Here is a 68,359-nt window from a genome sequence, read left to right on the forward strand (position 1 = left end):
CCTCCTTCTCCTCCTCCTACTCGCCTTCTTGCTTCCTTCCTCCCTCCCCCCTTCCTCCCTCCCCCCTTCCTCCCTCCCCCCTTCCTTCCTCCCCCCTTCCTCCCTCCCCCCCTCCCTTCCTTGCCGGTACATGTCTTCCACCCTTTTTTACCTCAGACTGCTTTCCTCTGCTGTGTTACATCCTGCACCCGACTCAGTATAAACTCTTATAACACAAAGTAGACCAAGGTCTGGATATTGTGCCTCATGAATAATCTGAGGCAGGGAAGGCAGATATTTAATTTAATTTCATCACCAGTAAGTGGTACTTCAAAATTTGTTTTTTAAATCTTCAGCATGGAAGCTGTTTTAATGTGAAATCTATTTGTTTTATACTGAGAGACCATTTAATTTTGGTCCATTTATTGATGAAAGTTAAATATTTTAAATATCTCTGATAGTGTTTTTAGTCACATATAATGTCATATTTTCCACATGCTACACTCTCTCATTCCATCTAAGATAGGTTGAAACTTTCCATATAAAATGTCACGTGTGAACTTTATGAATAGAGTGTCTGAATATCATCATCTAGAAGGTATGGACTGGGCAGTGAGGGTAAGGACTGGGCCTTAAGGTCATGGTCATAAAAGTGTACACATTCAAACTCATTTTTTAAGGAAAGCACTTTGCATGGCCCGTCAGAGTAGTAATAAACCGCAGTGCGGGCGCACACTCACGCTGACTTCCCTGCTCCACAGGGGCACTGGCGAAGTCAGCACAGGAGACGCACACACTCAGGTGCCTGTGACATCCAGACAGGTAACCCAACTAGATGACATGCTGACCGGCTGCCGTGGAGCTGCAGAGGGCACACTTGTCGCTTTCCTCCCGCAGCAGGAAGAGGCGTCCGCATGTGCAGGATGGGGACGTGCCCATGTCTGAAATGGAATGGGGGAGTCAGGGAGTACATGGGAGGGAATCACGACAAGTGTAAGGGATTTTAAAGACAAATGCTGTCCCTATTACGCAAAACCAGAAGACCATTTTCAGAGGCGCCTGGCCGCCCCAGCGCTCTCGTGGCTCATCACCTGGTCAGCAGTGCGAGCGGGTGAATGATGAACTGTGTCTGCATTGAGTTCTCAGCTGGCAGGTAAGCCCGGGGATGCTGGTTTTCTACAGCGACTCTGCAGGGGCCTGAGCTCTGACCTAAGGTCACGTCTTCTCCCATCCTGTCCCACTCCCCCAGCCACTGTGGGTCCTCTCTCCCACAGCACACGTTAGCATGTACACTACCTGTCATTCCGGCTTCTGTTTAACTTATTTCCAGAAAAGTCCAGGCAATGGTTTTATCTGCAAAAGAGGGAGAAGGGGAGAGAGCACCGTGTGTCTTTCAGTGTTCACAGAAACTGGGCAGGTTGTGTTTCAGGCCATAGTCCCCTTGAGAACGCAAAGAGAACTTTGACCACCTCTTTGGTCTGGTTTGTGAAGAGAGAGACTCTTGTGCCTACTTTGAAGGCGTTTTTAACATCAGGCGTGTTGAACTTGACACTTTGTTCCAGAGAAAAACTCATTTGGGGAGGCAAAATAATTTCCTTCATTTGGAGTATCCAGTAAGACCTCCCTGGCTCGAGCCTCGGTGCAGCCACTGACTGCGCCGATCACCGGGCTCGCCACTCTCGCAGAGCCTCAGGCCCTTTGCTTGGAAAGCAAGCGTCTCAACATCCCTTTTCGGTTTCCTTAGCCTCGCCTCCGCTTCCACGTGGAGTCCTTTCATTAATGTGCCGATTTTCTTTTCTTTAGTAAAAATTCAGTTTGTTCATCTGTTTACGACACAGTACGCTAGAGGCAAAGTGTTTCACATCACAGATTTCACTCCCAGCTCCTTGGAATGCTCATTTCTTTGGCCGGAAGGAGAGACTGCACGGGAAAGCCCGGCGATGCCGAGGCACCTGAAGTAAGGATGGGGCAGGAGCAGCGCTAATGCCATTCACAGGACTGGCCCAAGGCGGCTGTCAGCTGCAAACTGCGTTTCCAGGATTGTTAGCTGGAAGTGGAGCACCGCCACTCCCGGGCGCTGGAGCCGTCACGGCTCTGTCACCCCCCCCCCCCCCCCGGAACAGCAGCGCTTCCTGGGGCCCCCTGAGTGTCTTTCTGGAGGTAGCAGTACAGGGACTTGCCGTGCTTTCTCTTCAATTCACACCCAGCTTTCAACACGTCTGCTTCACTGCCGGGGACCATGATCCTGACCCGGTCCTTATCGGGAGTCCCCTGCCCTCCGTGAGTACGGTTGGTCCGCAGAGTACACCCCCAGTACATCCCTGACTGGATACACTGGGGCAGGTTCAGGAGAGCATTTTCCAGGGCTCCAGGGACCTCGTCCTCGATGCTCTTCAACATGTCAGAGGGGCTATACCTCTTGTACCTGTCAAATGCTTTCTGGAGGTGACGCAAGCTCTGCTCGGTCATGATGCTGAGCCACTTGGGAATGCCAGTCCCTTTCCCCTTCACTCCAGCATCACAGATACTGGGGGCATCTTGGTGAGTCGGGTCATGAGCCATGACAGAGCCATCTCTGCTCTTCTGCCTTTTGCGAGGGCAACCAGCTTGCGGAAGTCACAGGGGGCACTGGAAATCATGTCTCCTACATTTCCCTGTAGACTGTCAGTTTCCTGCAGCTCCTGTTGGTCCTTGAGCGAGGATCTCAATGGGAGAGCCCTCGTCCGTCCCCAGCTCTTTCATGGAGGCCTTCGGCTTGGAACATCATACTGAGCGGGTGTTTCAACAGGCCCCCAGGCCCCATCTCCAGGTGGCCAGACGAGGCTGACGTCAGTGCTGAAGCAAGTTCCTTTTCGGTCCTTCTCTGGAAGGAGAAGGCAATATCTTGCCTCTGCTTGTTGCTGTGGTTGGTCAAAATGTTGAGGATGGTGGCCTCATCCACACTGTTGGTTAATGGCGGTTTCACTGCTCAGAGCATCCTGGTGGGCATCAAGGTTGGTGTGGGCTTTGACTGACCCATATGCATTTGGCGGTGTAGAGTGATCCCCTTCCAAGCTGAGCTTGTGCAGATCAAGTCTCGTGGTCACTGGTGTCTGTGGAGCAGGACGTGCGATGCACTACAGTGGAGAAACCATTCAGAGGCAAAGCCCTACCAGGCCGGGGTGTATCTGGGCTTTCACACGGATCACAGGCATCCAGTCAAATGCCCTGCTGGAAACGTTCCCCTGAATTTAGTTTTTGGAGGCCCCAGAAAAACTAATTCTTGCAGGTTTGAACTTGGACTGTGTAAACGGAAGAAACATTCAAACCTGTGAAGAAGTTTTGTGAGTTTTTGAGCCAAACTCTCGACACATGCGGGGAAGCAGAATCTCAATGATTTGAGTTAATGCTCCTGAGAGTGGCAGTTTTGCGCCTTGTTTTATGCATTACGGTCAAAAGAGGAGACCCAAGTGGGCTACATGAAATCCATTGGTGACAGATTAGGGAGGCGGGAGAAAGCAGAGCGGGGAAACCTCAGGAATTGGATAAAAACTAAAATGATGGACACACACTTCTTTTACTTAGGTGGGTGCAGGATAGTTAACAGTTAACAACTCATTAACGATGAGGGGACTTGCGGTCTCTGCAGAGCAGTGCCTGTGTTTTGAGGGGTCCGGAAAAAGGGAAATTACTTTGACATTCCAAGGATATGGTAGATGCCAAAAGACAATAGACAGGCTCGGTTAAGGGGAAGATTGACATTTGTCAGGGAAGATCCAGCCTAAGACATGGCTACCCACCATGAACTGCTCTTAGTTTAAAAAGGTTTCATTTCAGACCATCCTTTGTGGTTACTTAAGGCCTCTGGGTTTGGAAGTGCGCTACGCAGGCCTCCCCTCGGCGTGTCAGGTTAGCATGTGGCCCCTTTTCATGGACAACTGCATAAAAATAGGTAAGATAATTTGGGGGAGGCAGTCTCATGAAAGTCTCTCCAGACATTATTTTCCTCAATGCAAACAATGGTGAGGGCATGGATGCTTTGGAAGCTTCCGTCCAATTCCAGTGATATCAATCTTTGATACTTAGCTATAGCAGGAAAACATAATTTAAAATATTTTGGTAGATCAGTCTTGGACTTAGAATTCTCACTCAGGACTGAGATTTTAAATTTCCCACCTTACCCCTTAAAGGCAGGGCCACAGCTTGTTCTGTGAGCGCTGAGAGAGCAGGGGCCTGGGGCTGCTTGGGCCATGCACCCAGCACAGCTGTCCCATCTGCACGGTGGGGAAAGCAGCCGCAGAGCCCGCCGTCCTCGAGGAGGGAGCGCGAGCGCAGCGTTCGTTGGTCAGCGGGAAATGGACGGGTCGGCAATTGCCCTTAACCAGGGAGACAGACCCCACGCCTCCTCAGGAGCTGTGGGCTGACAGGAAGGTCAGCTCAGGCCCTTCCTTGAGATCCAAAGGAATGTAAATTTATCAGTTGTGCTTTGTTATAATATCTCAGGAAGGTGGTGCCTTAGAAAACAGGTTTTGAATCTGTGTGGGTTTTGAATCTGTGTGGGTTTTGAATCTGTGTGGGTTTTGAATCTGTGTGGGTTTTGAATCTGTGTGGGTTTTGAATGTGTGTGGGTTTTGAATCTGTGGTTGCGTGGGTCAGGGTGAAATGAGCTCCTCCCGCACCTGACGGTCCCTGAGCAGGAGTCCCGGTGGTGCAGATGCAGCAGGCAATAGCTCACCCCTCCCACACTGCCTTTGGCTTTGACCTTGTGCTTTTAGCTTGGAAGTCTCCCTCTGAGGAGAGCAGCACCGCATCAACTTTCTTTTTAAATGTCATATTGGTGTATAAATGCACTCAGTGAACAAGCATTTATTGAGCATCTACTAGGGGCCACACATTGTTCATAGTGTTGTAGATGCAAAGTTCCTCCCTTGTAGCACTTTTTAGTGAAAGAGACTAAAAACAACAGACAGGAAGTCAGGTAGGGTGAGACGATGAACAGAAATACAGCACAGACAAATGACAAATAGTTCCAATGGAGTGACCAGGGCTGCCTCTCAGTGGTGGTGGTTCTGGGCAGAGAACGAAGTAAGGGGAGGGAGGGCTCCATGTGACTAACTTGGCATCACTGCTCAACAGAACACAAGCCTTATCTGTAATTTTATATTTTCTGGTCACCACATTATGAAACAAAAAAGAAAGAGATGGACTTTGTTTTAATACTATATTTCATTTAACCCAGTATATTAGAAATATGATTATTTTGACATGTAATTGACATAGTGAATTTCAATGAGACTTTTTTTTCATAAGAAGCCTTCTAACTCTGATGTGTATTTTAAATTTACACACATCTCAAAAGCAGCCAGACAGAGTGCAAGGTATTGGTAGCCACATGTGGCCAGTAGCTGCCAGATGTGGATGCCACCTCCAGGTTGGGCGTTGGCCATGGACAGTCCCACACCAGGCCAGGTACGCTGCTGTCCAACAGGAAGTTTAAACAGTGGCTTCTGATGGGCCCTGGAGTCCTCGTGTGTGTGACTTTGTTGTGGAAGCTGTTATAAAAGTGTGAACATTGTGTACGGTCTGAGTGACATGGAATATAGAAGGGAACCCACAGTCTCATCACCCAGAAACAAGACTGTTGAAATCTTCTCTCCTTCCTCTTGAGCCATGAGGGCAGGCTTCTGGGCAGGAGGACCATTATCCCGAGGATGGAGGAATTTGTCTGGAGAGGATCCTGTCAACACAGGCTCTACACCCTCCACAACACCCACAGATCTTTGGACAAGCCCACCCCTGTGGCCTGTTTGAGTTTTGTATAAAAGCAGATTTTTTTCTGAATGTTTGTGCAACTGAGAAAGGGAGAAAGCAACTCAAACTCTATGGGTCCTGGTTTTGTCGGCCACCACTGTGGTCTCAGACAGGCTGCTTCTCTTACCCAGGCTCGGGTGTGAAAACCTGAGGTGGGTGGAATGGGTGATGTCTCCCTTACAGGCTACATGATTAAAATTGACCACAACCCCTGGTTGGTTTGGCTCAGTGCAGAGAGTATCAGCCCACAGACTGAAGGGTCCTGGGTTCTATTTCAGCCAAGGGCATGTACCTCAGTTGCAGGCTTGATCCTGGCCCTGGTCGGGGTGTGTGTGGGAGTCAATCATTCAATGTCTCTTTCTCTCATCCATGTTTCTCTCTCTCTCTCCTCTCTCTCTCTCTCTCCCACTCTCTCTGAAAAGCAATGGAAAAAATATCCTCAGTAAGGGTTAAAAAACACACAACTGACCGTGAGTATCATTAATCTAGGTGAAACAGGTTCTATTGGTGCTTTTGGCCAGTTAAGATTTCAAGAAACTTTCTTTTTTTAAAATTTTTATTAAATTTATTGAGGTGACATTGGTTAATATGATCTTTTGAGAATTCATTCCTAAGGTAGAGGATTCCTGAATAGAATACTTAGAAATATCTCACACAAATTACTTTAGAAATGCTTTTTTAAATAACCTGCAATTTCACCCAGCAGGCGTGGCTCAGCACTTGAGCATTGACCTGTGATCCAGGAGCTTGAGGTTCGATTACGGGTCAGGGCACATGCCCAAGTTGACGGCTAGATCCCCAGCAAGGGGCGTGCATGAGGCAGCCAGTCAATAACTGTCTCTCATCATTGATGTTTCTCTCTCTCCCTCCCTCTGCCTTCCTCTCTGAAATCAATAAAAATATATTTTTTAAAAATTAAATAACTTGCAGTTTCTACTATTAACAAAGCTGGTTATATCCCTCCCTACAAGGATGTGTATTTATGAAGTGTGTGTCAGCTGGTAAGGAAGTAAGGTGCAGAAAGTTAGACACTCTGGGACAAACAGGACATGTGCATGTCAGGAACACACACATGTGAATGCTTATGAACACCTTTAATGGGGACATGTGGGTAGCCACCATTAGCCTCAGCCACACAAAGCCACAGCATGTGCACTCAGTGGCACTAAGCAACACTTTTGGGGCCTAATAGCCCAGCTCCCTAAGAACCTCCCTCATCATGGAGGAGTGATGGATATTCAGGAAAACAGAAGGTGCTGTTTGGCAAACTTAAAACAGGCTATAAGTGATCTGGATACTTGCTTAAAATACAGATTTGGGCCCCAACCAGGGAAATCTCGCTTGAGCAGCCACTCTAGGTTGAAGTGAAACCTCCAGGACCAAGGAGGAGAAGGAATTTGGGGTTCTTTGTGTCCCCTGCCTCTCCCAGCTTCCAGCTCTCTCCTTGCCCTTGACAGCAAGGAGGACACGGGGGAATCTGGAGAAGGGCAGGTGTGTTTTCTGTGTGTTGGCTGGGAGTTTTCTTGACCCTATATTTCAGAGGCACCCTGCTGACAGCAAATAAGGATGGCTTTCTCCCTGGGTGCCTGTCCGTGGTTATTTAATTGAGCGCTTTGGGAATTCATTAGTACATTGTGAAATTCCTGAAAAGGCAAATCTCCAGTGGATTTTAGTCTCTGGAATGGTTTTCCGTGTAGCAAGCTCTCTATGAATGAGGATGTGCTGCGTGCCTCCATCCTGTGTGTAAAATACTGTATAATTAGAACATGGGCAAAGATATTGATACACGTTCACTGTGGATGCTAGACAGATGGCAAATGAATGCATGAAAAGATGTCCATTAGCCATGAAGGAAATTCAAATTAAAACCATGGTTGAGCTTGGCTGGCATGGCTCAGCTGTTGAGCATTGGCCTATGAACCAGGAGGTCACTGTTCGATTCCCAGTCAGGGCACGTGCCCGGGTTTCCGGCTCGGTCTCCAGTAGGTTGCATGCAGGAGGCAACTGATCCATGACTCTCTCATCATTGATGTTTCTCTCTCCTTCCCCCTCTCTTCCTCTCTCTGAAATCGATAAAAATTGAATATTGCTACAGACCAATAGAGTAACTAAAATAAGAAATAGGGACACCACCAAATGCTGGTGAAGATGCAGGGAAACTGAATCACTCCTGCTTGTTGGTAGGGGTGTAAATTGGTGTAGTTACTCTGGAAAACAATTTGGCAGTTTTTACAAAACTAAACTAAACATGCAATTACCATAAGACCAAGCAAGCAAACTCTTGAATATTTATCCCAGAAAAGTGGAGACTGATGTTCACACAAAACTTGTATTTAAATCTTCAGAGCAGTTTATTTATAGCAGCCAAAAACTAGAAACAACCCAGATGTTCTTTGGAGGGTGAATGGTTACACAAAACCTGGTAACCTCTATACCATGAAATACTATTGAGCAACCAAAAGAACTATTGATTTATGCAACAAATTACAAGGGAGTTCTGAGTGAAAAAAATTCAGTCCCAAAAGGTTACATACCATATGCTTCCATTTGTATATCATTCTTGAAATAACAAAATTATAGAGAGGAGAACAGACTAGTGAAGATGAGTGAGTTCCGAGGGTTAAGGATCAGGTAGGAAGAGAGGGGTGGATCTAGGTCATCTCAAGGGGCTGGACAGTGATAGAAACGTTCTGTGTCTGTCTCTTTTGGTGTTCATGTCCTGGCTGTGATGTCATCCTGGTTTTGTAAGATGTCACCCTCGGCAAAAACTGGGTGAAGCATACTCAGGATCTCACTGTATTAATTCTTACAACTGCATTGTAAATGCACGATTTTCTCCAAATAAAGGTTAATTTAATATAATGGGGTGTGACTATAGATGTGTTGTACCTCATTCCTATTGTTACACACCCCAACCCCACATTTATACTATTTGCATACCTGTGTAGGTATTTGAATTTCTGAACTCTTCTAAATGACAACTAAATGACCAAATAATTAATCATTAAAAGATGTTATTGCTTGTTGTATGTCAAGAGTTTGTTGTTTTTCTCCAATTTACCTCACTGATTTATTTCCCCTTATACATATCACCAAGGACATAGAGTTGGAAGTACTGTATAACTTTTTTAAAAAGATATATGTATATCTTCAACCTTAATAACTAGACATTGAAATTCTGCAGTGGTTTCACTGAACTGTTTATCACAGAATGGCTAAGCAGAGAAGTAAATGGGTGCCATGAGCAATGAGACCTAGAAAGTTGGAAAGAGACTGTCATCTAAATGAAGCAGTGACAATAAATGAAGTGTTTCAAGTAGGCAAAATTGCGTTTAATAATGGTGCCTGAAATATGTAAGCAAGTGGTACTAGGGAAGTGAGGATTGCATTGTCCGTAGGCTCACACAAATAGAGGACAAAGAGTAGGAGCTAGGTCTGCAAGTGAGGAGAATCACAACATAAAATGCTGTCTTCCCTGCCATCTTTCCTAAGGAGCATGAAAGACTCAATCAAAAATGAACCTACAGGCAGTGCATTGAGCAGACATCTCTGAAGCTGAATGAGCCTTAGGTGCTCCAGGGAGGAACAAATGAATAATGAAATGCTTGAAAGGCTAAAACACTGTATAATTACGGAACCTGCTGAGGAAGGAACAGCTGTAAGGAAAGCCACAGGGAAAATGTAAAACAGAGCATTCTGGGTAGTCCTCTAATCACACTTTTTAGCAAGAGAAAAGCCATTTCAGGCATGTCCTTTTATTCCCCATAAACTCCAGCCTGAATTATTAAAACCAATAAAATTCTTTAGAATTTGTCTCTACTCATTCAGAAGAACAAATGAAGGATAAATGTTCCAGAAAGATAATCGAGTTCTATAGTTCTCTGTAAGGGATGTTTTTTTCTGTCCTGAGCTCAGAGCTCTTTCTGGCTAGAACCCAATATTATTACACTCTCCAAGGCAGACTTGACTTCCACCCCAGTATTCTGTGGACAGCTGTCAGTGGCCTTCGATTGTTGGGGGCAGAAATATTAATCATGCTCTGTTAGCTATGATTAATGATTGTTAGCTATAGTTATAAGAAATATTGATCATGTTCTGTTAACTGTGATCATTCTATTCTAATTAGAAAAAGCACTTTCTAATCTGGCTGGGAGTTGTACGCCCCCGGGATATTTGGAATGTGAGCCATTCTCCTTAAGTGCCTAGCATCATGAAAAGATTAACAACCTTGTTCTTGAAACAGAGGAGTCCCAGAGGCATCCCACCCTTTTGCAACCCTCAGTCTACATTTCCTGTAACCTGTAAACCATTACACCCATTCTTATTCCTTTTGCCCACTTTCCCATGTAATCTTTGACCTTCTACCCAATATAAGGAGCTGGCTTATGGGGGGGAGGGGATGTAGAGCAGATTTTATGTAGACAAATCCCTCTGCTCTCCCATTTTTCTGGCAATATTGGAATAAACGCCATGTATGACTCAACCTTGTCTTTGCTTAAATGGCTGAAGTAGTGACAGGCAGCCCGGGACACATTGTGTCCAGTTTCAAGACCTCTCTCTGTTCCTCTGGGATGGTCCTACCTACATCTGTTCATGGCCATCATTCCCATTATCCCCAGCTCAACCAAGTTACTCCATTCATAGCTTTAGTTAATGCTTAAATTGTCTGCCACCTAATGTATTATAGAGGAATGAGCTCCTAGTTCCTCATGTTCATTGTTGACATCCCTCCATGAAATTAATTTTAACTCACAAGAAACATGATAGCAAGTGTGCACCCTCTTCTTTCTCTATGAGTCACCTCAACAAGTCCTTTATCTTTCTCCTTTTCCCAGTTATCTATAGATTGCTGCAGAACAAACCCCCAAATCAGTGTCATAAACATTATCCACTTTATTATGCTCTTTGAATTCTGCAGGCAGGAATGTAATCAGGGTCTTGAGAGGATGGCTTCTCTGCTCCTTGGGACCCCAGCTGGGGGGACTCAAATGCAGGGTGGTATCATCAGGAGGCTTATTTACTCACTCATTCCATGCCTGTACTGGGTGACTCGAAAGCTGGGCTCAGCCAGGCTTGGAGCTCCTGCATGTGGCTTCTCCATGGAGAATGGGCTTCCTCCTAGCATGACCACCTCAGGTGGGGTGGAATTCTTACCTGAGGGCCCAAGGACCTTCCAGTATCTAGTAAAGGAGGCAGAAGCTGCATGGCCTTCTATGGCCCAGTATCAGAAATCTCACAGGGTCCCCTCCACGTTTTATTGGTCAAAGCAGCCACAAGTTTGTTGGATGCAAAGAGAGTGACATGGACTTCTGGATGGGAATGATACCTGTTAACATAAGAAACATTCAAACCTTTGAAGAATTTTTGTGAATTTATTTAAGCCAAACTATCAACATGTTCTGGGAAGCAGAATCTCAATGATTTGAGATAATGTTAGGGAGAATGGCGGTTTTGCGCCTTGTTTTATGCATTACAGTCAAGAGAGGAGACACAAGTGGGCTACATGAAAGTCATTGGTGATAGATTAGGGAGGCGGGAGAAAGCAGAGCGGGGAAACCTCAGGAATTGGATAAAAACTAAAATGATGGACACACACTTCTTTTACTTAGGTGGGTGCAGGATAGTTAACAGTCAACAATTAACTCAGTAACAATGAGAGGATTTGTGGTCTCCACAGAGCGGTGCCTGTGCTTTGAGGGGTCTGGAAAAAGGGAAATTACTTTGACATTCCAACAATATATTATGGTAGATGCAAAAAGACAGTAGACAGGCTCAGTTAAGGTAAAGATTAAACTTTGTCAGAGAAGATCCAGCCTAGGACATGGCTATCCACCATAAACTGTTTTTAGTTTTAAAAAGTTTTCATTTCAGACCATCCTTTGTGGTTACTCTGGGTCTCTGAGCATGTGGCCCCTTTTCATCCACACAGGAAAAATTTCACGGCACGAGTCCAGGTGATTTTTAGAGGATGCTTACTAAAGCTGGGGACAGTGAAACAAGGAAGGGCCAAGGATAGAAGAAGAAACAGGAGACAGATGAGGCAGGGAAATGAACCTAGCCTGGCTCACTAAGAAGTCAGAGAAAAGGGGGCCTTGGAGACAGGTTCAGGGGGGTTGCCTGGGATGAACTGCTACTGCCCTTTGCTGCCCTGGTTGCATGTCTCTCAGGGCCCCTTAACATTTATGAGATGTGTGCCTATGGGGGAAGAAGATGGGAAAGGCACAGGCGTGCTCCAAGTATGACCCACCCTGTAAAGCTTGGACTTGACAGACCCTACAATCATGTGATTAATTCCTCAAAATCACCATATCTCTCTCTGTGTGTCTCTCTTGATCTGTTTCTCTGAAGAACCTTGACTAATGCAGTCAGACAGCTTTCCTTAAGCACCTCTTCTAAAGATTGATGCCAAGTCAAGGAGTAACATCAGTGCTATTTCTTGATGTCCTTTGGGCATTTCCACAGCCTGGGTCATTGTGTGCACTTGCTCCTCCGCTAGTCCAAGGCCTGTGCTCTGAGCAGCAACTCTGTTTATCTACTTAACTGCACAGCTTCTTTGAAGTAACTGCAGGATTTGACCAATATGATTTAAAATATAGGAGTATTTGGAAGTGAATCCCCACTTTATTATGTTTAGAAACTTGAACAGACTACAGGAACTAGAATTAAAGAGTGATTCCTTGATAAGGCAAAATTCCTCTAATAATTCATTAATTCATTAATAATTACAATAAATAATTATAAATAACTGCAATTACTCATTGGTAACAAGCCTTATCAGAACCTTCCCATTAAAACCCAAACCTCCCTTTTATTATGCCAATATGTAGCCCTTACCCCTAGTTTTTCACAGAGCACTCCCTTTTGCGTGTTCCCACACACATGAGAAATGAGTTTCGCTCCTGTTAAGCAGGCTCCGGACCACTCAGACCTAAGTTGGTAGAGTCAGTTTTCCTCCCACACCAGGAACTCCTATATTAATGCTTTGCTGGTGGTTAACTCTGTTACTGTTCTTTAAAATCTACCTCATGAGTTTCTATTTATTACTATGCTATAAGTTCTCAGTTTATTTTGATTCTCTTATTGTTTATCTTAATACATTTAGACAACATCTTTCAGCTTCTGTCCCTGTTTTGTCAACTTACCTTGCCTCTATTTGAGACTAAGCACCCACTCTGCTTGGCCTCCAGCACAGCCCCTCTTGGCTTTGGCTAGCGGCACCTGGGCCTTGTCATTGCTGAGGCTAGCCCACTGGCATTCTATTCCGTAGCCACATTGAAGTCATCTATGGTTGTGCCTAAGTGCCGGTTCCACAAGATGAAAATCAGCACGCAGCAATTGCATTATATTAGCTATATAAAAGTGGCCTTTATAAACCCAAGTGAAGTAATTTCCCAGGGCCAACATTTTTGAGTGTGCATTTCTGACAGTGAGCTAGTTTCCCCTATTTTGCAACAGTGCTGAGATCTTGGTTGTCCAATGGAATTACCTTTCATGTGGATAACCCTGATCATTGTCAAGGCCACACAGACAATCACCAACCTGAGGTTGTCCAGACCAAGCATCATTGTCTTGATTCAAACCTGCCCAATGTACATAAGTTTAGAACCCGTATCTTGATTGTTGCACTCTCTTCTTTAAGCATACATACAATGCACTGTTTTCTTGCTATACTGAATTTCATGGGATTCTGCCCATGAAAAAAAGAAACTACAGTATTAAAAAGCTTCCATCAACATTGGGGGTTTTGTAATCAGAGGTGCCACCACCAAGGGCAGACCATAGTCTCCCCTTATTTCTCTGTATAACGCATTCCCCAAATATGGTACAGCCCTTGGCCAATGAACACCCTGAGTCAATAATTCAACCAAAAGGACACTCTGTTCCCTAAATGGCATTGGAAAACTGGCAGCCACATGCAAAAGAATGAAACTGGACCACTATCATACGCCATACACAAAAATTAACTCAGAATGGATCAAAGAGTTGAATGTAAGACCTGAAATCATAAAACTGCTAGAAGAAAACATATGTCACAAGCTCCTTGACATCAGTTTTAGAGAAGATTTTTTGGATTTGACACCAAGGACGCAAGGACAGTGAAAGCAAAACTCAGCAAGTGGGACTGCGTTACACTGAAAGGCTTCTGACGCCCAACAAAACCAAAAGGCAGCCTACAGAATGGGAGGAAAGTTCTGCAAATCATATATCCGCTAAGGGGCTAATATTCAAAATGCATACAGAACTCATAGCTCAGTAACTCAATAGCAATATAGCTCAATAGCAAAAATAAATAATCTGATTTAAAAAATGGGCAAAAGATCTGAACAGACATTTTTCCAAAGACATGCAGATGGCCAACAGGTGCATGAAAGGTGCTCAACATCATTAATCATCAAGGAAATGTACTGAAAACCACAGTGAGCTACCACCTCACACTGTTAGAATGCCTGTCACAAAACAAACATCAAGAGACAAGTGTTGCCAAGGACACAGGGAAAAGGGAACCCTTGTGCACTGTTGGTGGGGCGTAGAACGGTGCAGTCACAATGCAAAACAGTGCAAGGTTTCCTCAAAAAAGTAATAATAGAACTATATGACCCAGCAATTTCACTTCTGGGCATTTACCTGAAGAAAACAAAAACACTAACCTCAAAAGATATTTGCACCCCACAATCACTGTAGCATTACTCACTATAGCCAGGACAGGGATGTGGCATACAATGGAGTAGGATTCAGCCCTGAGACAGAAGGAAATCCTGCCATTTGTGACAACATGGATGTCCCTTGAGGGTATTATCCTAAGAAATAAGCCAGACAGAGAAAGACAGATACCATATGATTTCACTTATATGTGGAATCCAAAAAATAAGAACTCAGGAATAGAGAGAACAGATTGGTGGTTGCCAGAGGTAGTGGGTTGGGAGTGGGTTTAAAGGGTAGAGAGGGTCAAAAGGTAGAAATTTCTAGTTATCACAAAATGTTATGGGGATGCGGTGTACAGCTTGGTGACTGTAGTTAATAATACTGTGCTGTCTATTTGAAAATTCCCCAGAGGGTAGATCTTTAAAGTTCTCATTGTGGCGATAGATGATAACTTGGCTCATTCTGCAATGTGTACATGTATTAAATCACTATGTTGTGCACCTAAAACTAATATAATGTTCTATGTCAATTATATCTCAATTTAAAAAAGAATAATTCAACCAGCTTTGGTTGTTTGTTTAGTTACTGCCTGTCATAAACAACACGACACACCATTTCTGTGCCCTTTGTATTTAAGGTTTTTTCTTTTAACAGTCAGTTGCTCCATAGGACTCAGAGTCCAGGCCAGAATCAACGCAGAGCACATTCATCAACATTTTTCAGCTTGGAGCTCTCCTTTCCTTTGAATCGAAAGGCTCTTGGTGACTAGACCTGTTTGCTATGTACGTGTGGAGGGCATGGAGCCAGATGCAAAACAAGGAGCCAGCCTTTTTAAAATTTAATCCTCACTTGAGGATGTGTTTATTGGCTTTATAGGGAATAAAGGAGAGCGAGGGAGAGAAACTTCAATCGGTTGCCTCTTGTATGCCACACAGGCCAACCGGGGACCAAAGTCACAGCCTAGGTATGTGCCCTTGCCAGGAATCAAACCCAAGACCCTTGGGATGACACTCCAACAAATGGAGCCACCCCAGCCAGGGCAGATGGAGCCTCTGAGGGTCTATGAATGCATTTGTGAGCAAGCTGCTGCGCAGGTCAGAGTGCACATCATCGAACCCCTTTCTGAGTTAGCCGCGAGCAATAAACGGGTACCTAATAGATCCATGCAATTTTTATTTCAAGGACATCTTTAAATCCCTGACGGGACTAAGAAGCCACTCATGTGACAAAGCAGAGGAAATGGGAATGGGAGTGGACAAAGAATCACACAAGAAAGAAGTTGCGAGAACAAGGTACACAGGGAGATGAATGTGAGGATCACGGACACATCCTTCAGCTGCCCAGTTCGCCTCCTGACCTTGCAAACAAAGCTTTATGGTCAGTAACTGTCTCTGCCTTTTGCAATTGCACACGAGCTTGTGACCCCCTTCCAGGCCCCAAGCGCTCCTGGAGGGGCCGGGACAGCTGATGAGCGCAGCCCCTGTGTCTGTCTGCTGTTCGAGGTTCACACCAGCATGTCTGAGACCTTCGTCCTCTCATAATGATTTGGAACTTTGATAGTAAAAGAAATGACAGATAGTATAATACTTGGCTGCGATTTCCGTATTCCAGAAATGTACTGTTTCATGGTGCATTTTAATAACAAGAGTGATCTGGGGGATGATTATGCGCCCCCATTCCTGCTTCTTTGGGAGAACCCTTGCTGGGGCGGGGGGAGGCCACAGTCATGCTTCCAAGTCCACCTCAGTGGGAACAAAAAGTAATACTTGTGCTCTATCGGAACAAATCTTAACCCGACGTGCCGTGAGATGCATAGCACGGAGATGGGGAGGCAATGAGAGCAGTGTAGCTGGCAAATGCTACTGGGGCCATCGTCCGCTCCCCAGTGACGTCTGTATTTCAAATCCCTTTTGATAGATACAAGATGAAAATACAACCATGTTCTGTCTGTTAGCTTTGGCCACGCTGGCACTCAGATTCAGGGGGAAAAGTCTGCAGAACATGGGGCCACTAATTATAAAAAGGACCGAGAGAGAAAATTGAGGCAGAATCTAAAGAAAGAAGACTTTTGGAGTTCATCGTGGAAGCTGCTGGAACAGGGTTTGCCTTTGACAGTGTCTCCGTGCCAGTGGTTCTCAAACCTTGGCATACTCAGAATTCTCGGAAGCAGAGCAGCCAGATCAATGCAGAGCCCCAGTTAAATGTGACTTTCAGATCAACAATAAATCATTGCTTTGGTATAAGTATGCTCCATGCAATATTTGGGGTATACTTATACTAAAAATGATTCACTGCAGATCTAAAATTCAAACTTAACTGTGTCCTGTCTTTTTATTTGTTATATCTGGCAACCCTACCTATCTCTAGGGCCAGTTTAAACACTGAGTTCCAAGCCCCACAATCAGGTTCCCGATTCAGTAGATCTGGGGTGGGGCTCAGGAATCTGCATTCCCAGCTGCTGCTGGTCCAGGGATGCACTTTAAGAATAGCTGCCACCCGGTGGTGGTGGTGTTTCTGCATCTTTGGCCGCCCTACACCAGACCACTCACAGGAGGGATGCTCCATGACCCAGCTGTGCACCCTCTGCCATGTCATCTCCCTGCCTTCCTGGGAAGCATGCTTCCCTTCATTTTCAGGCTGAAGCACTGTGGGCTCCTGTGAATTAAGATGCGAAGGGCTCCTTATCCCATGAGGGGCCACAGTCCCAAAAATGCCTGCTCTCGCTCAAGTGCTCAGTCCAGAAACACAAGCGAGTGAGGGGGTTTGACAGTTTGCAGGCAGTTCGAAAACAGTTCTGCCCTAGGTGCAGGCACACAAGAATCCTCTCTCTCCCCCCACACTCCACAGGGTTTGCTACCTCTGAGCTTTTCTCCTACTGCAGGAAACACTGCTTTTTAACCAGAGGCATTAGTGCCTCATCAGTATTTGTGATTTAGCTGTTGCTAAACATTTTTATTTTTTATTTTTTAAATATGTTTTTATTGATTTCAAAGGGAGGAAGGGAGAGGGAGAGAGATAGAAACATCAATGATGAGAGAGAATCATCGATTGGCTGCCTCCTGTGTGCCCTCCTCTGGGAATCAAGCCTGCAAACCGGGTCTGTGCCCTGACTGGGAATCGAACGGTGACCGCCTGGTCCATAGGTCAACTCTCAACCACTGAGCCAACATGAGCTGGGCTGTTGCTAAACATTTTTAAATTAATAAGTTTGTTCATTGGAAACAGAACACCTACAAAGAACTCTCATTCCCTAATTAGCCAAAAGCACTCCCCATGAGTGGAAATTGTCCCCTTTGTGGGGGTGGGGGCACTTGGTATGCTTGCTGGCAGAGGCTTCTTTCTTCAGGTCACTCCTGTCTAGAAGCCATGTATACTAGTTTGCTCAGGCTGTCTTAAAACTCTGCCCTCTGCCCCTCCCCCCAACTCATATATTGGAGTCCTAACCCCCAGGACCCCAGAACACTACTGTATTTGGAGACAGGTTTTTACAGAGGTAATTAATGTAAAATGAGATTGGTGGGGTGGGCCCTACTCCAATCTGACTGGTGTCCTTATGAGAGTGAAGATTAGGACACAGACAGGCACAGATGGACGACCTTGTGAGGACACAAGGAGAAGACGGCTTCTACACACCGAGGAGAGAGGCCTCAGGAGAAACCAGCCTTGCAGACACCCTAATCTCAGACTCTCAGCATCCTGGACTGCGAGACCATAAATTTCTATTGTTTGAAGTACCCAGTCCGTGGTATTTGTTACGCAGCATGAGCTGACTAACACTGTGGGAAAGCAGGTTTCCCCTTACAAGGAAGAAGACTGAATAATACCTACAACCCAGGTGTGATGATTAAAATGTAGAATTCCATTTGAAATTCACCTTGAATTTACCTGTGACTGTGAATTTAAGTTTGCCCCCTGAACACATTTTACTGTCTGATCCTTTGATTCCTCTCTCCCTCCAACCAGAGACCACAGGCAAGCTCACATCTGAGGGGTGGACCTGGGGGTGCTTAGTGAGCAAGGACTGTCCAGGTCACCCCTGTTTCTGCAGGCTCTGAATGTGCCAAGAATCATCCTTAAAGACGATCTGCTTTCTTACTTACTATTTTTCTGCCTCCTAGCAACATGCAAAATTTATTTCTCCTCATCTTGGCATTGACAAAAGGCAACATTCTTTGCTAATTTGGGGTGTGATAAAGCATGCAGAAAAAGATTTCTGATACACTCTGCTAATCAAATGTTTAGAAATCTGCTTGTATCAAAATAACGTGACATTTCTTCCCATGCCTTTTATTTCCTCTAGTAGAGTTTTTTCTCAACAAAGTTTCATTCTTGATAATTGCTTTCTCCACATCACTTGCAAAACTGTTAGAAATCACTGATCTAAGTTATAATGTGATTATATAGCTTTCACTGAACATTTAAGATTTTTGGATAGAAATTCACAGGGTATACAAATAACCAGGCCCATCACAAACTTTTTGAAAACTTCGACCATGCAATCTTCTATACAGTTAACAAATATTTTATTTATTCATGACTCCCACTTTTAGCCATCACATTGACTGGTACCACTCAAAATTATAATTTAATTATATTAACTTTCTATAATCTATAATCTATATTTAATTAGCTTTCCTCCTCCCCAAATAGTAAACATTTTCTTTGATTAACCTAGCTGAGTCATGTACACCCTTACGCTTATCTTGCTGTCAGTTGCAAGTATAGTTTAAACAAAATAGCTCACCTTGCACTGTGCAAAAAATGAGTTAGGAAGAAGGATGACAGATGTTTGGGAAATTAATTTCACAGGTAAATGCACCCACTATTGGCTCTGACAAACTGGAAGAACCAGAAAGCAAGAGTATGACCCTTTTCTATCCTCAGCTCTATTTTGCATATGCCAATCAAGTGGTCTCGTATTAAATAGTTATAGTTCATTACTGCTTTATTCATTACCACTTTGTTTCATGTCAGCTGGGCCATGACAATTTAAGGAAAAAGTCCTACTACAAGGGTGAGGATATCAATGGGTGGTGGGGAGAGTCCCTGGTGCCCAGGTGCCCACTGCCCCGCAGAGGAAGAGCTGGACCTGACAGCCTGGGGGGGCTCCCACTGTGCCACCAGGCCAAGAGACTCTGGAATAGACAGATGAGAGGCCCCGGGACCTTACTGGAAGGGCCATCACCAGTAGCATCATCACCACCTGTGAGCTTGTCTGAAATGGGAATTCTCAGGTGCCACCCAGACCTGCTGATCAGAAACTATGGTAATGTTCTGTCATATGGCTTTTGGCTTCATTTTCTCTTGTGCAGATTGAGACCAGAACCACAATTCTGGTTGTCACAGGATCACAGGACATGTAGCACATGCATGAGGGAGAACCCCTAGCCCTGCCAGAGGATGGGAGAAGCCAGATCCAGCCGTTTCCTTCCACACTGGATATCAATTAATGGGCTGTGGTTGTCTTCACCTTCTGATTCTAAGTAGGAGTCTCATGGCTTCAAGGTGCCTCTGGAGAAATAGCTTCCCCTCCTTTTTAGTGAATTTATTGGGGTGACATTGGTTATCAAAATTACAAAATTATACAGGTTTCAGGTGCACAATTCCACAATACATCTATACACTGTACTGTGTGTTCACCATCTCAAGTCAGGTCTCCGTCCATCAGCATTTCGGAACAATAGTTTTTAAATGTGTTGCCACTAGATCTCTCAATTAGGGAATCTGTAAGTTCATCCCTCTTCTTTGGGTTTTGTTTTTTGGGTGTGTTTTTTTGGGTCACTATTTCCATCAATTGTAGTTTCAAAATGGCATTAACAAATAACAAGTTGTATTTTTTTAAAAACATTATTTGGGGCTCCTGGCCAGGCATCTCAGTTGGTTACAGCATCAGGAGGTTGCCAACTGGATTCCTGGTCAAGGGCACATGCCTGAGTTTCGGGCTCCATCCCTGATAGGGGCATGCAGGAGACAGCCGATGGATATTTCTCTCTCCCTCCCTGTCTCTCTAAAAATCAATGAACTATTAAAAAAGAAGAAAGAAAGAAACGAGGCTTTATTTTAGTCAGGTCTGAGAGAGAAATGGAGAAAACGATTGGCCAGCTCCCAACGGTCCAAATCGGATACTCTCTTCTCATACCCATCTTATAATCACGGTTGTGCGAGGTAAATTCAGAAACGTCGATGCGAGAGGCAGGATTGATGATTAAGTGGCAATATGAAGGAAGGCAAACAACTGATTTTTTTCCTCTAAAATAAAACTTTTAAAAAATGGAAACTCATTTCTGCCTTGAAGGGTTGTTTTCCTGCGCAAGCTCCATCAGGAGTCTCTCTGGAGAGCAGGGCACTTCCACTTAGGAGCAGGCGTGTCCCCCTTGTAGGAAACTGGATCCTGGCAGTCACCAGGCTGCAGGTGGGGAGGCACCAGGAGTGCGGGCGGAGGAAGCGCTCCATGCTTCTTCCAGGTGGCCCACTGACTGAAGGGAAGTGAGCGGGATTCAGGCGTCCCGCTGGAGAACAGGAGGGTACGCCAGTCCCTAACCGGACAGGCAAGGGACTCCCTGTGAGGGCTACGGGACCGAGGCAGCGGGGCAGTGCCCTGAGCGCTCGGAACCCGATGGGGGAGCGTCCTTCCAGGACAGGGCCCCACACTGAGGGAAATGTGGTTCATAGGTCAGTGCTCAACCACTGAGCCATGCCAGCCGGGCAAATACTTTTTTTAAAAAAACTTTTAAAAAGTTTTTTAAACGTTTTCTTTCATGTTAGAACCATCCTTTAGCTTCTTAATGATCCTCCAATATTCAAGTTTAAGAGTAAGGCGCTGAAAAATATGAGCGGAAGCTTGATAGGGAGTTGTTGTGTACGTGCTTCTCCAGTTCCAGCGCAGAGGAACCATTTCAATGGAGGAAGCCCCTACCCCCAGCATCTATAATTTTTTTCTCTTCTGTTGGTCACTTTTCTAGAGAGAATCCTTATGTCTTCTCTTTGCACCTGGCAGGCAGCCTCGCTGCTGGTTCTCTCAGGGCTGAGCGGGGATAGATGGCTGGGATGGGTTATCTCAGCCATTTACTGTATAGATTTACATCTCAACTTCCTTTTCCTGTGTCATCTCCATCCTCAACTTTACCTCACATCCATGGAACCAGAGCCTTCTGATCACATTTTGGCCTTTTGCTGTGAAGGGGGGGCAGTGTTGCTGTACTTTGAGGATGCAAACGAGAGCTGCTCCATTTGATAGCTACATGCAGGATGCTTGAGAGCAGGGTGCTAGGCAGGAGGGTGGGAGAGTATATTCATTTGCTTTAGTAAGGAAATGGCTAAATTTGGAATTATCACATGGTTTAGTTTACAGTAAAAACATTATAATTTTGCAAAATTCTCAGTCTTGGTGTTGTTTTTTTTTTCAATTGAGCAAACCATGGCAATGGTAGGAATGTCATCTAGACATGTTTTAAGACCTTGTTGGTGACATTGGTGTCTATGTATCTTCCAGGGACACAGTATTACTCCTGATACACTATCAAAAAGACTTCTGCTAGACCCTCCTGAGCTAGTGTAAGGAGCTGCCATTGGGGTTTGCAATTGCTGAGGGCAGCCATTCCGATGCTAAACTCAGTAACCAGGAATTGCTAATAGCATGTGCCTGGGGTCCCAGTGGATCATGAGCAAGTGAAGTTTATTTTCAAGACTCCCTTGACAACTGGAACCATTAGCTCCCATCTGACCAGTGGAGTAAAGAATTGATCCCAGGACTCTCTGGGTTACCTAAGTTTGCACACTTCCATTGTGAAGTTTAGTAGACACACTGCCAACACCTGCGTAAGGTTTAAAGCAGAGTCTTTATCAAGACTCTCCTGCTCCCCTTCTTCCTGGCAAACTCTGCTCTGCATGTCAAGTAGATCCCAATAAGCAACTGTGTGATGTGTGGTGCCTCTCTTACATGGTGACTAAAGTCCATCCTTTGTTAACCAGATCTGGTTTTTGCTGGTTTAAGGAAATTGTCTGCCAAACTCAACACATGTGTTTATATTTCATGTTCTTCAATAAAATATTTACTTAATCCAGACAGTGTTGCTCAGTGGTTGAGCCAGGACCCACCAACCAGGAGGTCATGGTTTGATTCCCAGTTAGGGTACATGCCACCTTTGGGGTTTGATCCCCAGTAGGGGGAGTGCAGGAGGCAACTGATCCATAATTCTCTCCTCATTGATGTTTCTCTCCCTCCCTCCTTCTCCCTTCCCCTTTCTGAAATCAATAAAAATATATTTTTTAAAAAATAATAAAATAAAATATTTACTTAATGACATCAGATATTGATAAGTGTCCAAAGAATTAAAATAATGTGATACTATAAAGGCTAAGTATTTAGGCTGGGGTTATGGGCAGGGCTTTTGATGAGTTCATATATATATGTGTGTATATATGTGTATACTTATTTATTTTTATTTACAGTTGTGTTTTTATTACCTCCCCCTGTTTCAAAGCAGTTCATGAACGGCAGAGTGCTTTGAGGACTTTTTTTATTATTATTACAATAAATGGGAGTATTCCTTCAAGAAGAAAGGCCCTCTTCCTTCACACAGGTGAAGTCTGCTCCTCCCTTCCCTCTCCCCTAGACACACTCAGCACAGCGAGCCCTGGGCGGGGCCAACCTCCCCTTACACCTGAGTATTGGGGGAGTTGAGGGAAGGTTCTAACATGAAGGAGACCAACACAAATATATATTTTTAAGTTATTTAAAAAAATATCTGTCTTGCCTGGCGGCGTGGCTCAGAGATCCAGGCTGGATTCCCAGGGGGGACACAGGCCAGGGCTGCGGATGGGTCCCCTGTGGAGAGCGCGCAGGGGGCCTGTGGTCCATGACTCTCATCACTGATGTTTCTCTCTCCCTCTCCCTTCCTTTCTCTCTAAAAATCAATAAAACATAGTTTTAAAAAGCCACTGAATGCACAGCAAGATAGGAGTAATCTGATGTGCATACACAAAGCAACACAAAGGAGGGAAGAACACTCAAAAGACTGGTTTTCTTAGAAAGACATAACCAGGCTATATACAGTGGTGTGGATCAGGGTGGCACTGAATTCTAATTAGCAAACTACGAGTTAAACAGTCATGAAGGAGTATGACTTCCAGGCATGCAGTCTTGAAAAATTAACTCTCATGCAGCCATCCCCGGAAAGCTACTTGAGGGCATGCTCCACAAAATGATAGAAGGAAGACGAAAACAAACAAGAAAAAAAATAATACAAGTTCTGGAAAATGTAAGCTATGGGATAGAAAAGAGGCAGAAGAAAGTCCCAAAAGGATAAAGAAGGAAAATTCCAGAAAAAACAGCGGGAAGTCAAGCCTAGAGAGCAAGTAATAAAGATTGGAGTAGGGGGCTGAAGCCTCCAGAAGGAACATCTCAGAATAAAAGAGAAGTGCCCAGCCAGCCTGGCTCAGCGGTTGAGCATGACCCAGGATCCAGGAGATACTGAGGTTCAATTCCCAGTCAGGGCACAGGCCTGGGTTGCGGGCTCGATCCCCAGCAGGGGGCGTGCAGGAGGCAGCCGATCGATGACTCTCATCACTGACATTTCTATCTCTCCCTTCCTCTCTCAGAAATTAATAAAGATATTTTTTTTAAAAAAAGAATAAAAGAGAAGGAAGAAGAGAGAGGAAACAGAGAATATCTAATGTGGTTGGTGGGCATGCCCATTAGAGGCGTGGGGAATTAATGAGTGATTTATGCTTGGAAAAATTGAGCCTAGAGAAAGGAAAGTTGTACCACCACAAAGAGAACACATTCAATATACACTATAAATATGACTAATATACTAGCATATAATTTCCTAAATGATAACTGATTATGGTAATGCAAACACTGTAATTTACCCAGAAATTATGATAGTTTATGATGAGAAAATGGAAAAAAATAAATATTGAGGAAGTGCCAAAAAATTACATTCTCATTGGCCATAGTAAGAAGTTAACAGTTAACTAGATATCAAGAAATAGCATTATAAGCTTATTGTGTATAAATATAGACATAAAGCCATAATGAACCCTTAAGTTTTAAATCATGCTTCTAAGGAACAGGAGTTAGTAGTGTGGAGGGTCGGAGCAGGACACTGCTGTTTCTCTTTATAAGTATTGAAAAAACAAGGGGGGCTGGGAGAGCTGGAGGAGGGTATAGGGGGATAAATTGGGATGGAAGGAGATCTTACTTGGGGTGGTGAACACACAATACAGTGTACAGATGATGTCTTGTGGAATTGTGCACCTGAAGCCTGTATAATCTTGTTAACCAGTGTCACCCCAATAAATTCAATAAAAAGGGGGGGAAAATCAACACTCTTTGGAGCCCTCTTCTCTTATATTAAGTTCTCCTGTTGGGAAAGCTGTTATTTGTTCTGTCTAATAAGTCTTGCTCAAGGCAAACCTTGTTCCTTTGTGTCCTGATGTTAGGGACAGGGGCCAGCCCAGAGCAGGTCTGCCTCAGGCCAGCCTGTGCTGTGTGGGTCCTTGAGTTCCTGTAGGAAAGATTTCAGAGCACGAGTCCAGAAGGCTTTGAGAGCATGTTTATTAACCCTGGGGACAGTGAAACAAAGGAAGGAATTGGGCAGAGGAAACAACGGGAGAGCCTAGGCAGTGCTCTGCTTTGGCTCCCTAGAAATGTTACAGGAAAGAAGTGAGCCAGGCGGGGCTGCTTTAGCTCCCTGGGAAGTCAGGGGAAAAGGGGCCTTGGAGACAGGATCAGGGGCTGAGCTTGGGTCGAGCTGCCGCTGCCCACTGCTCCCCTGGCTGCAAGTCCCGTGGGCACCCTTAGAAATTAGGAAGAAATAAACATTTCATGCCCAGGAAGGGGCATGGGCTTGCTCTATAGTGAGCCCTCACTGAGTCTTTGTCCTGAGGGCTTTTTATCCATTTTTTTCTCTGTAGGCGAGAATCTTAGGGGAGGGTTTCAGCAGAATATTCATCAGCTTTCCAGGTGCATTTTTAATATGTTGATGCATCAGAATGAGTGTATGGGGGAGTATGAGACTGTTCTTTGGTCTGTTTTACTGTTTCACTTTGGTCTGTCTGGCTTTAATGGGGTTTTTGCTATTTGTTCCCCAACTTCATCTGTCCTTGGGTTTAATGGCATGAATGGCATTAATTGGGTATCTGTTCTCTATTTCCCAGGTCAGGGTGATTTGAGCTATGTATTCTCTGGTTAGGGAGGAGGCTAGAAACCATTTGCTCTCAGGTGTCTTTGGTTGGGGGAGATAAAGTCTGTAATTCACAAGCAGGCTGCAAGGTGGCCAAACTGGCCTTCTTTCATTTTCTTGTCTCAGTTTCCCCATTCCACTCATCCAGGGATTTTCCTAGCTTTTTACTGTCCTGCTACACTGGAGCTTTATGTTTAAGGTCAACTGCAGAGGACCCTGGGGGCCTTTTGACACATTTGCTTTGCTGTCACCATTCACTAACTTCTCAGCTAAATGTTGAATAAACCTGCTTTGAAATTTCTCAATATTCTTTCAACCACTTTAAAGTTCTGAAAAATAAATGACCATTTAAAAAAACACCTAAGAGGCCTGGCTGGGCGTGGCTCGACGGTTGAGCATCAAACTGGGATCCAGGAAATCATGGTTCGATTCCCGGTCAGGGCTCATGCCCAGGTTGCAGGCTCCATCCCCAGCAGGAGGTGTGTAGGAGGCAGCTGATCAATGATGCTCTCTCATCATCGATGTTTCTCTCTCTCTCTCTCCCCTCTCCCTTCCTCTCTCTGAAATCAGTAAAGATATGTTTAAAAAAACCAACACAACAGCACCTAAGAACACATGTGTAGAGACTGACTCACACTTTCCCTTTTGCCTCAGGTTTCGGTGTGGCCCAGCAGAGCACTGTGAGATCTTGCCTTTTTTTAATGTTTCCTTCATCATGGGTTTTTTGGCTGGTTTGGGTTTGTTGTTGTTTTGTTTTTGCATGTGTACTGATTTTTAAGACACCACATTAAAATAGTGTTCATCTTGATCACTGAGGGTTTTGGCATCCCCTTAAATTTTGCACCCAGGGGAATGCCTCACTTCAGCCTAATCCCAGCCCTGCACTATTTGCACCCAGTCCCGCAAACTCCCGCTCATCAGCCTAGGGCTAGGCTTTCCTGCTTACCTGGGAGCCTGCCTGGGGCCATGGAGGGAGGTGTGGAAGAGGCCCTCACCGCCCTCCCCACTGTTTCCAGGAAATGCTCCCATATTCCCAGCTGCACCTTAAACCCACGGCAAGGGAGGTCCATGTGGGGCAGTAATTAGTTCCCCTGGTCACCTGGAATGTTGCCTGGGTGCCAGGCTCTCCAGGAGTAGGTGACCCAGAGGAACAGGCTGGCAGCCTGGCCGGAGGAGGAGCTTGATGTGCTGGAGGAGCAAATGTTAACCACACTGGAATTTTCCCCCTTGAGATAACAGTTTCTCTTTTGGCTGCGATAAAAATTATGCCATGAACATCTCTGGACTTAACTCTGTGGCTATATTTCTAATTATATCCTTAGAAGTAGCTCAGTAAAAAAGACTTCCCAGGTCAACTGGAAGAAAAGCTTTGAAGGCCAGTGCATATTTTCTTGCTGCTTTCTAAAAATTGTACACATTCACCATGTACAATATGAATATAACAGCCCATCAGAACCTCACTTGCATTGAATCTTAAATACTTATAAAATTTTGTTCATCAGATAGACTAAAGATGACATCTCATTATTATATTTTTAAATATATCTTCATTGATTTCAGAGAGAGGAAAGGAGAGGGGGAGAGAGATAGAAACATCAATGATGAGAGTCATTGATCGGCTGCCTCCTGCACGCCCCCGACTGTGTGTCGAGCCCACAACCGGGGCATGTGCCCTGACTGGGAATCGAACCATGTTCTCCTGGATCCTAGGTGATGCTCAACCGCTGAACCATGCCCGGCCTGGCAACATCTCATTGTTTTTGTGAATTGTCTTTGGTTATAATTTGTATTTTACTTTTTATTCTCTCTATGTGCAAGATCTGCACCTATTGTCTATAAGGATTTTGGTGTTTTCTTATTAAAAACTTTCTTATCAAACTGTGTATATATTAATGTTTTTTCTCTCATTTTAGTCATAAATATGTCCCTTAATTGTTTGCATTTTAACTCCTCATGATAATTTCCGACAGGAATGTTCTTTTTTCTTCACTCAGTAGAATCTATCACTCTGGAGATTTTTTTCAGTACTTCTGACCAGCAACCCTGAGACACTGACTCACATCCATATATTTCTTCACTTTTTAAACAATGTTATGGTGGGTGGCAGGGTTCACTTCTCACTGTGGTCTACTTGAAATGGCCTTTTTGGTTTATGAAGTGAGGTAGCTATATTTGTTTACTCCAGATTTTCCGAAACCCAATGAAAAATGGTTATTTTGTGCCTGTTGTATGGAACGAGTGAGTGGAGTGCTGGGGGCAAAGTTTTGAGGAGGAGGAAGTAGGACTGTGTTTCAAGCTAGAGTATTCAGATACTGCTCACAGACAGTACTTTGCTGAATTCCAGGCCCAGCGTTTCCCAGCTGGGTGACCTGAGGCAAGGAGCTTAGACAGGCCTTTAATTCTAATGTGGTTTACTTACCTATATATAAAGTGGGGTTAATTATCATGCCTACCTCATGGGCTGGAGTGAAGATTAAATGCAATGATATGTGTAAAACAGCAAGTTGACAGAATATAATAGTTACACCAACAGAAGTGTTATTTAATATTATTATCATGCAAGACAACTTCTGTCAACCAATAAAACAACTAAAATTAAAGCTTAAGGAATATCTAGAAAATATTCAGAAAAATTAAGTGGTATGATGAGGACAATATATTTGAAGGAATAGTATTGATCTACAGGCGACAAAAACTGAACGTGGGAAAGAGTGAGGGGGCTTGGAGCTTGCTCTCCTTTCAAAGGGGCCAATTTTGACTTGCTTTTTCTTTTTCCTTTTTTTTCCCTTTTTAAAAAAATTTATTTATCTTTATTGTTGAAAATATTACAGATGTCCTCTTTTTACCCCCATTGATCCCCTCTGCCCCGCATCCATCCCACCTCCAGGCCTTCCCCAGACCAGTATCTGTGTCCATGGTTATGCTTATAAAGATAAAATTTCTTTGATTAATCTCTCTCCACCCACTCCCCCCTCCTCACGTTCCCTCTGAGATTCCTCAGTCTTTTCCATGCTTCTAAGTCTCTGGATCCACTTTGTTCATCAGCTCATTTTGTTCATTAGATTCCACATATAAGTGCGATCATGTGGACTTGTCTTTCTCTGGCCGGCTTATTTCGCTTAGCATAATACTCTCTAGTTCCCTCCATGCTGTTCCAAAGGGTAAGAGATCCTTCTTCTTTACAGCTGTGTAGTATACCATGGTGTGAATGTCCCACAGCTTTTTATCCACTCATCTACTGATGAGCACTTGGGCTGTTTCCAGATCTTAGCTATTGTAAATTGTGCTGCTACAAACGTAGGAGTGCTTGAGTTCTTTGTGACTGGTGTTTTGGGTTTCTTAAGATATATTCCTAAGATCACTGGGATCACTGGGTCAAATAGCAGGTCAATTTTTTATCCTTTGAGGAACCTCCATACTGCTTTCCATAGTGGCTGAACCAGTCTGCATTCCCACCAGCAGTGCAGTAGGGTTCCCCTTTCTCCACACCCTCACCAGCACTTGTAGTTGGTTTACTTGTTGATGGAGCCATTCTGGCAGGTGTGAAGTGACACCTCATTGTGGTTTTAATTTGCATCTCTGATGATTAGTGACATTGAGCATTTTTTCACGTCTCTTAGCCATCTGTATGTCGTCTTTGGAGAAATGTCTATTTAGGTCCTTTGCCTATTTTTTAATTGGATTGTTTGTCTTCCTTTTGTTAATTTGTATGAGTTCCATATATATTTTGGAAATTAACCCTTTATCAGGTGTGTCATTGGCAAATATGTTCTCCCATATAGTGGGTTCCCTTTTTGTTTTGTTGATGGTTTCTTTTGCTGTGCAGAGGCTTTTTAGTTTGATGCAGTCTCATTTGTTTATTTTCTCCTGCGTTCCTCTTGCCCTAAGAGATGTATCAGCAAATATATTGTATAAGAACTGTCTGAGATTTTGCTGCCCATATTTCCCTCTAGGATTTTTACGGTTTTGCAACTTACATTTAAGTATTTTATCCATTTTGAATTTACTTTTGTGTGTGGTGTAAGGTGGTGGTCTAGTTTCATTTTTTTGCATGTACCTGTCCAATTTTCCCAACACCATTTATTGAAGAGACTGTCTTTACTCCATTGTATGTTCTTGCCTCTTTGTCAAATATTAATTGACCATAATTGCATGGGTCAACTTCTGGGTTCTCTATTCTGTTCCACTGATCTATATGTCTGTTCTTGTGCCAGTACCAGGCTGCTTTGATTACAGTGGCTTTGTCATATAACTCGATACCTGGTATTGTGATCCTTCCAACTTTGTTCTTCTTTCTCAAGATTGCCGTGGCTATTTGGGGTGTTCTTTGGTTCCATATAAATTTTTGAAGTGTTTGTTCTAGATCTGTGAAATATGCTGTTGGTATTATAATAGAGATTGCATAGAATTTATAGATTGCTTTGGGTAGTATGGACATTTTAATGATGTTAATTCTTCCAATCCATGAACATGGTATATATTTCCATTTGTTTATATCTTCCTCTATTTCTTTTTTCAGTGTCCTGTAGTTTTCTGAGTAAAGGTCTTTTACATCTTTGGTTAAGTTTATTCCTTTTTTAGTTGCAATGGTAAATGGTATTGTTTTTCTAGTTTCTCTTTCTGAGAGTTCATATTGGTGCCATTGATTTCTGGGTGTTAATTCTGTATCCTGCTACCTTGCTGAATTCATTTATTAAATCTAGTAGTTTTAAGTGGAGTCTTTAGGATTTTCTATGTACAATATCATGTCATCTACAAATAATGACAGTTTTGTTTCCTCCTTTCCAATTTGGATATCTTTTATGTTTTCTCCCTGTCTGATGCAGTGGCAAGAACTTCCAGTACTATGGTGAATAAGAGTGGTGAAAGTGGACACCCCTGTCTTGTTCCTGTTCTTAGGGGAAATGGTTTTAGTTTTTGCCCATTGACTATGATATTGGCTGTAGGTGTGTTGTATATGGCCTTTATTATGTTGAAATATGACCCCTCTATTCCCACTTTGCTGAGAGTTTTTATCAAAAATGGGTGTTGGATTTTATCAAATGCTTTTTCTGCATCTATTGAGAAGATCATCTGATTTTTGTCCTTCATTTTGTTTATGTGATGTATCATGTTTATTGATTTGCGAATATTGTACCAGTCTTGTATCCATGGAATAAATCCCACTTGGTCTTGGTGTATGATCTTTTTAATATATTGCTGGATCTGATTTGCTAATATTTTCTTGAGGATTTTAGCATTTATGTTCATTAGGAATATTGGCCTGTAATTCTTTCTTTGTAGTGTCTTTACTTGTTTTGGAATTAGGCTAATGCGGCCTTGTAAAAAGAGTTTGGAAGTGTTCCTTCCCCTTGGATTTTTGAAAGAGTTTGAGGAGGATAGGTGTGAATTCTTCTTTGAATGTTTGGTCAAACTTCCCTGTGAAGCCATCCGGGCCAGGGCTTTTGTGGCACTTTGATTACTGTGCTGGGAGCACTTTGATTACTGCTTCAAATTCATCAGCAGTTATCCGCCTATTCAGGTTTCTGGCTCTTCCTGACTGAATTTTGGAAGGTTGTATTTTTCTAGGAATTTATCTATTTCATCCAGGTTGTCCAGCTTGGTGGCATATAGTTGTTCATAGTATTTTCTTATAATCCTTTGTATTTCTGTTGGGTCAGTTGTTATTTCACCTTTTTTGTTTCTGCTTTTGTTTATTTGGGTCCTTTCTCTTTGTTTCTTGATGAATCTGGCTAAAGGTTCATCAATCTTGTTTATCTTTTCAAAGAACCAGCACTTGGTTTCATGGATCTTTTGTACTGTGTTTTTAGTCCCTATGCCATTTATTTCTGCTCTGGTCTTTATTATTTCCTTCCCTCCACTTACTCTGGGCTTTTCTTGTTGTGCTCTTTTTAAGTTTTTAAGTTGTAGGGTTACAGAGTTTATTAGAAGTCTTTCTTGTTTTTTGAGGTAGGCTTGCAGTGTTATGAACTTCCCTCTAAGGACTGCTTTCATTGTGTCCCATAGATTTGGGGTTGTTGTGTGTTCATTTTCGTTTGTTTCCAGGAAGTTTTGATTTCTTTCTTGATCTCTTTGGTAATCCATTCATTGTTTAAAAACATCCTTTTTAGCCTCCATGTGTTTGTATATTTATGAGTGTTTTTATTGTAGTTGATTTCTAATTTCATGCCACTGTGGTCCAAGAAGATGTTTGATAAGATTTCAATCTTCTTGAACTTGTAGAGACTTGTTTTGTGTCATAACATGTGGTCTATCTTTGAGAATGTCCCATGTGCACTTGAGAAGAATGTATATTCTACAGCTTTGGGGTGGAATGTTCTGTAAATGTCAGTTAAACCCATCTGATCTGGTGTGTCTTTTAGGGTCACTGTTGCCTTGTTGATTTTTTGTCTGGAAGACCTATCCGTTGAAGTCAGTGGGGTATTAAATTCTTCTAGTATAACTGTATTGCTGTTGATCTCTCCCTTAAGGTCCTCTAGAAGTTTTTATGGGAGCTCCTTTGTCGGTAACAGATTGCTTTTCTCTTGCTGCCTTTAAGATTCTCTCTTTGTCTTGAATTCTTGGCATTTTAATTATGATGTGCCTGGATGTGGGCCTCTTTGGATTCTTCTTGCTTGGGACTCTCTGTGCCTCCAGAACCTGTGTGACTTTTTCCTTGACCAGGTTAGGGAAGTCTTCTGCCATTATTTCATCAAATAGGTTCTCTAACCCCTGCTTACTTTCAACCTTCTCTGTCACTTGTATAATACGAATATTGTTACGTTTCATGCTGTCCCACAGCTCCCTTAGACTGTCCTGTTTTTTAATTGTTTTTTGGTTTTGGGTCTCTGATTGAGTGATTTTTTTCTGCTCTGTCTTCTAATTCACTGATCCTATCCTCAGCTTCCTCTACTCTGTTTATTCCTTTTAATGTATTCTTTATTTCTGCTATGTCATTCTTCATTTCTGACTGGTCATTTTTCATAGTTTCCATATCTTTTTTCATGCTGTTGAGCATCCTTACAATCATTATTCTGAACTCTGTATCTGAGAGATTGCTTCTCTCCATTTTATTTAGCTCTTTTTCTGAAGACTTCTCTTGTTCTTTCATTTGGGGCTTGTTTTTTGGTCTCCCCATTTTGGCTACTTTTGGGGTTTGTTTCTAAGTATTAGGTAGATCTGCTAGGACTCTCAGTCTTTTTGGAGGGTCTCTGGTACAGGCCAATGTCAGACGCAGTTTTTGACTGGCCCTGAGTACCCTGTTTGGAGCTATCAACAACCCTATCTTGAGGTCTCCTCTGCTAGGGCTGGGTGTGTTTGGACAGGACCAAGATGCACACCAAAGTCTGCTTTTCTAAGGCCTGGATCCGGAAGCAGATCAGGCAAAGACTCAAAGCACCCTTAGGTCTGCCTCTGTCTGCAGAGTGATTAATCTGATTCTCTTAATGAGCCTCAGGCTGTAGAATCTCCACAGGATGGGGTGGCTGGTTGTTATCAGTCTCTTCACAGGACTCAGACTGTAGAAACTCCTCTGGGCAGGGCGAGAGGTTTTCCAGCAGGGTAAGGCAATTGCTTCCCCTGCCCCATGCAAAAGCAGGAAATTGTCTGCCTGAGAAAAATGTCCTCTGCAGTATGGGGGAATGACTCAGCACAGGAATCCAGATGGGCATCTCCTGATCTTACTCTCCAGAGCTCACAACCTCAGACTCTCCTCACACAGCTGCACTCCACTCTGCCCTCTCCTTGCTGGAGCCCAAGGTGAGTGGCTGCACATGATGCTTTGTGCATTGGCCCTTTAAGAGGGTGCCTGCATCTCTAGCCATCTCTCCCTGGCAGACAGAAACCCAGCTGCTTTTTATAGCCAGATGTTATGTGGGCACCTTTCTCATGTCTGGTGCTCTGGGCTGGGGATCCCAACTTGGGGTTTAGGCCTCAGAGTTATTAGTGGGATCCCCCCACAGCTGAGATCTCCCTCCAGACCTTCAGCTGCTGCCTGTGGGAGCCCAGCCAGCCCTCTGGTGCCTCTGCACTTCCTATCAGTCTCTATGTGGTCTCCACTTTTCCTCCTTGGTTATGAGGGTGCTCTCCAGCTCATCTTGAGTTGGTTTTTAGGATGGTTTTTCTATGTTTTAGTTGTAAATCTGATAAGGGAAAACTCGATCTAGAATGGCCGACAGTCCCCCCCCCCCCCAGGGCTTCCCCTTGCTGCACTCCTCCACTTTCCCTTGTGCCAAACTAGATAGGTTAGCCCCGCCCTCCTACCACAACATAGGCGGAAGCATGTACAGTATATAACTCCTTGCCCAATTGTGTTCAGGGCTCAGACTTTGGACTTGGACTCCTCTGGGCCCGCTGGCATAAAATAAACCTCCTGAACCCGGAGCCTCTGAGTGCCGCTTGGTCTTTCCATAAGGTGAACATCTCTGGTTCCGCAACATTTTTGGTTCTTTGACCAGGAAGCCAAATTGTGCTGGCCCCTTGCAGCCACCAGTTTGGGTGGGAGAGAAGGGTGGCAGATGACAAGGAGGAGTCACAGAGGAGAAGGTGCACCCTGCCCTGATTTGGCAGTCTCCGATCCTGCTGCCTCCACCGGGCCCCGCACCGCAGTCCCCACCGAACTCGAAGGGGCAGGGCAGGAGAGAACTATGACCAGGTGTCGGATACGGTAAGGCCCCGGGCCCCGACCAAGTTAGGCCTGAACCAACGGGCAGAAGGGGAGCCTGATCTCCTCAAGGACCTCTAGTGGTCCCCGGGTAGGGTTAATCAGGGAGGGAATGTGATAACCTCTGAATGACTGTGAGAGTGAATGTGTCTGTGATCCCACGGCGCTAGCCATGGAATCTCAGTGGGCCCTAATCCACTTCCACAGTTGGCAGGAACAACATAATGGTGAATCAGCTTCGCTGCCCAGGCCCGGAGGTTATACGGGTGCACCTTAGTCAAGGCTGGCCCAAGTCACCGAGAAGCAGCAGAGGGACGGGCATCTGAAAGGTCCCTCCGGGGACTCCCCCACCCTTTGTCTGTATCCGACACTGTACACGGGAACATGGGAGGACATCAGGGAAAGCCCACCATCCTAGACTATATGCTGAAAAACTTTGAGAAGGGCTTTTTCGGGGACTATGGCATCAAAATGACTCCCAGCACTCTTCGCACTTTGTGCCAACTTGAATGGACCACCTTCGGGGTTGGTTGGCCCTTGGGGTGAACCTTGGATGTCCCCACAATCCACTGGGTCTGGCAAGTTGTCACCAGAAACCCTGGCTACCCAGACCAGTTTCCTTATATAGATTCCTGGTTAGAAATAGCACAGACTCTCCTCGCTTGGGTATGGTTCTGCACCAATAGGCAGGGAGAGGCTAAGGTCTTCGTTGCTCAGCCTGAAGGAAAACAGACCCCTCGAGTTTTTGCAGGAGACCAAGAAGATGAGCCTCCCATTGGGCCACCCCCCTATCTCAGAGAGTCTCAAGAACCCACAGCCCCTCTGGTGCCAGATGTTAATACTCTCACTCTGCTTCTGCTCCTCGGGGCCTTGGTCTGGTCTGAGGCCTCAGCCACGGCTCAATGTAACTGTAAAGAAAGGGTGAACATACAGCCTACACATACGTGCCCGTTGCCTGTTACCAGACTAGCCAGGCCACCCTGTGCACCTACAACAGTAAGAAGAAAGTTAGCCTCCCAGCAGTGGCCCTCAGAGAGAAGGGATTGAGAGGGCAAAAGAAGACTGGCCTGCCAAAGGGGGGGAATCGACGGACCCCACTGGCGGCAGACCATTGTGCCTATTGCAAGGAGACTGGGCACTGAGTGTCCCAATAAAGGAAAACCTCAGAAACTTAGCAAATATCAAGGGGAGTCACAAGAAGGCAACCTTGTTGGGTTAGCCAGCATAGACTCTGACTGAAGGGGATCAGGCTCGATACTCCTCAGCCCCCACAAGCCCACGGTCAGGATGAATGTTGGGGGCCAAAACATGACTTTTATGGTAGACACCGGAGCAGAACACTCCGTAGTCACTACGCCTGTGGCCCCCCTGGGGAAGAGAAAAGCCACAATACTTGGAGAAACTGGGTACCGGGCCATCCAGAAATCTTTCTGCCAAGCTCGCTTGTGTGAACTTGGGGGCCATTGGGTATGGCATGAGTTCCTGTACATGCCTGAATGCCCCATCCCTCTCCGTGGCTGAGACCTCCTCTCTAAGCTAGGGGCCCAGATCACCTTTGGACCAGGAGGGGCTACCACCCTGCAGCTACACCCTGGTAGCGAAGACTCTGCACCCCTCATTGTGGCAGTCATCACCCCAAGAGAGGAAGAAAGAGTGGAGGCTGTTCAGCACTCTGGAATGGAGTGAACCCCTCCCCCCGCAAGTTCCGGGCGGAATTTCCTCTTGTCTGGGCTGAAGATAACCCTCCTGGACTTGCCCTCAACCAGGCCCCAGTGGTGGCTGAGCTAACACCCGGAGCTCACCCGCAGGGGCAAAGGCAGTATCCCACCCCCCGAGAGGCACCCTGGGTACCCGAGGCCACCTAGTCAAGCTCAGGGACTCTGGTATCCTGGCTGAATGCCAGTCGGCTTGGAACAGTCCCCTGCTGCCTGTCAGGAAACCCGGGGCTGGATACCGGCCAGTGCAGGACCTCCGGGCCATCAACAAAGTAACTGTCTCCTTGCGTCCAGTGGTTCCAAACCCAGACACCCTCCTCAGCCAGGTCCCTGCACCGCCGCGTGGTTCACCTGCATAGACCTAAAGGGTGCCTTCTTCTGCCTTCAGCTCGCACCCCAGAGCCGGACCTTATTAGCCTTTGAATGGACAGACCCAGACACGGGAAGACAGGTGCCACCGACCTGGACCTGGTTACCACAGGGTTTTAGGAACTCACCCACCTTGTTCGGGGAGGCTCTAGCCACTGACCTAGCCGCTTACCCATGAGAGGCTGTCCAATGTACCCTTATCCAGTACGTGGACGACCTACTCCTCTCCAGCGAAACTAAGGAAAATTGCATGGCAGGAACGCGGGCCCTCCTCAAATCACTGTCAGAAGCTGGGTATTGCGTCTCATGGAAAAAGAAAGGCCCAGATCTGCCAATGGCAAGTCCGGTACCTCGGGTTCCTCCTTTCACAAGGCCTCCTGGCCCTAGGACCTGAGAGAAAGAAGGTGATTACCTCGCTGCCTTGACCTCAGATGAAGAGAAGCCTTTGAGAGTTCCTAGGGCTGCGGGGTTTGCTGGATCTGGATTCTGGGCTTCTTGGCAATAGCAAGACCCCTTTATGCTGCCTTAACCGGTCCCGATCGAAGTCCTCTGTGTTGGACAGAGGAGGCAGAGGAGACATCCGGGGCATCAGATCAGCCCTTGGACAAGCCCCTGCATTGGGATTGCCTGACACTGAGAGACCATTCAACCTGTTCGCCCACAAAAAGGAAGAGATAGCTCTAAGGGTACTCACACAGCCTGTCGGCCTGTGGCAGAGGCCCATTGCATACCTGTCTAAGAAACTGGACTCAGTAGCTGCTGGATGGTCCCCCTGTCTCTGCGCCCTAGCAGCTACCGTCCTCCTCGTCAAGGAAGCTGGCAAACTCACCCTAGGACAAGAGTTAAGCATCAAAGTGCCCCACTCAGTCATGTCACTTATGAACAGCCAAGGACATCGGTTCCTCTCAAATTCTTGCCTGGCTCAATAAGCATTCCTTACCAGGACTGAGAAAAGCCAAGAGGTAGCAAAGGCCCTCCTACAGGAGATCATCCCCAGGTTTGGCCTGCCGCTGAGCATCCACAGTGATAATGGACCCCCAGCCTTCGTAGCTGAAGTCATCCAGACCTTGTCAATGGCTCTCGGCATATCGTGGAAACTCCACATGGCCTACTGACCTCAGAGCTCAGGGATAGTAGAGGGCATGAACTGTACCCTTAAGGAAACATTAGCCAAATACAGCCAAGAAACCAGTCTCTCCTGGATAGATCTACTGCCCTTGGCCCTGCTATATACCCATTGCACCCCTGGAAAGTTAGGCTTTTCCCCTTTTGAGTTAGTATATGGAAGGCCTCCCCAAGTTTAAGAAGCATCCTGGGAGACCTACATCAAGTAGGTGTTGGGAGCCGGTGACGTGTCTGGGCATGGTCCACATAGCCTGAGGCTCTGGAGCCAAGGACTCAATCCTCCCCAAAAGTTCCCATTAGAAGCCGAGATAAAAATAATCACCCAGGTCTGAGCTCATGCAGGTGGCAGAGTGTTTACTCTGAAAGAGCATTCATATGGCCTTGAAGAAATGTGGGGAAGGGTGCTATTCAGCAAAATCAACAGTGCCTGTATATATTGAGCTGGGAAAATAAACTCGGGGCTGGCAGCTGGCAGCAGTCATGAGCTGCAGCCCTCCCGATCCCATCTTTTTTGTGTCTGTCTTTTCTTTATCCTCTCCCCTTCCTCAGGACCGTTCGACTCTGCCAGTGGGCTCCGGCAAGTGGCGCCCGAACAGGGACCTGAGAGTAAGGAACCGGTGAAGGACGTGGCGGGAGGGATGCGTCTGAGAACAAAAGTAAGAGGTTGGTGCGCGACGATTTACAGTCGGGAGTAATAAATCATGGGGCAGGGAAATAGTAAAGAATTGTTCGTCCAAGTGCTGAAAAGTATGCTTAAAGCCAGGGGAACTAAGGTCACTAGTGCACAGATATTTAAGTTTCTGAGCTTTGTAGAGGAGATCTGCCCCTGGTTCCCCAAAGAAGGCACAGTTAACAGGGAAACGTGGCAGCGGGTTGGAAAACAGCTACAGATGTACTATTCGCTCCATGGGCCTTTGGAGGTGCCGGTAGAAACACTTTCCCTCTGGACCCTGATTAGGGACTGTCTAGACCTTAACCCAGAAGGCAAGTGGTGGGAGAGAGCCACAGAGGACGGCGGTCCTGGGGCTGCGGCTCCAAAGGATAGAGAGAGGCCTCCACCTGAGAATCCTTGTGCCCCGGCCTTAGAGACTTTAGCACGGGTTGGTGGGGGATGTGAGGATGGCGATGAGCTCCGTCCGAGGGACAAGGCAGATTTAGAGGACGCCGAGGCTCGATACCGCGAGGAGGATGAATGACTCATGGTTATGGAGGAAAAGCCCAAGGAGGAAGGGTCTGGAGGACGGCTGGGACATTTAGAGCAGCTTATGCTAGGGTTACAAGAATGGATGCAAAAATTGCATAGCTGTCTGCACGGAGGCATCCTAAGAAAACACCGCAGGGAACATCAGAATAAAACTGTCTTTTTAGAGCAGTAAAGTGGTAAAGAGGAGAGGGGGACTGGAAATATACGGCATGGCTTGCGACAATCAAGGACGCTGTAGTAAAACAGTGTGTGCAGATCTTAATCACGCCAGTTTCTAGGCAGCTGGTTCACCCAGGTAAGCAAGGGCTGAACAGCAAGATGAGAAATGGACTTTTTCACTTTTCCTCCCCAGTAACGGCCACTTGTTTATTGTGATTTATTTCCTACTTCTGAGTTGACTTTCCCTGGAAAGGAGACTGCTTAACGTGTAAAGCTTTGCCAAAGAATAGGGTGCATGAAAGATGCTGAGTTCTGGGCTGCACTCACACCTAGGTCTGCTATTGTAGAGCCAAGACTGAAAGCTTTATTTATAGAAAGCAAATTATAGATATATTTTTTTAAAAGATTGTCATTTGATATATACATATATATACAACTCACATGGGGTTAACTAATTACCCCCATTTTGTGATTTCAGTAGAAGCACTGAGCAATTTATTGACCGTTGTTTCTGCCTGTGCTTGTATGCATGCATTTTTGAACCAGTAATAGAGCAGCCTCATATCATTCTGGATGATACTGGGCTTTAGATATAGACCCAGTGTTACAATCAAATCTATTGATAGCATCCATCCAAAGTTCTTTCGGAATTCCAGGGAAATGATATAATGACCTGATATTTTTCTACAAGATTATTTTCAGGCACCACATAGCATATTACTGATTAAATGCTTTTATCTTTCAAAACAAATTAATTAAAAATACACCTAATATTTGGTTTAGGAATCACTTTCCTCAAACCCTGAAAATTAGCTCTAGAATTTCTATAAGCATTTGTAACCCTTCTTTCACATACAGTTTACATAGACAAATAGTCTGGGTTAGATTTGTGTGTGTTTTTTCCAGAACCATATTTTGGTAAATACCTATGCAAAGAGCTTTAAAAAGTAGAAACTGTTAAAGGAATGTGATTTTGCTCACTCAGACATAAGTGTTTATTGAGTTGAAAAATTTTTATTTTAGATCAGCATGTCCCCAATATGTATCATGTAACACTAGTTCCCAGGGCCACTGCGTGGTGTTTTGTGGGGGTGGCAATAGAGGCTGGTGATCAGAAATGTCAAATACCGAGTTAGGAAAGGTCTGGCAGATTGCAGGCCTCCTTGAGAGACTTGAGTGAACATTGCAATTCTTCAAAGGGGGATCGGTGTGCCGTCCCCTGCATTTAGAACTCCTTTCTAGCAGAGTATCTTAGGAAGCTGGTGTTAAAAGAAAAAACAAAAACAAAAACAAAAAAAAAAGAAAAAGGGAAAAAACTTTGGAAGGCACAATTTTAGAACATTGATTTTCTTTTCTTCTGGTTTCCTATTTCAAAATGCTGAAGAGTGTCAAGTTCCAGGCTAACTATTGTAGGAAAGTTTTGATGCATTTGTAAATTATACTGCACTCTTTCAGTATATATTTTCAAAATCACTGGAATGTTGTTATACAATAGAATCATACTTGTGATTGTAAATAGCATATTAAAATACATATATTAATGCCAATACTTTAATTCAACAACATGTGATCTAAGGTGACAGCGCTTTTGGCAGGCCAAGTCTCTGTCGCCCTACGCCCTCGTGTGGTGGAAAGATCCACTCACGGGGCAGTGGCAGGGTCCAGACCCGGTACTCATTTGGAGGCGAGGGCATGTTTGTGTTTTCCCACAGGACGCCGAGGCGGCGCGGGGGCTCCCGGAGAGGCTGGTGCGGTTCGCGGGGAACCAGGCGACTAACTGACGGGATGCAGCTAGAAGCAGACTTAGATTTGTTGGTATTGCACCAACCTCCGTTTGTAATGCTTCTGGTTAAGATGCAAGGACGCTGGTATATGAATGAAGGACTTGAAGTGTTGCAAGAGTTAAATAAACTGTTGGAGAGACCTAAAAAATCCTTGGGATTATTAATAGCTGGTATTGCTGCTTTAGTTTCTATTATTGCTACTGCTGTTATTGCTGTTATTGCTCTTACTCCAGAAATACATACAGCAAGTTTTGTTAATGGGTTAGCAAAAAATATATCTAATGCTTTGAAAGCTCAAGAAAGAATTAATAAGAAATTAAAGAATAAGTTGAATAAACGCCTTAGAAGAAACTGTGTTACTTATAAAAAATCAAATTCGAAGTATGAAGGTTAGAATGTCACTACAATGTCATGCTCAGTTTCAATGGCTTTGTGTTACTAAAAAACCATATAATCACTCTGAATGGGGGTGGGATAGGGTTAAAAACCATCTTATGAGGATATGAAGTCAAGATAATGTATCTATTGATGTTGCCCGCTTATATGCTGATATAAATGCTATAAAATCTGCTCCTCCTTTAGATACCTCACCTGCTGACTTAGCTAAAGAACAGTTTGACAAGTTTTCTAATATTATCTCTAGACATAGTTTATCTTCATTATTCTATTCTGGTGTTAAACATTGTTGGATTTAGTGTTAATATTCTTATGTTTATTCCCAGTCTATGTCTGAGTAAAGATACAAAACATCTCAGAGCTACAGATAAAAGTCCACTGACTCAAATTAAAAAGTAAAGAAGGGGGAGATGTTGGGAGCCGGTGACGTGTCTGGACATGGTCCACGCCACCTGAGGGTCTGGAGTCAGGGACTCGACCCTCCCCACAATGACCCTTGATATTGAGAGCCTGCTACGTGTCTGGACATGGTCCACGTAGCCTGAGGCTCTGGAGCCAAGGACTCAATCCTCCCCAAAAGTTCCCATTAGAAGCCAAGATAAAAATAATTACCAAGGTCTGAGCTCATGCAGAAGGCAGGGTGTTTACTCTGAAAGAGCATTCATATGGCCTTGAAGAAATGTGGGGAAGGGTGCTATTCAGCAAAATCAACAGTGCCTGTATATATTGAGCTGGGAAAATAAACTCGGGGCTGGCAGCTGGCAGCAGTCATGAGCTGCAGCCCTCCCGATCCCATCTTTTTTGTGTCTGTCTTTTCTTTATCCTCTCCCCTTCCTCAGGACCGTTCGACTCTGCTGGCGGGCTCTGGCAAGTAGGGGACCAGAGCCTGACAGAACAACTCCAGACCCTGGGAACTACCCTGTTAGAACTCCAGCAGTACACAGTTGAAAGGGTCCCCATCCCTCTAGGGGTCCCAGTCCATCCATTCTGGGCTGGAGGCCTAGTATGGGTCAAGGACTGGAAAAAGGAGCCCCTCAGGCCACATTGGACAGGACCCTACAGTGTAGTTTTAACCACCCCCACTGCTCTTAAATTTACAGGGATCATCCCGTGAGTCCATCATTCCAGAGTCAAGAAAGCCCACGACATTCCTGAGGAGGAGCGCCGGACGACTGGAGAGCCAGCCCGGACCCAGGTGAACCCCTCAAGATCTGGCTGAGGCGGACAGCCACCTGCTGAGCACAGAAGACCTCCGGTTCCTAGTTGCAGCCGTGTTTATCACCCTGATCCTTGGACTTGGACTTGCTGCAACAGCCCCTCCTGACTAGACTTTACTTGCTAGAGCTGTATTGTTTGCTATTTACTGTACCCTGGCGCCATGCATTTTCTTAGGAGAGGAATGCTGCTACTTCCCAAATCAGTCAGGAATAGTAGTTAACAAAGTAAAGGAACTCAGGGAGAGACTCAAACAACGGAGGGAGCAGGAAACTGCCAGAGGTTGGTGGGAACAAGGGCAATGGTCCTCCTGGTTACCCCCCTCGCAGGGCCACTCATCACCATTGCCCTCCTTGCACAATGGGTCCTTGCCTCCTCAACCTACTAATGAGGTTCATTGAAAATTCAGCCTCGCCCTGCTGGGCGTGGCTCAGCGGCTGAGCATCCACCTAGGATCCAGGAGATCAGGGTTTGATTCCCGGTCAGGGCACATGCCCGGGTTGCGGGCTAGGCAGCTGATCAATGACTCTCTCATCATTGATGTTTCTATCTCTCTCTCCCTCTCCTTTCCTCTCTCTGAAATCAATAAAGATATGTTAAAAAAAAAAAAAAAAGTAAATTCAGCCTCCCGCCTAACCACAGCCAAGGTCCTAGCATTACGAGGGTATCGGCCGCTAGATGACTTTAATGATGCCCTCTGAGGCTCGCCCTCCGGGCATCCAAGGGGGGAATGATAAGGGAAAACTCAGTCTAAAATGATCCACGGTTCCCCCCAAGGCTTCCCCTATTGCCATCCTGCTATGTTCCCGAGCGCCAAACCACAAAGGGCCTTTCCCCGCCTTAAGCGAGGTGTAGCTGCCACGTGTGTGGAAGCGTGGGTGGTGTGTAACTCCCTGCAGGGCTGTGCTCAGCGCTCGGACTTTTTGGGCTCGGGCTCCTCTGGGTCAGCCAGTGGGAAATCAATCTCCTTGCCCCTGAGCCTCCGAGTGCCACCTGGTTTTTCTGTAAGGTGAACGCCTCCGGTTCCGCGACAAACCCAGATTTGGTCCCAGCAGAGTGTCCGAGTAGCTACCATCACCCACCCAGGTTCCTCTCTCCCAAATCTCCGTGGGGGGGGAAGAGATGATGTCATTATAATCCCAGGGTATTTGCCTTTCTCAAAAAGAAGAGTTCAGGATGAGGAGAGAATGGAGGGAAATCCTTCCCTTCTGAAAGATAAAAACAGAGGGGAGAATGGATGGGAAGAGCGGGGACATGCCAGGTGCTTCTCCACAGTCAAACCCAACAGAGGGATTCAGTGCCCAGGGCTGGAGCGGGCACCAGGCAGGAAGCTTGGAAATGCCAAGGTCTCATTTGGAGAAAGAACATCATTCGCCCAGCACTTTAGCGCAGGCAGTCTGTGCCCTGCGTGTGCTTGGTGAACCACTGTCTTCTCTCTAGTCCCCACCACAATCCGGCACGAGTAAGGGCCAGTGAACACCTGTGAATCCACTCCGGTGTGCCCTTCACACGCTGTAAGGTGTTTTAGAGGCAGAAAGACTGAGTCAGAGAGGAAACCTTGCCCTTTAGTCAGCATTCAGCCTTCACTCTGCTCCATCAGAACAGGACAGAGGTGGCGTCCCCTGCCACACAGCCCCACGCCCTCCCTTCTAGCCCTGGGAAGTCCACATCCTCTCAGGAACAGAAACACGAATTACAGCCCACTCAGTTGAGACTGTCATCTGGGGAAGAATAGGGGTGGGTGCCCTGGGATTGGATAACCCCTCCCCAGATTTGACCTGGAGAGAAGAGATGCCAATCTCTCTCCTCAAACCTGTTCATTTCCCACCTAGACCTAGGTTTGTACCAGGCCCTGCAGGGTGAGTTGGGAGAAGAGGGGGGTTTTCAGGACACTGCCCAGCAGCAGGCAGCTAAGGGTTCAGAAAGAAGCCACACATGGCTGAACACAGGGAGAGGTGGAAGAACTGGTCAGGGAGCGCTGGAAAGGCAAGGACGAGGGGAGTGGCCACCTGCACAGAGAGGGAGGACCACTTGAGATGAACAGAAACGGCTGAGGTCTGAATGTGACATTTTATTGATAGCCAGATACAGTTCCACACAGCGGCCCTTCACCCTGACCCCTAACCCCTTCTCTCCAAGAGTTTACAGAACATTGTAATGCTCCATGTTTACAAGTCAATAAAAAGCAGGACAGATTTTCAAAATCCCTTTTCCCCAATCTAAGGAAATGCCTTAGTTTCTCTGCCCTAAGGAGAGCTCTCCATGCCGCTGTCCACAAGTCTCACACCCCGTTCAACTCTGCAGTGTTAAATGTGCAAAGGAAGGAAAGGTTAACAGGGTGGTGCAGGCAGGCTAAATAGTCATCTCAGACGGGTGAATAAAAAACGGGAATTTATTAAAGAGGGTGGGGATAGCCAAAGGGAAAGGCCACACAGCACTGAGTCAAAGGGTACTGGGTCCATGATGGCAGCAAATATATTTGGGACAGTGAGACAAGGAAGGGCATAGAAGCAACAGGAGAGCCCAGGTTGGGCTCCTTCAGGGCCCTTGGAAATAGGTTCAAGGGTAAGCCCAGGATGAGCTGCCACTGCCCATTGCTCCCCTGGTTGCAAGTTTCATGAGGTCCCCTCAGAGGCAAGAGGGGGATGGAGGTGGTGCTGGTGTGGTCCCCTAGTGGGGAGCTCGAGCTGGGTCCTTTGTCCTGGGTGTATTTACTTCTTTTCTTGCGGGTGGAAATCTTAGGGAAGTCTCAGGGGAGGGTCTCGGTAGAATACTCATCAGCTTTCCACGTGAGTTCTTTCAAGGTCGTGGTCTCCGTGGATTAGTCTGCCCTCAATGTAGCTGGTCCTGAGGCAGCCAGGGCGTCACTTGTCTGGTTTTGCTGCTTATCTGAACCTGGAGCTGAAACAACTGAGGCCTAGATGTTATCTTTAGGGAAGAATGCTCAGGGGATCTAAACACCAAGACCAGCGATATGCTGGGGGAGGAGAGGTTACGCTGGGGACAAGGTTCTTGTTTTCCCAGTTTTGCCCCGTGCTGGGCATCCGGGACTTCCTGCCCTGGTGAGTCTCTGTACCTGGGTTTCTGTACCTGGGTTTCTATACCTGGCCCATCTAACAGGAACCACGGCCAATTTACTGTCTCCAGTGACCTCACACTTACTTGCGTTATTTCCAGTTTGCTGTGGTGGCGGCTTCAAGTGCTGCTCCTTTAAGTGCAGTGGGTGGGGGCCATGGTGTCTGAAGGCATCCCACCAGGGTTCTGACTTGAAGGAAGGGATGGAAACTGCTCCTGATGCCCAGCGGGCACCTCCTCTGGCTTGATATGAAGACTGAGAAGACTTGAATTGGCAGGATTCGGCCAGTGTTCTTGGGCTGAAGGGAGTGGGGGTGGGGGTGGCTGTTCCCAGGCCCCAGGATGCTGGGACAGTTGCTGCTGGGGAGCAGCAGGTGTCGGCTGCCAGCCCCTCAAAAGCTGCTGCTCATCAGAGGAAGGATGCTGCCCCCACCCTTGCAGCGCCCATTCCCCACCCGTCATGAGTGGTCTGGGGTTCCCCAGATGAGTCCCTATGCCACCAGCTTCCAACTGTGAGAAGGGCTGTTGGGGAGCAGAAGGTAGACCGAGAGCTGCAAAGCTGAAGCCTGAATACAGAGAGTGATGGAAGTCTCCAGCCTTCTCCAGTGCCCTGGCTGGAGTCTCCAGGTCAGGAGAGGCCACGTTTGTGCCCAGGACACTGGTGTGCTCTGAGGGCACTGCTTGACCAGAAGAACCCTCCACCTTCCAGGAGAACTGGCTGGCATAGCTCTGGAGAGTTTCGTTGGGATCACGTCTGGGGAGAAGGTCCTGGTGGCCAGAGCAGGCAGAGGCCCAGGATCCACCCTGATGGGATCCTAGGGCCATAGCATCTGCCTCTCCACTGGGCCTTCTCCGGGTGTTCTTTGATGTTCTAGCTCTACGGTTCTGAAACCAGACCTGGAGGTGGGGGAGGCATGGAGAGAGGAAGAAAGGCAAGGAGAAGAGATATTTTCTAATTAAGCCCAGTACCAAAATGATCACCAAGTAGCATGTGACCTGAGATAAAACAGTTGTCAAATAAAACTCCTGGTAGAGCTTAAAATAAAAGCAAAATCCTTGGCTGATTCAAAACATTCTCAGTGTGGCCTAACCTACCTTCTGGGCAAATCTCCCCAGAGCGCCCACCTTGCACCCACCTGTGAGTGAGCGCACTTGTACATTCACGCACACGCAAATGGGTACATGCCGGCACTGTCCCCTCATCCCTTGCCCTTGCAATAGCCTCCTTCCAACTCTGGACTAGCTAAGTATGCTCCCCAAACCAATACATAGGACACCCTTCTGGTTGGTAGCACCAGTATCCCCGGCATGCCCTAGCCCTACAGCCTCCCTTAGGATCTGTGGCTTCCATCCCCAGCTGCTGGTTCCAGGAGCTGTGAGCTGAGACCACACACCATTACTGAACTTTCTAGGCCAGCTCTTTTATCTGGTCATAACTACCTCTCAGGGTTGAGATGAAGTCCTGACAGGCTGCCTGCCCCTCCCTCAGAGTCAGATTCCCTGGCCAGCTCATATGAGCCCACTGCAGACTTTCAAGTCTCTCTAACTCAAATGTCACTGGCTTAGGGCTATCACTAAGCTTTTTGGTGACCCAGTTCACTTTGTGAAGTCTGGAGTGGGGAGAGGGCACTGTAGGAAAAATATGAACATTCATTTGGAAAAATTTAGTTCAGATTACCACAACTTCCAAAACTAGGAAGCGCCAAGGCCCTCATTGTCCAGGTTTACCTTTCTTCACTACCGGGTGCTGCTGGTAACCCCTCTCCCCTCTAGGCCGTGGTTCACTTAATTATTTCTAGGGTTGCATAAAGTTTTTTAAAAGTAAAATTCTTAACAGAGCACCTGGCACACAGCAAACCCTCAATGGATGTCCATTCCTTCTCCATCAGCCTGACCCCTTCCACCACCCTCATCAAGCACCTCAAAAGAGGCTGCACAGGAAACAGTGGGATGGGGGACCCTGGGAGACCAGCACGCTGGTACATAGGAGAAACATCTGGGGAGATTTTGGAACTCCCTGGCCCAGGTGAAACCCCAGGTGTCAATACCATAAAACTCTCCAGGCGATAACAACATTCAGTCCAGGCCAAGGATGGGTGTAGGGCAGGGGGTCAGCATGCAGGAGTCACCTGGAGGTTTAAAAACTTCTACAGCCTGGGCCCACTCCCAGAGATTCTGAATCAAAAGTTTTGGGGTGGGACACTGATAGTTCCAGTTTGAAAAGCATCCAGGACAGTGATTTCAACCCTGGCTACACATCAGAATTACCTGGGGACTTTCCGAACAACCTATGAATATTCGGGGCTCTACATTTCATTTTGGGCCAGGGATCTCAAACTCATCCCAGCAGGCTTCCTGGAGGTAGGACCCAACCTCTTTCCTCCACCCATTACTCCCAGGATTACAATGTGCCCCCAGGGGCTTGTAGCAGGATAGTAAGACTCTAGGAAAATTCCAGGGCAAGTGGAATGGGGAAACTGAGACAAGAAAATTAAACAAAGCCAAACAGTTTGGGCAGCTTGCAGCCAGCTTGTGAATTACAGACTTTATCTTCCCCAACCAAGGACACCTGAGAGCAAATGGTTTCTAGCCTCCTCCCTAACCAGAGAATACGTAGCTCAAATCACCCTGACCTGGGAAATAGGGAACAGAGACCCAATTAACGCCATTAAACCCAAGGACAGATAAAGTTGGGGAACAAATAGCAAAACCCCATTAGAGCCAGACAGAACTAAGATAAAAGTAAAACAGTAAAGTAGACCAAAGAATTATCCCAAACTCCCCTATACACTCATTTTGATGCATCAGCACATTAAAAATGCACCTGGAAAGCTGATGAATATTTTGCTGAAACCCTCCCCTAAGATTCTCGCCTACAGAGAAAAAAATGGATAAAAAGCCCTCAGGACAAAGACTCAGTGAGGGCTCACTATAGAGCAAGCCCATGCCCCTTCCCTGGGCATGAACTGTTTATTTCTTCCTAATTTCTAAGGGTGCCCACGGGACTTGCAGCCAGGGGAGCAGTGGGCAGCGGCAGCTCGACCCAGGCTCAGCCCCTGATCCTGTCTCCAAGGCCCCTTTTCCTCTGACTTCCCAGGGAGCTAAAGCAGCCCCGCCTGGCTCACTTCTTTCCTGTAACATTTCTAGGGAGCCAAAGCAGAGCACTGCCTAGGCTCTCCCGTTGTTTCCTCTGCCCAATTCCTTCCTTTGTTTCACTGTCCCCAGGGTTAATAAGCATACTCTCAAAGCCTTCTGGACTCGTGCTCTGAAATCTTTCCTACAGGAACTCAAGGACCCACACAGCACAGGCCGGCCGAGGCAGACCTGCTCTAGGTAGGCAGGCCTCTGTCTGGTAACAGGTTGAGACCCAGAGGACAAAATGGTCCAGGACCACTGGGATCCCTAACTGCCTTTTGGGGACCCCAGTGAGGTTAAAACACTCTCCACTGGCTTTTTGTTCCACCATTTTCTGGCTGTGAGAATATGGTTGCTTTTCTTAAAAAATATTATGTAATGTTTTAGAATGGTTACTTTAAAAGTAGTATAGCCCAGCCCGTGTGACTCAGTGGTGGAGCACTGACCCATCAACCAGGAGGTTACTGGTTGGCTTCCCGGTCAGGGCACATGCCTGGGTTTTGGGCTTGATCCCCAGTAAGGGACATGCAGGAGGCAGCCATCAATGTTTCTCTCTCGTCAATGTTTCTGTCTCTCTATACCTCTCCCTTCCTCTCTCTCTAACAATCAATAAAAACATATTTAAAAAACAGACTGATGAATTTCACAGGGAAGGGTGGGGGAGAGATTAACCAAAGAATTTATAAGCATATATGCATAATCCAAGGACAGACAAGAAGGCCTGGGGAGAGGGTGGGAGTGGGTGAAGGGGGGTCAATGGGGGGGGGGATATCTCTAATACTTTCAACAATAAAGATAAATTTTTTAAAATTAGTGAATATTTTTAAATTTCTCAGTTTCAACTTCTAAAGTGGTAAATATTTGACAGATATAACCCATATGACCTAGTTAGATTCTGCCCTTGGCAGAGCTGTAATCTAAGTTACTAAACTCTCTGATCTTTATTTTCCCGCCCTTCTGAGACTAATGCCTACCTCAGACGGGCACTGAGAGGGTTAGTTCAGGGTTTGGGGGTGCTTTTTGAAGCTTTTGGTTTAACCAGGCTCCCGCCCCGCCGGGCGCCGCACCTGGATGCGGGGCTCGGGGATCTGCGTGCGCCGGGCCAGCTCGCGCCGCGCCGTGACGTCAGGGTAGGGGTCCTTCTCGAAGGCCTCCACGAGGACCCCGCACTGGCTTTTGCTGAACTTGGTCCTCTTGCGCCTCCGGCTTCCTTGCGGCTCTGGGACGACAGACGCGCGCGGTGAGCGAGACCTTAGCCTCGGCCTCGCATTTAGGTCCGAGACTCGCGGCCTGTGCCGGGGGAGCAGCGGCCTCCCACGGGCGGGAAGCTGCTGCGGGCAGAGCCCGAGCCCCGAGCCCCGAGCCCCGAGCCCCGAGCCCCTGCCGCCGTGCCCGCGCTCGCAGAGCCCGCTGCCCACAGCTCCTGGGGGGGCACACAAACCACAACCGCGACCGACGCGCAGGTCCGCGGACCGCGTGGGCGCCGCTGGCTCTGCCGGGACTCCACGAACGCATGCCCGCCTGTGCCAGGACCCGGAGTCCCCCAGAAACCAGGCGCCACGCACCGGGACGCAGGGCGGGCCCGCGAGAGCCTCGCCCCGGAGCCTCTGCGGTCAACATTCGCGCTTTCGCCTGGCCCGGGCGCCCCCCAGACCTCGGGTTTAGCTTTGGGCCCCTGAGCTCAGCAGAGCCGGGCTCACCACTGACCTGTGGACTCGGTTCAGATGGGATTTCCCAGCGGATGAAAATGGGGAAACTCGAGGCCCAGGCAACGCCAGGTTCCCCGCCCTGCGCAGCGCTCAGGGCCCGGGAGCCCGCCTAGGGCCGCGGAGCGGAATTTCCACGCCCTGAAAACCACTGCAGCCCCTCCCGGGTAGGGCGGCCTTCTGGGGTCCGCTCCGGGGCCGAGCCGCCCCCCTTTCCAAGCGCCAACGCCGACGGTCACAGCGAAGGGCAGACTTCAACCCCTCCGGGCCCGCGCCTGAACCCGCAAGACGCCCCAGAAAGGCGCGGGCTCCGCCCCCGGCCCGCGGGCCTCGGGAACTCACCCCAGGCAAACATGTTGGGGCTGCTCTGCCCACCAGCAGGACCTCAGGTGGGAGCTGCCTGCCTGCCCGCTGGGAGTCCGGCCGCGAGGTGCGGCACCCGCCCAGTTAAGCCCCTTTAAAGTACTTTCCAAGACCCTCCCTAATAAGTAGTCCCTCCTTGGGGCAGGATGCTCCGGGCGCGCGGACGCCCTTCCCGCGCCTGGGCGCGCAGGCCTGTTGCGCTCCGGCCTCGCCCAGCCGTGGGCCGAGCGCCGGGGTGGGGCTGCGAGCCGCCGAGGGCCCCGCGACGGCGCCGGCCACGCGCACCGCGGTAAGGCGGGGGCTGAGACTCGGCCTACTTACTGGGGGGCTGTGGAACCCGCAGTACCGCTTCCTCGCGGCACCCTCCACGAAATGAGCTTCTAGGAAGCAGCTGCCATTACGCACACATAGCATATGGAAGGCGGCGAGGCGAGATTTAGGTTTGGGTTTGTGCCACGTAGCAGAGCCTCCTTGTCTTAAGTCTCCGTGCTCTGATCAAGCCCCATGGTTTTTTAGCAGCGTGTGAAGGCCACGTAAATGGAAAGAACACTGGGTTGAGAACCCAGCCGGGCTGCAGGTACCGGGAAAGGAGGGAGTAGAGGGTAGAAAGCTGCTGATAATTGGCTCTTCTCACCATGGAGATTAGCAGGGCAGGACATTACTTACGATCACATTTTTTAAAATTTAAGTATGATTGGTATACAATGTATTAGTTTCAGGTGTACAATATAGTGATTTGGCATTTATATACCTTACAATGTGATGGCCACACTAAATCTAATGCTCGTCTATCACCTTGTAAACTTATCACAGTATACTGACTATAATCCCCTGCACCTTTTTTCCCCATCCCCCACCCACCCACCACCAGAGGGGTGTGGCAACCATCCATTTGAGCTCTTTCTATGAGTCTGTTTTTGTTTTGTTTTGTTTTTCTTTATGGGTGTGTGGGTTTTTTTTAGATTCCACATATAAGTGAAGCCATTGGTATTTGTCTTTCTCTGACTTGGTTCCCTGAGCATAATACCCTCTCAGTCCATCCGTGTTGTCACGAATGCCAGGATTTCATTCTTATTGCTGAGTAATATTCCATTGTATGTACTGTATCTACCAAATCTTCATTATCCAGTTGTCTATTGATGGGCACCTAGTTTGCTCCCATATCTTGGCTACTGTAAGTAACCCTGCAAAGAACATAGGGGTGTAAATATCTTTTCGAATTAGTGTTTTCATTTACTTGGTATAAATGCCCAGAAGTGGAATTTCTGGGTAATATTGTAGATCTCTTTTTTCTCTGAGGACTCTCCATACTGTTTTCAATAGCGGTTGCACCAATTTGCAGTCCTGCTAACAGTGCACATCCTCTCCAACATTTGTCATTTGTTTACTTTCTCATCATAGCCGTTCTGACTGGTTGAAGTGGTATCTCACTGTGGTTTTCACTTGTATTTCCTTGATGATTAGTGATGTTGAGCATCTTTTTGAGGCAGGATAATAAGAATCTAGGAAAATTCCTTGGCAAGTGAAATGGGGAAACTGAGACAGATGACTGATTCAAACTGGCCTATCCAGCACCCTGACTCACCTGCCTCCTTCCCCCTTGCACGATCACTCCCTTAAGCATTAGCCCTCAGGACGAGCTTAGGAACAAAGCCTCAGCATCAAATAATCTTAGGAACAAAGCCTCGGGGCTGTTGACCCCTAAGACAGAGTTTTGGTCAAACTAGAGATAACAGCCCTAGCTGGTGACTCAGTGGTTAGGGTCTTGGGTTCAATTCCTGGTCAAGGGCACATACCTGGGTTACAGGTTCAATCCCTGGCCCCAGATGGGACACATGTGGGAGGCAACCAATCGATGTGCCTCTCTCATATTGATGTTTTCCCCTCTCTATCTCCTCCTGTTCCTCTTCCTCCCGCCTCCATCCCTTCCACTCTCTCTCTACAAAAGAGAAAAAAAGTCAGTAGAAAAAATATCCTGGGATGAGGGTTAACAAAAAACACACACATACTAAAGCTAGAGATAACATCTAGGCCTCAGTGTTTCAGCTCCAGGCCCAGAGAAGCAATAAACCCAGATGAAGCAACGCCATAACTGGCATCAAGACCAGATGCAATGACTAAGGACCCCCTACCCTGGTCCCAACCAATCAGCAGAGACCATAACCCTCACCCTATACGATCATTTTGATGAATCAGCATATTAAAGGACACACCTGGGAAACATGAATATCTATTGAGGTCCTTCCCTGGCTGTCCCCTGAAGTTCCCACCTTTAGAAAATAGATAAAAACCTTTAAGACAAAGGGCCTGCTGCACTCTCTCTAGAGCATGCCCGAGTCTCCCCCTCACCTTCTTTCTTAAGGAATGTACCTTTGCTTTCTTTCTCCAAGGGCCCTTCCTTTCCCTCAGTACCTTGAGTCCACAGAGCCCAGTTTTGTCTCCCTTTGTGACTTTCTTTCTAAAAGGCTAAATAAACTTCTTGTGATAGAACTCTTTTCTGTGAATTCTTTCTTTGCTGAACTTAAGAACTGAAGTCTAACACCACCACTAACATTTTCATATGTCTATTGGCCATCTGTATGTCATCTTTGGAGAAATGTCTCTTCATGATATCTGCCGCTTTTTTTGTTTGTTTTTGTTTATCAGATTGTTCACTTTTTTGTTACTAAGTTGTATGAGTTCCTTATATATTTTGGATATCAACCCTTTATTGGATATATATATTTGCAAATACATTCTTCCACTCAGTAGATTGTCTTTTTTTGGACTCCATCAAACTAAAAAGCTCCTGCACAGCAAAGGAAACCATCAACAACCACATTTTGGTGACATCAAATGTTCCTTTCAAACAATACAGAGTTCTGTTTTGTTTTGGCTGTATTAATTTGCAAATGAAATGTTTTGGGGCATCTTCTTGCAATTACCTCATAAAAACAAATAAAGAAAAAGAAATTATTTCCATCAAAGTCTGTGCTGAGCTGAAAGATTTAAGTATCAAAATAAGTAGCCTTGAGAAGATAGAGGGCTTGAAGAGTAGAGCGGGAACTAGTCTTGAGAGCTGCTGAAAAGACAAACTGGAAATGCCAATATAATGCCTTCCTGATGGTCTCCCATGGAGAATGCCATCTCAGTGTACTGCCAGGAAATCTGGTTCTTGCTGCATGGTCCAGGGAGCTGGGAAATGCATGGGCCCTGCCTTCCTGGCTTGTTCCCCCCTGGCCTGTTAAAGAGAAAACCACAGGCTCAAAACGGCATAACTTGTGCTAAAGCCCATGATACAAAACCTAGATTTAATACTTGACTTAATTGTCATTTCATCCTCTCTCAGAAACATAATCTTTACCAACCTGTCTGGAATGTTCTAGTGAACACCAAGGAGGTAATCTGTCACATGGACCCTCTCCATCCCATTTAGTTTTGTTTTATTGGCCTCATTATGAAAATTGCAGAGGAAAATCTATCATACAAATAAAATTGAAACCAACAATAATCCCATGCAGGTTTAAAAAATGATATGAAATTAAAGCAAAACATCTCTCCCTTCACCACAGCCCCCAGTACCTGTCCCTTCTGCAAACTCAGGGTTAACCATTTACATTGTTCTTCCAAAATTTATGTTATCTCTGTTACAGAGTTTATCAGTAAGAAAAATAACTCCGTATGATGAAATTTTCATAAGCAATATAAACATACATGAATGAAAAAGGGGCTCTGTAATAAATCTGACAAGTTCTGTGACTAAAAGTAACTTACAGGGTATTATAAATTTCTAATAGGCAGGTCATGGTGAGTAGTCATACCCAGGCTTTAAGCAAGTTCAAGTTCTGTCCACTGTTCTTGTGCATCTAGGTTAACATACCCTTGAAATGTTAGTAGCAGTCCTCTTTTTCAGACCCTCTTAAGGCGGTAACCATCCTCAAGGGAGCAAATAATCTTAACTATCTGTAATCCAATTATAGAGATTTCTAGCTCCGCTTTCTCGTGCCTTCCTCAGTTCCCTCCTTAACTCCAAATATAAGAAAGGAACTCCAAAACTGTCATCTCTGGAGCATTTGAAACCTTGCTTACTGTCATGTCATAAGTTTAGCTCAAATAAATGCTTATAAAGATTGGTTTTGCCCTGGCCAGTGTGGCTCCGTTGGTTGGAGCATCATCTCATACACAGAAGGTTGTAGGTTCAGTTCCGCGTCAGGGCACACACCTAGGTTGTGTGTTTGGTCCCTGGTTTGGGCATGGACATGAGGCAACCAACTGATGTTTCTCTCTCACAGCGATGTTTCTCTCGCTCTGTCTCTCTCTGTTCTCTCTCTCTCTCTCTCCCTTCCTCTCTCTAAAATCAGGTGAGCATTTAAAAAATTGTCACGTAATTGTTGAAAACAAGTAAATTAAATAGAGGTAAGTGGGATAAGAGATTTTGGGTAGGCTCTTGACTCCAGTTGACCCATGCAACCCCACAACCACCCCAAAATGACCTCATGCAACCCCATGTGACCCTTCATACCAGGTCACCTGACCCCACAGGGCCCCATGAAGCCTTACAGTACCTGACATAACCCCTCAAGACCCCATGTGACCCCATGTCACTTAAATGACCAGCATGAAGCTACACAGCCCTACACCAACCCTTCATGGCTCCACATTACCTCACTCAGCTCTACACCATCACACAGGACCCCATGCAGCCCCATGTGACCCCACAAAGACCCCAAGTGAGTCAACATGACTCCACACCACCCCATACCACCCCCAATAACTGACCACCACCTCTTGCACCCTTGAAACATTGCTTTGTTTCTTGCCTCCCAGAAAGAGCAGAGATCAAACTGAGAGGGACTTACCAATGGCAAGCAAGACAGTGAATTCAAAATGGGGTCTCCAGGTGCCAAGCTTGTGTTTTTCATTGTCCTCAAATGTCATCAGAAGTTTACTTCTGTCTCAACACTTCCACTGAATCTGTTAAAAAACAAAACAAAACAAAATTCAGCTGAGTAAAAATGAACATCTAATTGGCTTTATTAAATAATTCATCAATCAGGCAGCATCCCACCCAAGGGGTTGTATAAAAATGGAAGGTTTTTATATGAAGAAGGGTGAGGCAAGGGAGCTATTAACAAAAGTAAAGAGTCCGGCTGGTGTGGCTCAGAGGTTTATCACCAACCTACGATCCAGGAGATCTAGGTTCGATTCCCTGTCAGTGCACATGCCTGGGTTGTGGGCTCGATCCCCAGTGGGGGACGTGCAGGAGGCAGCCGATCAATGACTCTCATCATTGATGTTTCTCTCTCTCTCTCTCTCTATATATATATCCCTTCCTCTCCCTGAAATCAATAAAAATATATATTTTTTTGAAAAGGTAAAGAAAGGATTATTTTTAGACCAGGACATTTTGGGGAGAAGGAAATGGAGAGGGATTCTATCATACAGATTATCTCCTTTCTTGTATTTCTACACATAAGATATTATTTATTTTACAAAAATGTATGGATGCTAAATCTATTAGACTGCAAAATGTGTTTTCTTCTCTCGGACATCATTTCCAGCAAAGATGCAGCATATAATGGTTGCAGAAATTCCATTGTGGACTTACTTTTCCAGTTCACCCTGCCTCCACTGATAGCTGTGTACATTTCTTTTCAATATTTTGGAGCTATAGTGAATGTCCCTGCAGGGACTTCTGTTGACAAGATTCCAGCAGTGAGCGATAGGGAACAGGGTGCTGGCCCCAGCTTAGCAGGATCATTACACACAGGCTGGCTGTCCAGGAAGTCTGCAGGTTCTACCTCCACCAACCTCTTCCTGACAGACTGACTCCCGGCCATTAAACTCACCACCCCCACCCCAGTTCTTTCCTCTAAAATGTCTGCCTGAATCAGACACAGTGTTACCCCCACGTGTGGCCACACTTTCTCTGTGCCCTCAGAAGTCTCACTCAGGGCAATCTGCATTGTGGGCCCACTCTGAACCCTGGCGCCCAACTCACCAGCAGGATCTGGGGCTCTTCACTGCACATCCGCAGGAACCTCTCCAGCCTGCTGGGGAATGTTCAAGGTCCTGCAGGGGTCCCAAGAGCAGAAGGGGGGTCTCATATGCCCAGCACTTGGCATCAGGAAGGAGCTTGCCCCTGTTTGAATCTGTTCCTGAAAGGATTGCAGCTTGGAAAGAACTGTACACAAAAGTTCCACAGGGCTCTTCTGAGGAATTAAAAGAGAGTTTTATTCTGATATGATTTGCAAATCAGAGCACATAGTCTTTGTCATGAACTGAAAACACGCTCTGAGTTGCGTTTTAAAGGTGAGAGTTGCCAGTTGATGATCAAAGGATGGGTTGCTCGGGAAACAAGACCATAAACCCACATCCTTCATTTTCTGATCGGTGGGGCAACTGGATTTGCGGTGGTTGGTCGTCTGGCTCAGTGGTTGTGAGATCAGAACAGTACAGTCCATCCTCGATTTTGCAGAACTCAATTTAACAGACTTCAGATTTAACAGACAAAATTTCCCGTCTGTGTGTCAAATGTGAAAATTAGCACCCTGTTAATTTTAAAATGCTTTTAACCAAGATTTGCTTATAATTAAGTTAACAGGTTATTTTTTTGTTATTAAGTCACTGTTATTTATTTATTTATTTATTTAATTATTTTTAAATCCCCATCTGAGGATATTTTTTTCCATTGCTTTTCACAGGGAGAGTAGAAGGCAGGGAGAGGGAGAGAGAGAGAAACATCAAATGTGAGACCCATCCTTTGGTTGACTCCCTCACCGCCCCCGCTGGGGACAGGAAGCAAACCTGAAACCCAGGTACATGTCCTTGGCCAGGAATTAAACCCACGACCCTTTGGTATGTGGGCTCATACTCTAACTGCTGACCCCCACTGGCCAGGGCAATTCACTGTTATTTTTAACAAATTTTATCAAATAGACCATACGCTGGAAAAAACACTAGTAATTTTGCCAACATAAATAAATATTACATAGCTACAACTATAGCCTACATAATTAAATCCAAGAGTCACTGCTCATAAACAATGTCCGGAGAATGGGGAATGATTAGCATGGGATCACACCGCATCCCGAATGGTAATTGGTTCTGTCGTTGCATGGTGAGACTTCTGCAGCAGTTTTAACTCTTGCAGGCCAATGTTCCCACGCGCGCTAAGCCATGCCCCAGCTGTGTGCATTTGTTTACTCGAGGTGACTGGTGAATGCTCACATTTGCTAGACCTATTCAATATAAATTTAAAATTACTGTAATACATATAGGGAACTTTTTTGTGAAGTTAAACTTTTCATACGTACCTAATATTAATTGCACAAATATGTCTACATAAGTAAAAACAGGGAATCTAACTAATTTGTCAATTTTTTAACATATACATTTGGAAACCCTATTTTATTATATAACAGACTTTGGGCTTTAACAGATACCCCCTCGTCCGAATTAGTCTGTTATATCAAGGTTTCACTGTAGTTAGTTTCAGCTGACTCATGGTCAGCAGGTAGAGTCACGAGATGTGGCCAATGTTTGGGGTCATAAAGCATGTGGGTGTCACAGTGCACTGGGTCAATGCCTCCGTTTCCTTTAGATCTGTAAAATAAACTGGGTTTGTGGAGAAATGGATAATGCAGTGGGCACAGTTTGTCAGGTAGACAGAGTCAGTGTTTAAACTGCAAAACAGCCTAGTCACTTGAGCAGGGTCAGAGACCAAATTGCAGAAGGATCTAGGTGTTTGGTCACAAAATTATGATATTAGAATCCTCAGAACTTAAGTTGTTAGAGAATGGGAACATTTTCAGAGCAGAAACGAGTAGCGCTGATGTAGCCTAATCTTAATACCGCCTGGTTGTTTGTTGACTCTCACTTCTAGCCCGGGGCAGGAGACCTACCTGCAGCCTCTCCAGCTGCCTCTTTACAAACCTTGGGATGGGCAAAGAGCTCCTAAGGGGAACAATGATACATTTGACCTCATTAAAATGAAGACCTTCTGTTTATCACAAAGCTAAATTAAAGAGGGAGAGGCAAGCCATATGGGAACAGACATCTGCTGTCCATAAATCTGGGTAAAATTGTGGCCTTATATTCATGACTGAGGACTGGCACAACTATCATGCCAAAGAAGATACTTTTATTGTGGTAAAATAGAACCTGAGATTTACATTTGAACCATTGTAATGTGTACAGTTCAACAGCATTACCCACAGCACCCTGCTGTGCAGCCATCACCACCCTCCATCGCCAGCATTTTGCAGCTTGCAGAACTGAAACTCCATACCCGAAACACTATTCTGCCTTCTGTTTTTATGCATTTGACTACTCTAGGGCCACCATTTAAATGGAATCTTACAGCATTTGTCCTTTTGTGACTAGTTTATTTCACTGCTATGACTTTGTTAAATTAACATTTGTTAAGGGAGGCCCTGCATGTGGAATGCTGAGCCACAGTTGAACAAAAGGCCATAGAGATACTGATATACAATAGAGAAGTTTACTACTCACAGGTCCTGAAGGAAGGGAGGGGCCTCATGGGGAGGTCAAGGCAGGGTACAAGCAGAGAGAGCTGCAGGACGTAGGGTTCATGCCTTTAAACAGGGTCCTAGGTGGAATGCTTTGGGTTCCCAGCCTAGAGCCAGATTGGTCAGTTCAAACCAAAAAGAGCAGAGTTTTGGTAAGCTCCGCAAGGGTCCTGTGTAAGGGCTGTACACGCCTTGGAGGTGAGGGAGACTGTTGCTCACAGGGACACTGGGAAAGCCAAATCAGGAACTTACTCATACTTGAGACCCTGCGGGCTGGTTGATCAGGGCTCAGGGGAGGGCACCGTGTCAGTTCAAGGACCCTGCAGTTCGCTTGGTTACACAAGATGGATGCTGAGGCAGCAATACCGCAGAGTAGTTTAGCAAAATTTTTCACATTCACTGGTCGTAATGTCCTCAAGGTTAATCTGTTTTGTAGCATGTGTCAAAATTCCCTTCTTCTTAAGGCCAAATAATATTCCATTGTGTGCACACCACATTTTATTTATTCATCACCTGTTGATAGACACTTGCGTTGTTTCCAGATTCTTGCTGTCATGAATAATACTGCTATGAACACGGGTGTACAAATATCTCTTCGAGTGCCTGCTTTTGATTCTTTTGGATAAATACCCAGAAATAGAATTATTACTTCATCACATGGTAATTGTATGCTTACTTTTTGGAGAAACCATTATACTGCTTTGCTGGCCCTACAGGATGGTGTCCAGGTTCTGTGTGTGGGGGGGGTCCCCCGAGCCTGCCAGAGCCCTGGATAGCTTCAGCACAGGTGTCCTGCACCCCCGCTGGGGCAGGCCTTCCTCAGGGTGCTGCACCCGCACAACAGCATGGTCTCATTTCTCTTCAGTGGGAGTCTGTCCCTTTTATTTGGGAACCAGACCTTAAGGGTTTGCTCACTTGTCTTAAGTCCTATCCCTTTTCATCAAGAAGGCTATTTTAAGACCCAATTCAAAGGTTACTATTGATTCGAAGCAACTTTGAGAAAGAAAGGAAAAAATAAAGTAACAATTCCTTTAAGGCTGAAGGAAATCAGAGTATGTCATTGCAAAATATGCCTTTGGCATAAAAATTATTTTGAATTGAAGGCATTTAAGAAGTGCAAGCCCAGAAATAGGTTTGCCTACATGGCAGGAAATAAATTCCCTTTTTACTGGAGACAGATTTGTATCAGCCTAAAAATGACACCAGAGGAATCTGCAAACAAACCTCCCTCAGTTCTGTCCCATACATTTACCTTCCCACAGTTTGCCACCTTTGAAAGCCTAAAACTTCTTCTCTTGTCCTGTAATTTCTCTAGGAATTTATTGTTCTTTGCTAATGATGCTACGTGAGCAGCAGTTCTAAGCCACCACGTCGAGTTACTTTTTTTGTTAAGGTTTCTTTCATGTAGTGTGTTACATGTGTTAATAAACTGTTTTTCTTGTTGATTTCTTTGTTAGCATCCCAGCTGAAAACCCAAAATGGAGAGAGGTGGTTTTGCCTCCCCTGCAAGGCAGAAAGAAGCCCATATTCCTTCTACCCAAGCCACAGCCCTAGTGACCTGGCCGCATCCCAGGTTTCTCCGTCTTTTTTCATTCCTTACACACACACCTACCTATTTTGTTCTGGAACGGTTACTGGGGAGGCGATGAGACCTCGGTTCTTGTCTTTGTGAGGGAAAGTTTTCAATCAAGAGACAAAGTGTAGAAAAGCAAGAATTTATTGGCCACAGCAAAACTATACTTAGGATGGTGAAACAAGGAAGGGCATAGAAGCAACAGGAGAGCCTGGGCTGGGCTGCGCTGGCTCACTGAGAGGTCACAGAGAGAAGGGGGCCTTGGAGACATGCTCAGGGGGTTAGCCTGGGAACGAGCTGGCACTGCCTATTGCTCCCTTAGTTGCAAGTCTCAGGGGGTCCCCTTGGAGGGGAGAAGGAAATGGCTAGGTGTGCTGGGTGGGGGATGCGGGGGGAGGGGGAGAGGAGAGTGCTCACGCTGGGTCCTTTGTCCTGAGCACATTTGTCTCTTTCTTGCAGGTGGGAAATCTTACGGGAGGTCTCAGGGGAAGGTCTCAATAGAATATTCATCAGCTTTGTGCTCTTTCAGGGTCATGGTCTCCACTGATTGATCGGTGGGTCATTAGTCAATGAAGCTGATCCTGAGGCAGCCATGGAGCCACTTGTCAGGTTTTGCTACATTCCTGGGCCTGGAGCTGAAATATAACAGACCTTGGTGTTACTTTTAGGGAGGAAACCCTCAGGGCGTCTAAACCACATGACCAGCGATATGCTGGGGAGGATAGGTTACCCTGGGGACAAGGTTCTTGTTTTCCCCAGTTTTGCCCCTTGCTAGGCATCCAGGGCTTCCTGTCCTGGTGAGTTTCTGTACCATAGTTTCTGTACCTGGCCCATCTAACACAAACTGTTTACTTTCAAGGGTCCTTGGTTTAGGGAAGATAGGATTTACTAGGTGGCTGCAAACTGCTGTTTAACAGTCTGTCCCCGTTTCCCTGTTCAACTTGTCCTGGAATTTTCCTAGATTTTACTAAGCTAGACTTTACATTGATAAGGGAAAACTCGGTCTAAAATGACCCATGATTCCCCCCCGGGGCTTCCCCTATTGCCATCCTGCTATGTCCCCGAGCACCAAACCAGAAAGGCTTTTCCCCGCCCTAAGGGAGGTGTAGCTGCCACGTGGGCGGAAGCGTGGACGGTGTGTAACTCCTTACACGACTGTGCTCGGGGCTCAGGCTTTGGACTTGGACTCCTCTGGGCCTGCCGGCGGAAAATCAACCTCCTGAACCTTGAGCCTCCGAAAGCCGCTTGGTCTCTCCATAAGGTGAGCATCTCCGGTTCCGCAACATGACTATTTGATGTGCCCCTCACCACCCAGATCACCTTGGGACCCTGTACCCCCACACCTTGACTCTTTAATCTTACCCAAACTAGTCCCACTGCAGCGAAAGCCCTCAATCAAGTGCAGATCAATTCTATCATCTTCATCCCTTCTCTCTAGTCCCTTAGCTGGAAACACTTCTCCCTGCCCCTGGCTGCTCATCTCCCGTAGACAGGCGTGGATGGGTAATGATCAGGTCACCAGGAAAAATCTGGAAACCTGGGTTTTAATTACTACATTTCCCAGCCAGCTGCAGAACTCGAGGCGAATCAATTAATAGCTGTGAAATTCATTTCTTTCATCCAGAAATGTTTAAAATGTCTATTTGTTATATCTTATGTAGTGTATTATGCATACACATAAAATACATACTCCTATCACCAGAAAGGATCGAAAATGTGAAAGAATAGCAACACTTTTCTCTGGATGATAAGATTGCTGACTTTTACTATGTCTTCACTTCTCTGGGATCAAGCCACTCTGTCCCCTTCTCTAGCCACGTGGCTCCTGCCAGCTATCAATCAGTTCACCCTCATTGCCTCCTCTGGACAATGGACCCAGCCCTTTGTTTTCCCTTTGCCTCTTGGCGTAATGGTAATAATATTTGTCAGTAGAGGGCGCTGGAGAGACATGGAAGGAAGAGGGGTTTTTCTTTCTGGTTCCAGCGTGCTTGCTCGCCAGGCCCTTGGAGTGCTGACAGCTTCTCCAGGGCTCACCTCCTCCAGCACACACAGCTCAGCTTCTGGCCCCTGCAGCACAGGCAGCTTCTCCAGTGTCCAGCGTCCGGCTCATGTGCTGCGCTGGTTTCTGCAGCATCTGGCTCCCACAGCGCCCTGCACCCAGAGGCAGCCCGTGGGCTGCAGCTTCCTCCAGCGTCATCCTTCAGTGGTTTTGTAGCAGGGTACTTTTGGTGAGATACCTCCCATCAACAGCCTCCTCTAATACCTAGATGGGGGACTACGGCAAGCTCCAAAGGGCACAATTCTGGCAAGTTTCACCAGTATGGCATACCGGTGACGTCCCTGCCATTCAGTGGACCACAGCCAGACCCTCTCCCTGGGGAGACCTGGGACCTCTACCTGGCCACTCTATCTCAGCCCTAGGGTAGTGACTGCTCCTTATAGCTGCTGTTCCTATATGCTTTCAAGTTCTCTCTACTTCTTCCTGGCCAATCTCTCATTACTCCTATCCCATTATAGTTAATAATTCTTGATATTAAATTTTTTCTATTCAAATTACTGCATAGTTTTCATTTCTTGAGTAGGCCGTTAGTGACTCATGGCTACTGCAACTATAAATGTCAGTGGCCTTTCTAAGGGAGCCCGAAACCCATGTACATTTCTCTGTCATCACTATTAGAACATCAGCCTGTTCTTTGGTAGGATGATCAGGGTAAGGATTCTCTTCAAACATATTAGAACGGCTAGTTGATTGGAAGTAAATTTCATAGCTGATAGACGTTTTCCTTCTATTCTCTCTCCTTCTATTGGTAATAAAGCTGAGGAAATTTAGAGCAAAGAAAAACAAAAATTATGATACCACTTAAAGTATTAGCATCAAGAGACAAAGCTATCCTCTCAAATCTCAGACTTTTTGGGGATCTACTGCCTGACACAGGAAAAACACAATGATTTACAAAGTCTTTCCAAATGTTTCCTTTCTTCCTCCAAGAAAATGAACATTTGGTGTATAAATTTTTAAATATTTTATTCCAGCATGAATCAAGAATAATTAATTAACTCAAAGATAATATTACAATTAAAACTTGCATCCGTATAACTTACTATGTGATAAAGGATGTGTTGTACATTAAATCTCATTAGGAAGATTGACTTTCCATTAGAAAAAGTGTAACTCTGTACCGTACCATAAACAGTGATAAGTGAATAATTTATTACAAATAATATGAAAAAAATTAAGTTAGACACTCATAAATTAATAAGTTCTTCCCATAAAAAGTGACAGAATTTATAACAGTTGTGAATCAATGAATATTTGTTGATTATTTGAGATTAGTATTTCAAGAATCATGGCAAATTTTCCAAAAGCATGATAGAGCAATAGGTGGACATAGAAGAGAGAGGGGAAAAGAATGTGAATGAGAGACAGAGAGATGAAGACTGAGAGTGACTGAGAGAACCAAAAAAATTCTTGCCAAGCATGTCTTCACCAAGGGCCTGTGTAGGAATTTCAAGGCCATGCTTCCTGCAGTTGACTAAAACAAACTCAACGATATCATTTTTTTCCTCTCTTCCCCATCCTTCCCCCTTCCCTGCCCCCCTTTCCTTTTCCCCTTTCCCCCTTCCCTTCCCTCCTTCCTTCCCCCCTGCCCCTTCCCTTCCCCCCTTTCCCCTTCTCTTTCCCCCACCTCCTTCCCTTCCCCCTCCCCCTCCCCTCCCCCTTCCCCTTCCCCCTTCCCCCTTCCCTTCCCTTCCCTTCCCTTCCCTTCCCTTCCCTTCCCTTCCTTTCCCTCCCCTCCCCTCCCCTCCCCTCCCCTTCCCTTCCCTTTCCCCTTCCCCCTTCCCTTTCCCCCTACCGTCCTCCCTTTTCCCCCTTCCTTTCCTTTTCCCCTTCCCCCTTTCCCTTTCCCCCACCCTCCTCCCCTTTCCCCCTTCCTTCCCTTTCTTCCTTCCCCCTTTCCCCCTTCCCTCTACCCTCCTTCCTTTTCCCCCTTCCTTTCCTTTCCCCCTTCCCCCCTTCCCTTTCCCCCTACCCTCCTCCCCTTTCCCCCTTCCTTTCCTTTCCCCCTTCCCCCCTTCCCTTTCCCCCTACCCTCCTCCCCTTTCCCCCTTCCTTTCCTTTCCCCCTTCCCCCTTCCCTTTCCCCCTGCCCTCCTCCCCTTTCCCCCTTCCTTTCCTTTCCCCCTTCCCCCTTCCCTTTCCCCCTGCCCTCCTCCCCTTTCCCCCTTCCTTTCCTTTTCCCCTTCCCCCTTCCCTTTCCCCCTGCCCTCCTCCCCTTTCCCCCTTCCTTTCCTTTCCCCCTTCCCCCTTCCCTTTCCCCCTGCCCTCCTCCCCTTTCCCCCTTCCTTTCCTTTCCCCCTTCCCCCTTCCCCCCTTCCCTTTCCCCCTACCCTCCTCCCCTTTCCCCCTTCCTTCCCTTTCCTCCTTCCCCCTTCCCTTTCCCCCTGCCCATCTCCTCCACCACTTCTCTCCCTTTCCTTCCAAAGGATGGAGTGTGGCAATGGGGTCAGGTGGATTTTGTTGTGATTCTAGCTCCTCCCTTCTTAGCTTCCTGAAATTGGAAGATATAGAAAAATTTTCTAAATCTTACTCTTATGTGAATAACAGTAATAATTATTTTTGCGCCTCATTGGGTTAACATGTAAAGTGCTCCCAGTAGGCTCCCGCACATCTTAAGTGCTCATAAACACTAGCTGCTTTATTTTCTTCAAAGGTCCAAGAACTAACTCATTAATACCCTCACTTTATGCTTGCAACTTCTGCTGATCCAGAGCCCACAGAGAAGCAAGGAGCACGATGGTATCCTGTGGCCCTCCTGGTGCTTTTAGCCATATCAATTCTGGACTAAGGGGAAGGTCCAGGCTTCCTCCCTTAACTCATTAAAAGTTACCACATGGCACATGGCACGTGTAGGGCTGTTGAAGGAAAAACACAGCACTAGATGGAGCTGTTTTGTAGCACAAAGAACTACAAAGAGATCTGGGATTAAAAGATTTACAAGATTTAGAGTAAAATCCATGCTCCAGCACTTATTATGCAGCATGTTGAATCTTTAAATATGTTATTATTTAACTTCTCTGAATCTAGCCATCTTCACGTGTAATTCTCACATCACTGCTAGTTAAAACTCTGTGCTTATAATGACTGAAAAATGATGAATGTTTGTTGAGGACAAAGACATTATGAACAGGTAGCCTGATGATCTCATTAAATCACTGCAGCAGCCCTCTGAGAGTCATGCTCACTTGAAGAGCAAGGACATTCGCCAATGTCACGGCCCCCAGCTGGTGAAAAGCAGTTTAGCAGTTTGAAATCCCACTGCAGCTAGTTTTGCTTTATCCCCACTCTAAGCCTCTACAAGCTAATGCTGTAAGAGCAACTGCAGCCTTTTTAGGTTGGAGCCTGGGTTGGTGACCCTGTTCCAAGCATGGCACATCGTGGACACTCATAGAAGCTTACTGGTTTATTATTTGATGGATGCTAAGAGTGGTGGGAAGCCAGCGATTAGTTTCAGTCTTGAGAAAATACTGAGCAGCTGTGGAGGGGAGTTTGAGATTAACTATCAGTTGTACTTTAAACCATTGGCTGATAATATATTTAACCCCCACAAAGGTCCCTTGTGAGAAGCTGTCGCCTGTTCCTTTAGCTGAGGGAACAGCAGGCACTCCAGTAGACGTTTCTTCTCTTCACAAAGCAGTTAGAGAGCTGTCCTCCACCTATAACGTGCATTTGAGTCACCTTGGGACCCTACTAAAAATGTAGATTCAGTAGGTCTGAGGCACTGCTGACCCTCTGCATTGCAACAAGCTCCCAAGGGGGTGCCAGGGCTGCTGGTCTACAGAGCCCATTTCGAGTAACTAGTCAGGAGGGTTCATATTGTTTCTCATTTGTTTGCCCCACCCCATCCAAGCCACTGGGCTTGAAAGTTGTCTGAGAAAGTGAATATACATAATAATGTAGTTTTCCACAGAGCTCCCTATCATTAGATGGGACCTACCAGTTCCTGAGAGAACTCACTGTTGAGTGCTGGTCAGTGTACCACACATTACTCCACTGAATTCTCGCAGCAGCTCTGTAAGATGGATAGCATTCATCCATACAGGTGCTAAGGCATAAAGGGACTCCCCTGCCATATTCGTATAATAAATAAGAGGAGAGGAAGGAAAGTGATACAAAGTAAGCGAAAATAAGGTCCAGAAATGAGCTGTCTGTTGATATGACTGCTGGAGGACAGAAGGTATCAGATGAGTTGGATGAGTCTTAGGCTCCTGAACCCATCACGTCACTAGGAACCAATTTATCAGTGGAGCCAGAGAGAAACAGGTAAGTAAAGAAGTTTCTGACTGCATGTAGCTGGCGGCCGAGTGAGGGCAGGCAGAGGCCTAATGCTGAAGTATTTCTGTGTTGACTCCTCTGCCATGACTTTTACCTGGGGATTCAAATTCGCATCAGGGCATGAGGTTTGCTGTTCACTCACATTCCTTCGCGTTTACTTAGACCACCTCTGTTAGAAAGAACCACTGGACACGGGCCATGCTGGCTGCAGAAAGGAGCCTGCCTATTGGAAACCTCTCCCCAGTTATTAGCTGACAAATAAACTAACTGAACAGAGATTTCAGAGGCCACACATGAGAAAGAAAACAGACATTGCACAGTTAGGTCAGGAAATACACTAAACAAACAAGCAAACAGACAACAACAAATCCTGGAGAAGGAAGATAATCTGATCTCCAGAGCTGGCCAGAATATATTTGGGTTCTTACCTGGCCCCTACTATCATCAAATGGGGCGAACATCTTTGTGTGGACATCAAGGCCTTCTTCTGAAATTATTAAAAGAGTGGAATTTCTGAGCCAGAAAATACTTGCTTTTCTGAAGAATTAGTAAATTATATGGCTCAAAACTCAAAGAATACAAAGAGGCCCAGTGAAAAGTCTACCTCCTATCTTGTCCCCAATGCTTCTAGTCCCTCCTCCACCAGGATTGATACATAATCATGAAAGCTTGTATATCTTTACAAATATCTGTAATGCACTAACAAACATTATTTTTTTATATTCTTTTATTTATATTCTTTTCTTTTACACAGCTAGTGGCACTCTGTATGCTCTTTTGCATCTTGCCTTTTTAACTTGACAATATACTTTAGAAATCTCCCCATTACTGTACTTAAAAAGTTTCCTCATTCATTTTTAAGGCTGCTTAATATTTCATTTGATGGGTGTATCACAATTTAGTCAATCTCCTATTGATGGACATTTGTGGTGTTTCCAATATTTTGCGATTCAAACAATGTTTCGTTTAATAATGTTGCATGCCATTTAACATGTGTCTATATGTCTCCTGGGGGAGTTTCTAGAAGTGGGCTTGCTGAGGCTAAGGGGATTACACTCCTGCCAGCAAGGTATGAAAGCTCCATAGCCTGGCCAATGGGCTGTTAGATCTGAAATCTTTGGCCATCTGATAGGTGAAAAATTGTACATTATTTTGCATTTATTTTGTTGTGAGACTGAAGTTTCAGTTTAAACTTCTTTTCAGAAGTTTAAGAGCTGCTTCTGTTTTTTTGTGTCAACATCCTTCTATGGTATGCATTTCTTAAAATCACTCAAGCTGCAAATTCCTCCAAATGTTTGCTCATGAGAAGCCCTTAGACACAGGCTTTGAGTCAGCGTTTGCACTTTTTATAAGTTATTTCTATATGTTGCCAATTGACCTTCCAGATGGGAGGTCTCATCTACCGGCCCTCTACAACTCAGCCCCGCCCGTCTCCCCTCGTCAGCGTTGGCGCGG

At 46.0% G+C, this 68,359-nt stretch overlaps 1 pseudogene; it reads right to left on the reverse strand.

Annotated features, from left to right (window-relative positions):
* Positions 1-810: 810 nt before the first annotated feature.
* Positions 811-50,480, reverse strand: LOC107544209 (annexin A2-like; annotated as a pseudogene).
* Positions 50,481-68,359: the final 17,879 nt, after the last annotated feature.

This window comes from Miniopterus natalensis, chromosome 12, assembly GCF_054644295.1.
Source record: "Miniopterus natalensis isolate mMinNat1 chromosome 12, mMinNat1.hap1, whole genome shotgun sequence".
Taxonomy (NCBI): domain Eukaryota; kingdom Metazoa; phylum Chordata; class Mammalia; order Chiroptera; family Miniopteridae; genus Miniopterus; species Miniopterus natalensis.